Source organism: Primulina eburnea, chromosome 9 (genome assembly GCF_022965805.1).
Source record: "Primulina eburnea isolate SZY01 chromosome 9, ASM2296580v1, whole genome shotgun sequence".
NCBI lineage: Eukaryota > Viridiplantae > Streptophyta > Magnoliopsida > Lamiales > Gesneriaceae > Primulina > Primulina eburnea.
The window spans coordinates 2,157,725-2,226,906 of NC_133109.1; the positions used below are offsets into that span (position 1 = coordinate 2,157,725).

The 69,182-nt window shown below is 34.8% G+C and overlaps 10 protein-coding genes and 1 non-coding gene across 27 annotated transcripts; 8 read left to right on the plus strand and 3 right to left on the minus strand.

The window, feature by feature from the left end:
- The first annotated feature begins 2,207 nt into the window (after positions 1-2,207).
- Positions 2,208-8,694, plus strand: LOC140841079 (putative pentatricopeptide repeat-containing protein At5g37570). Of its 10 annotated transcripts, none has more exons than XM_073208252.1 (3): positions 2,208-5,373; positions 6,065-8,185; positions 8,300-8,694. In XM_073208252.1, exon 1 carries the CDS (start codon positions 2,954-2,956, stop codon positions 4,610-4,612), a length of 1,659 nt encoding a protein of 552 aa, XP_073064353.1. In that variant the 5' UTR covers positions 2,208-2,953; the 3' UTR covers positions 4,613-5,373; positions 6,065-8,185; positions 8,300-8,694. The 10 variants fall into 10 exon arrangements, with proteins under 10 accessions (XP_073064353.1, XP_073064352.1, XP_073064354.1 ...); XM_073208251.1 differs by having other exon boundaries at positions 6,065-6,551; positions 7,665-8,694; XM_073208253.1 differs by having other exon boundaries at positions 6,065-6,551.
- Positions 8,695-11,715: 3,021 nt separating this feature from the next.
- LOC140842115 (F-box protein At4g18380-like) lies at positions 11,716-12,729 on the minus strand. The gene has a single exon (XM_073209928.1). The coding sequence runs from the start codon at positions 12,727-12,729 to the stop codon at positions 11,716-11,718; it is 1,014 nt and encodes a 337-aa protein (XP_073066029.1).
- Positions 12,730-15,605: 2,876 nt separating this feature from the next.
- On the minus strand, positions 15,606-18,622 carry LOC140841080 (ATP-dependent Clp protease ATP-binding subunit CLPT1, chloroplastic-like). Of its 4 annotated transcripts, none has more exons than XM_073208260.1 (7): positions 18,189-18,622; positions 18,084-18,119; positions 17,846-17,955; positions 17,302-17,481; positions 16,105-16,232; positions 15,964-16,040; positions 15,606-15,885 (listed from the first exon to the last, which is right to left on the minus strand). In XM_073208260.1, the coding sequence occupies exons 1-6, from the start codon at positions 18,410-18,412 to the stop codon at positions 15,984-15,986; spliced, it is 735 nt and encodes a 244-aa protein (XP_073064361.1). In that variant the 5' UTR covers positions 18,413-18,622; the 3' UTR covers positions 15,606-15,885; positions 15,964-15,983. The 4 variants fall into 4 exon arrangements, with proteins under 4 accessions (XP_073064361.1, XP_073064363.1, XP_073064360.1 ...); XM_073208262.1 differs by having other exon boundaries at positions 15,964-16,016; positions 18,189-18,618; XM_073208259.1 differs by having other exon boundaries at positions 15,606-16,040; positions 18,189-18,621.
- A 2,929-nt stretch (positions 18,623-21,551) lies between these two features.
- On the plus strand, positions 21,552-26,152 carry LOC140841081 (protein YLS7-like). 4 transcript variants are annotated; one of them, XM_073208263.1, is made up of 5 exons: positions 21,552-21,782; positions 21,941-22,719; positions 23,510-23,784; positions 24,303-25,058; positions 25,479-26,152. In XM_073208263.1, exons 2-5 carry the CDS (start codon positions 22,116-22,118, stop codon positions 25,530-25,532), a joined length of 1,689 nt encoding a protein of 562 aa, XP_073064364.1. In that variant the 5' UTR covers positions 21,552-21,782; positions 21,941-22,115; the 3' UTR covers positions 25,533-26,152. The 4 variants fall into 4 exon arrangements, with proteins under 4 accessions (XP_073064364.1, XP_073064365.1, XP_073064367.1 ...); XM_073208264.1 differs by having other exon boundaries at positions 21,552-21,734; XM_073208266.1 differs by lacking the exon at positions 25,479-26,152 and adding an exon at positions 25,267-25,363 and having other exon boundaries at positions 21,553-21,782.
- A 1,414-nt stretch (positions 26,153-27,566) lies between these two features.
- Positions 27,567-31,031, plus strand: LOC140841082 (AT-hook motif nuclear-localized protein 2-like). The gene is made up of 5 exons (XM_073208267.1): positions 27,567-27,949; positions 29,041-29,108; positions 29,654-29,785; positions 30,034-30,195; positions 30,459-31,031. The coding sequence occupies exons 1-5, from the start codon at positions 27,592-27,594 to the stop codon at positions 30,738-30,740; spliced, it is 1,002 nt and encodes a 333-aa protein (XP_073064368.1). The 5' UTR covers positions 27,567-27,591; the 3' UTR covers positions 30,741-31,031.
- A 3,554-nt stretch (positions 31,032-34,585) lies between these two features.
- Positions 34,586-34,796, plus strand: LOC140842220 (small nucleolar RNA U3). The gene has a single exon (XR_012120351.1). It is a non-coding gene; the product is annotated as a small nucleolar RNA U3 (small nucleolar RNA).
- Positions 34,797-36,302: 1,506 nt separating this feature from the next.
- On the plus strand, positions 36,303-38,524 carry LOC140841083 (small ribosomal subunit protein uS15). The gene is made up of 5 exons (XM_073208268.1): positions 36,303-36,508; positions 36,591-36,663; positions 36,768-36,906; positions 37,005-37,191; positions 38,269-38,524. The coding sequence occupies exons 1-5, from the start codon at positions 36,486-36,488 to the stop codon at positions 38,300-38,302; spliced, it is 456 nt and encodes a 151-aa protein (XP_073064369.1). The 5' UTR covers positions 36,303-36,485; the 3' UTR covers positions 38,303-38,524.
- A 761-nt stretch (positions 38,525-39,285) lies between these two features.
- On the plus strand, positions 39,286-41,410 carry LOC140842156 (chloride conductance regulatory protein ICln-like). The gene is made up of 7 exons (XM_073209966.1): positions 39,286-39,530; positions 39,622-39,745; positions 40,280-40,394; positions 40,505-40,564; positions 40,644-40,703; positions 40,789-40,880; positions 41,189-41,410. The coding sequence occupies exons 1-7, from the start codon at positions 39,364-39,366 to the stop codon at positions 41,258-41,260; spliced, it is 690 nt and encodes a 229-aa protein (XP_073066067.1). The 5' UTR covers positions 39,286-39,363; the 3' UTR covers positions 41,261-41,410.
- Positions 41,411-42,136: 726 nt separating this feature from the next.
- On the plus strand, positions 42,137-44,669 carry LOC140841084 (small ribosomal subunit protein uS10y-like). 2 transcript variants are annotated; one of them, XM_073208270.1, is made up of 5 exons: positions 42,137-42,273; positions 42,399-42,528; positions 43,669-43,782; positions 44,175-44,332; positions 44,380-44,669. In XM_073208270.1, exons 2-4 carry the CDS (start codon positions 42,417-42,419, stop codon positions 44,315-44,317), a joined length of 369 nt encoding a protein of 122 aa, XP_073064371.1. In that variant the 5' UTR covers positions 42,137-42,273; positions 42,399-42,416; the 3' UTR covers positions 44,318-44,332; positions 44,380-44,669. The 2 variants fall into 2 exon arrangements, with proteins under 2 accessions (XP_073064371.1, XP_073064370.1); XM_073208269.1 differs by having other exon boundaries at positions 44,175-44,669.
- A 426-nt stretch (positions 44,670-45,095) lies between these two features.
- LOC140842157 (UDP-glucuronate 4-epimerase 3-like) lies at positions 45,096-46,738 on the minus strand. Its single transcript, XM_073209967.1, has one exon. It carries the CDS (start codon positions 46,529-46,531, stop codon positions 45,275-45,277), a length of 1,257 nt encoding a protein of 418 aa, XP_073066068.1. The 5' UTR covers positions 46,532-46,738; the 3' UTR covers positions 45,096-45,274.
- A 13,924-nt stretch (positions 46,739-60,662) lies between these two features.
- On the plus strand, positions 60,663-61,885 carry LOC140841085 (protein EXORDIUM-like 3). Its single transcript, XM_073208271.1, has one exon. It carries the CDS (start codon positions 60,712-60,714, stop codon positions 61,750-61,752), a length of 1,041 nt encoding a protein of 346 aa, XP_073064372.1. The 5' UTR covers positions 60,663-60,711; the 3' UTR covers positions 61,753-61,885.
- The last annotated feature ends 7,297 nt before the right edge of the window (positions 61,886-69,182 follow it).

Below are 69,182 nucleotides of genomic sequence, written 5' to 3' on the forward strand. Positions count from 1 at the left end.
ATACATTATAGGGAGTTCTAAAAAGACCAGATATATACGAGACGACATTATCATCAAAATTTTCAACTTATGTGATGCAAAATCCATTTTCAATAGTTGTCTAGTGTCGAGACGCTTTCGCGAGCTTTCTGTTCGAACCAAACACATTTCTCTCCAAATCCGGTATTGCATTAGAATTCGGGAATCTAGAGTACCTGTTTGGCCACATGGACTTCTAAAATTTCTAAATCTTTTCCCATAATTCGATTTGCAAATAATGAATTCGCAGATCCCAACGATACCAAGTAGATGCTCGATTCCTTGCTTCGTTGGAAACATGGTCCGCAAAGGTCCATAAACCTTTTCGCGAAGAAGTGTATTACTTCGTTTGATGACGATGACATGGGTGACTGCACTGTAATTACTAATAAACATTTAACAGAAGAAGATGTAGATCCATCCATTGGTTCGCTGGCAAATACACAACTTGATCGTGAATTGTGTCTTGTTATACAAGAATGATTCTTGATGTTCTTCCAAACGTACAAGAAGTTAAGGCAGTAGATTCCTGGATGCATGGGCGTATGTTTGTGAATGGAGTCCACATCGATTTTATGAGAGGGACGTCGCCAAATGAGAATGTCAAAATTCGAGGAAAAAATTGGAATGAACATCGTGTGAATGTGCCGTTCTCAGCATTTGTACTGAAGGATGTTCTTCCAAACGTACAAGAAGTTACGGCAGTAGATTCGTGGATGCATGGGCGTATGTTTGTGAATGGAGGCCACATCCATTTTATCGGAAGGACGTCGCCAAATGAGGATGTCAAAATTCGAGGAAAAATTTGGAATGCACATCGTGTGAATGTGCCGTTCTCAGCATTTGTACTGAAGAATGTTCGTCCAAACGTACAAGAAGTTACGACAACAGATTCCTGGATGCATGGGCGTATGTTTGCGAATGGAGGCCACATCGATTTTATGAGAGGGACGTCGCCAAATGAGGATGTCAAAATTCGAGGAAAAATTTGGAATGCACATCATGTGCGGTTCTCAGCATTTGTACTGAAGGAAGTGGTCATGTATTTAGTAAGATTCAACGATGTTTCATGTGATTTAGTGGTGCAAAACTTTTGCGTAGAAGGAGAATTTTTCCAAACGATCACGAGGATAATAGCGGATGCTCCCTACCAAGAAGATTTGGGAGTAGCTACCAAATATAACTTCTTATGAGTGAAATGATAAACTGGCTAATGTCAAAATATGTAAATAAGAAGTATAACTGCTATTTATAGTTAGGGGTGGGTACGGTACGGTATACCGTACCGTACTACGGTACCGTATACCGTATCGTAAATATCGGTTGGGTTGATAAAATAGCAGCCCGTTTGGAGGCGGGCCAAACGGGTTGAGCCCGTTTGGGTTGCGGGCTGGCCCACCAAACTAGGGTAGAATTTTATATTTTTAAGTTTTGTATAAAAATTCCTATTTATTCCTTATTTTTTCTCATGTGCCTAACTTCAATCACTCTGGTAAAATCTCTATGCTTCTATTTTTTTTGAAGATGTTATACTCTCCAGTCTCCTCCCTTTTTTAATGTTTAACTCGAACTAATCTAGAATTATCGAAATAATATAGTAAATAAAGTAATTATTTGTATTGTTGAACACATAATATTTTTTTGAAATTTACAACCGTCTGTTTCCTCGACTTTCTGTTATCTTCCAATGTTTCTCACTTTTTAAGAAAATGTAGATGGCAAGAGCTAGGTGCCTTGTGCGGACACACCCTTAATATCGTTAATTTTTTTTTCCTTGTGAGGACAAATCCTTAAGAAACTGGAGAAAGTGTATACTAAAAAAGATTTGGAATTCAAATTTAAAGATTTCATTGTATTTACGGTTGGTGATATTACATGAGTTAATTTTTAGTACATGTATACGATGAAATCTTGTGTGAATTAGAATAAACACTTTATTTTTTATGGATTATGTTGATTGTTGTATGCTTTCAATGTCTTATTTCAATGTTTTTAAGTTTTTTATGAAACTATTTAACTGAAATATATTTTTTTTTTATGTTTATTTTATTAATGTTAAGTATTTTTTTTAAAAAAAATAATAAGTGAGTTGGGCGGCCCAAGGTGGGTTGGGCTGGATTAGTCATTTAGAGGCCCGCCGTTTTGGCTAAAAGATAAATTAAAAATTTGAGCAATCAATAACTCCAATAATAGAATATAAAGACTCACCCAGTTGGGAGGCTAAAAGACACGGTTGCAACAGTTGAGCCCAGTCGTCTTGAAGTGACAAGACTCAATCTTGAAGGTTGAATCGATAGCTTCGTACCCACAAAATAATTTGACAGAATCTCCGGCTTCAACCTCACAAACCGTTCAACGGCTTCCCCGCAAGATTGCTGAGAGGATGAAAAAGAAGGTGTAACAGGAAATAAAGACTGTCCTTGAGCGGCCATTAAAGAAGAAATTTTCCTTGAATTGAAACAAATATATATTTCTTTCACGAATCTTTGGTTCTTTTCCCACAAATTCCTATAAACGAAACGTGAGATTAGATTTTGGAGTTTTGTCAAAGCATTTGAAGCCTTCAATTCACCCCAGGTTCAACTGGAAAGGGATGAAATATTGGGGCAAATTTTTTATTCATTTTATTTTGCTGAAATATTGGAGTTTTGTGAATTTTTTTTAAAAGCAGCTGAAATCTTGACAATCCCAAGTCTCAACCTTATTTCCTTATTGAATTACAATGATGATGGTTGGAACTTAGTTTTATTTTGGTGTTTTTTTTCGGATTTTTGGTTGGATTGTGTTGTTGGTATTAATTTCTTGTATTCGACCAGGTAATGCTGTCTGTTCGATTGGTTATGAAATGGATCGACAAAGCATTGTGATATGGGAATTTTTAATGTTGATTTAGGGTTTTGTTCCAGAGTGTCAGTTGTAATTTTGTGGGAGTAAGATGCTCCTGGGAAACCCATCGTCAGCTGTGTTACCCCTTCTGAAAGCGTGCAAGACGATCAAAGATCTCAACCAGGTTCATTCCCACATCATCCGTAGAGGTTACGATCAAGATCATTTCTTAATCACCTTGTTCATTTCTCTCTGCACCAGCATAATGCCCACCAATCTCTCTTATCCCACCAGCCTTTTCGTCTGCGTTTCCGATCCAAATATTTACCTCTGGAACACCATGATGAAAGCGCAGTGTGAGAGTATTTCCCTTAATGATTGTTTTTTGTTCTTTAGAAGGATGAGAAGGGGTTTAAATGTGGCTCCGGATGAATATACATTTTCTTCTTTGATTAAGGGATGTGTTAGAAATTCGGGTCTCAGGGAGGGGAGGGTTGTTCACGGGGTGGTGTTGAGGTGTGGAAGTGAAGGCGATGTGTTTGTTGGGTCCAGCTTGATCGATTTTTATGGAAAATGTGGGGAGATTGAATGTGCTCGTAAGTTGTTTGATGGAATGCGTATAAAAAACGAGGTTTCTTGGACTGCTATGATGACAGGTTATTTGAATTTTGGGGACCTGGGAGCTGCAAGACGTGTGTTTGATAAAATGCCGAAGCGGAATGAGGTGGCTTGGAACTCGATGATTAAGTGGTTGGTTAAGTTTGGTGATTTAAATAATGCAAGAAAACTTTTCGACATGATGCCTTTCAAGAATGAGGTTTCATTTACAACTTTAATTGATGGATATGCCAAAGCGGGTGATATGGCAGCTGCAAGGGCGTTGTTCGATAAGTTGCCTGAGAAGGATTTGGTTTCATGGTCTGCTTTGATCTCAGGGTATGTACAGAATGGAAAGCCTGGTGCGGCCATGAATGTTTTTGGTGAAATTTTGTCTGCTGGTGTGAAACCTGATGAATTTATAATGGTGAGCTTAATGTCTGCTTGTTCCCAATTGGGGTCCTTGGAGCTAGCAAAATGGATTGAATCATATATGAGCAATGGTTCCTTTGACTTTAAAAGACCTCATGTTGCTGCAGCTCTTGTTGATATGAATGCAAAATGTGGGAGTATGGAGAGAGCAACTTATTTGTTCGAGGAGATGCCTAGACATGACCTGATTTCTCTTTGTTCCATGATACAGGGATTGACCACTCACGGTAGTGGTGCTCAAGCAGTGCAACTGTTCGACAGGATGTTGGATGAAGGCATAAGACCTGATGCCGTGGCCTTCACCGTTATCTTGACAGCTTGCAGTCGTGCTGGCCTTGTTGATGATGGATGCCGTTACTTTGACCTGATGATTCGAGAATATTCTATTAATCCATCTCCCGATCATTATGCGTGTATGGTCGGCATTCTTGGAAAATCAGGAAAGCTCAAGGCTGCTTACGAGCTCGTACGGTCAATGCCGGTTGAGTCTCATGCTGGTGCGTGGGGTGCTCTTCTTGGGGCTTGCAGGCTGCATTGTGATATTGATTTAGGTCAGGACGTAGCCCGTAGACTTTTTGAGTTTGAGCCTCAGAGTGCTGGTAACTACGTGCTTTTGTCCCACATTTATGCAGAAGCTGGTAGATGGTTGGATATATTTCATTTGAGAGACAAAATGAGAGACAAAGGAGTTCAAAAAGTTCCCGGTTACAGTTATTTAGAGCCAGTTACCCCAGTTTGATCCTGATATTCTTGAGTTTGGCAGTGTTATCACATCGAAATCAAATGAGCATGAGATTTTTTATTTCTCTCTTGGTTGCTGCTCAGTTTGTTGTCAAAACGTATATCTTAATCCGCTTGCCTTTGGCTATGGAATTGAGGTCATTGGTTTGACATGCAATTGCAAAAGCAACTTCCCATTGATGAGCACTAGGACAAGCGGTCTTCGTCTCAGTCGGGATTAATCTGAAAAATATATTTTCGGAGAGGATGTGAGCAAAAGACTTGATGGTTGGTTTCATATGTCCATAATTTTTGTGCATTGGTTTGATTCGTTTGAGAACTTGAACCGGAGCTGCAAAATGAAGTTGGCTGGAGAAGTTTCGGCTGCTAATGTTCTCTGCTAGCTTGTAACCAACATTCTTTGGCAGTTTAGCTGTATAGATACTGCTAAATATTTCTTCAAGATCAGTTCTCTGGTAAGATTATGTAAGGAAGCACCAGAGGGGAAAACAAAAGAAAATTAGAGCTTTCTGCTGTTTAGACAATCTAAAATATTTTCATCGTGCCTCCTACTACCTTCAAGAATCTTGCTGAATGGAATGATAGGGATATCACGTGCAAGAAAATTCATTTTATCACATGTTTGAATACAAGAGAAGCAGTTAACATCACAATTTTTCACTAAAACTTGATTCTTGTGTACCCTGATTGGATGGCTAAGTGTGCCTACTCCATTGGCAATGCTGTGGTCTTGCTTTTATTGATGCAGCCTTTTGTCAGGTCTGTTGTTTACTCTTGATTGACTTTTCAGTTTAACACTCAATATGTGCAGTCAATGTCATCTTTGAATTTAGTCTTACGTGCCTACCAATTATCTGCTGTTTCTGGGTTTTGATTTGGTTTTTAAAAATCAAAATGATTGATCTATGTAATTTCCCAGATCTAAATAATATGAGGTCAAAATGTGTGAAGGCCTTCGGATTCACGTGTATATATTATTTTTCTCTTTGAATTTGTACTAGCTTATGGATAAAATTAAAGCTTATTTACTGAATGAATTAAAATTGGGCTAGAACTTTATATGAATTGAATCATATCAGTTTATTCCTGAATTGCAAATATGCATTGAAGAATTAATGAAGCACTTGATTTATTATTCAGTTTGTACTGGTTTTGGGCAGTCTTGAGCTATGACGCCTTAGAAATTATAATAATAAATTGCGATGTCGGGAGGGATTGATGCTTGCCTATAGCATTGTCAAGTTTAGTGGTAAAGTTGTCTCTTCATTGTTTGCAAATTCACACGTTTTTTGAGCCATTCTAAAATGATTTTATATTCTAATAACTTAACCATATTTTTCTTTGTTGGAAATGACTGAAACTATGTTGCTTTGATCAAGTGTTATCACTTATCACTAGGAAATGTATTGTATAAATAGTAATTGACTACGTGTGATTGGAAATATGGCAGGATCGGTAAATATATGAGTTTTGTGGTCAAATGACATGTATATGGCGGTAATTATGAGGCTAAAGAGACATGAATGGATGGTATGCTTGTTGATCTGGCAAAGCCAGTGAGTTGTTATCTAAAGAGAGCCAGTGGAGTGTAATTAGCCAGTGAATGATGTATCTGACTTGATATCATGTTGATGCCATGTGGTTCATTTTGTTTAGCCGGTGGATGATATATCATGTTGATGATCGTATTTGTCAGTCAGTGGATAATGCATCTGGAGCGACATCATATTGTTGTGATTCTGCAGGGGGCCATATATTTGGGTACGAGTTGTTGATATGGATGCATTTTTAGTCGCATATATTGATTGTGATTATGATTGATTATGATATATAGAGGCATGAGAGTATTATTGTTGGTTTCACCTCATAAATAATTGGCTTACGATCCTTTGTGGAATGTTTTAACTAAATAATGATGGAAGTTACTCTTATCTCAGGTAATTGGCTACGGTCTTTCATGTGACGTGTTAGCTAAATAATGATTGAAGTTAATCTAATGTCATTATATGAGTTGATAATGGGCTCCATGTGATGTGCTGGCTAAATAATTTTTGAAATTATTCTGATGTCAGGATACGAGTTGATAATTGGGTGATGGTCCTTCATGTGATGTGTTAGCTAAATAATGGTTGAAGTTACTCTGATGTCAGGATATGAGTTGAAAATTGGCTTATGATTCTTCGTGTGATTATCTACAGTTGTTTAATTCCTATACATGTTTGATTATGAACATTTTGGCCATTAGTTCACTTAAGGGATTTGTTTTTCAGGTAACATGTTAGATGTTGGTGGCGGTAGATAGGTTGTATCATGGCATAATGGAAACCAGGGTAGAGCCATGCTACTAAGTGTTGAGTATAATTAATGATACTAAAAATGTATTTTGTTTTTAAATTTTGTGTTAAAAAAATTTGCAAGATATAATATGTGTGTGTGCGTGTGTAATGTGTGGGAAATATATGCCAGACGAAATATAAAATATAAAAAAAGCACAGATTATTAATAGTTATCAGTTACTACCAACTAGAATTGGTTAGTTGCGTGGTTAGTGCGAGATCAACCTCGGGGTACTACGTCGGGTGGTATTAGAGCAGTGTTTAGATGTCCGGGATGGTTAGGATCTTCGGTTTAGGTGTTGGAGGTCAATATTAATTGTGCATATCTATACATTTATATGGTCTTCTTATGCGAAAATATGTTTATTGAATTCTTTAATTGTGTGTTCGTTGTGTTGACTTGATACAATATATGTTTGTATTATCACTGACCTTTGAAATTGCAAGATGATAGTTAAAAACATAAAGAGAAGGTAAAGTGTGGACAGTTATGATGATGATGTTGTTTCTGTTATTAAGGGTAATGGTATGCTACTGAGGTGCGTGAGAAATACTGTATGGTTGGTACTTGATAATGACTGAAACATATCAGATCTTTTTCTCATCATATGAATATTAACTTTCTGCAAAGATATTGGATATTCTAAAGGTGCCAATATGTGGTCATGCTTATTTTACATATGAGATTCTGACCCAATGAATTATATAAATTAGTTGATGTCAAATATAGATGGTGATGTGGATTCCTGTAATGATGTTGTAATTTCTCACATGTTGGAGCAATGGTCGAGATGATATGCTTAGGTGTTGATGTGTGGTGTCATGACACAGAAACTCCAAAGCTAAGTATATATGAATACTTATGATACCTAAATGTATCATATGGTGTGTATAACAGTGTTCGGTGAAATTATATGTAATCTTCTAATAATTCCCGATCATGATGATGATAGCATGATTATTTGGTAGAGTTTATTAAATAAATACACATGCTTGTTTTTTACTTTTGAAAGGACATGTCTTATCTGCTAAAAGAAAAGAAATATTGATTTTATGGAGGAATCTTATGGAATGATGATGATGGTATGTTGATCTTTGAGTTTTATCTAGTTATTGATTGATCTATTGATAACGAAGTGAACTTCAGTTTGTTTTAGTGTAGCTAGTAACCTGAGTTTGATCTGGTTGCTGTATTGAGGAGTTATGCTTCAGTGACATCTTTGTGATACGATGCAGTGAGTGATGTTAGTCGAATTTGTAGAGAAAATTGAGTAGACTTTTGACTAAATTTTGCTAAGTTAATGCCTTGCAATTGTTGAGTTGAGTTGTTTGATGCTCCATCTTTGTAGTGATAAAATGAAACATTAAATCCAGCCGATCATATATTTTTTGTCAGTGATTTGGAGGGTCATATCCGGTAAAATAAATACCATCTTCATTTGCTGCCTAGTAACAGAAACCACTGAAACATCTAGGAGCCAACCAGATATTGAAAACATCGAAAAGTATGTTCTTGGCGCCCCTATGCGAGTTTGTGATCCCGGATATTATCGTCCCCGGATCGACAATGGAATCATAATGGTGAGTCACTGTAAATGGGGAGGTAATTCTGGACATGTATGTGGCTATTGTTCGGAAAAGTTTAATGTTAGAATCAAGAATGATGCATAGTTTTTGGCTGTAATTGAATTCATTCTTGCTACCTGACATTCGAGATACAAATTCTTGTGGTGCTTTGTTGAAAGTTCTTATCCATTTGATTTGTTTACTTGGAAAAGACCAGTTTCTAAAAGAGCACCCCTGTCGAACAATTAATCAAGAAATATGTATTTCAAGAATTGGATGGAGAGTTTATGTGTATATTATTTTCTATTTTTTGGGACAAATATAATATAAAGTTGTATTTGGATCGAATGATTTGAACACGAGAAAATGATTTGATTGAATTATTTCAGATGACCCAATTTGTGATTCCATGTGAATCAAAATGGTTGTCGTGTGTTTTGGGTACAAAATGTAATTTTCAAATGCACTTAAATTTTATATATGTTTATTCCATCATAGTTTGTAAAGAGACGTACGGTTTAATTATTATAAATTGTAATAAACTCTGCTCCACTAATTTATTTTGAATGAACAAAACTTTGTTATTGAGAATTTAAATATTGAAAAATTCGGCAGTTAAGAATTTGTAATTAATATAACTTTTTTTACCTTGAATTATATATAGATTTGGGCAATTGCAATATCAATATTATTAATGTAAAATGATATTTGGGTACATAAACTAATTAGTAATTAAATTCGTGGAATTATTTTTAAAGTTGTGTAAATTGTAATTCTTAGTTAAGTAATTGACAAGATTTTACCTAAAATTTTTAGCTTATTTTTAAAATCTTTGTTAAATTTTTTTTTGCATATTAAATATTTTTTAAAATTAATAGAGTTCTTCTTATATCATAACAACGACAAACGAATGAGAGCAAATTCTTCAAGTGTATGATTCTGTAAACTATATTTTAGTGGGTGAACAAACTCATTGATACCAAAGAAAAATGTGAAAATCGCTGAAAAATGATTTTAATAAAATTGTCACAAACCATAGCGGTTTTTTGAATTTCGAATTTACGATGGAATTTAATTTAGAAATTCTGTAGCCGTTCTGTATTTAAGTGCAGTAGCTTTTATAAACCGTCGGGTAAATTTAAATCGTCGCTAATTGAGTTTTTTTTTTCTTTTTTTTTTGTGGGCAGTTTCACCACATGAGCTTTCCACATCTTCGACCTGACTTTGTCATCACCCTTCCATGGAAGAACGACAATATCGTGTATATGGGCCAGCCTCAACATGGAATCAACGAAGTGATGTTGCATCGGAGCAACCAGGATAATGAATTCCTCTATTGTTAAATCAGTTGCAATTTGGACACTGGAATCTATTGCAGACTGCATGTGAAGTTACAATTGCAAATGAAGGAAACTACTAATTTAATTTCGATTACAATTACTGATGATTCTGTTAACTGATACAAAAGTATTAACACTGATTGACTAATTCATATTCTAACTGAATCAATGTCTATTAGAATCACATACATGTTTATCTTGTTGGATAAATGAAGAGCAAAAAAGAGTGAAGAGTGAAGATGTTTATCTTGTTGGATAAATGAAGAGAAAAGAAGAGTGAATACTAGTTTAATGACCATTCCATTATACCAAAGTGCAATATCAATATACCATAAAATAATTCATTTCAAATTTGAAACGTTGTATGACCATTCCAATATATCAGAGATTAATATTAATGCTAGTCTGCACAGAAAACTGAAGTAAGATCTAAATTGAGTGTACTTGAAGGTTGCAAGATTGTAACGCAAGCTTGTCAATGTCAGACAAAGCATACAAACACTATCCATCTGCATCCCTCAAGTTCTTTTTTCACATGCCTAGCTTCCCCCATGCAACATGGATAAAATAAATAAAGAAACAAATAGGGGGAAGTGAATTTGACTCTAATGGAGCAACAAGCTGCAGCAGATGAAGTTAGCGGCTTAAGTCATTCAAACAATTCCGCAGGTATGGATAGAAGGCATTACTTCTTTGCTACAAATTGATCGTGGTTCGTGAAGCAAAAACATGATGTTAAGATTAGCCAACTTCATAATGTATAGAATCTTGAATCAAGACAAATAAATAGTTGGAGCTGTAAATATTGTTCTGTAATAGTTGGAGCAAGATGAAGTTAGCTGCTAAAGTCATTCAATCAATTCCGCGGGTATGGATAGAGGGCATTACTTATTTGCTACAAATTGAACGTAGTTCATGAAGCAAAAACATGATGTTAAGATTAGCCAACCTCATAATGTATAGAATCTTGAATCAAGACAAAATTAATAGTTGGAGCTGTTCTGTAACAGTTAATTGGTGTTTCCTGTGTAATTTATGCATGTGAAGGGGAATAAAATTGGCCAGCGCTTGACATATAACTGCAGTGTGAAACGATTAAAAATGACCATTAACCAAAGAGATTTTATGCTTGTGATGCCAACACCTATTGGCTGCATTGGCACAAGCAGGGCCCTTCTTTTAAATGGAGAGTATGTATCAGAAGAAAGAGTTTTTGCTCGTGAGGCTGTTTAGAGTTCTGGTTTGCAAAAAAATGATGTAAGGAAGCAGTTTGCAGACTCGGTTAGTTATACTAGGGGGCTGATAATGCCTTGTGCAACGAACAGATCTCCTAGAATAAATAGAATCAGTACCAAAGACATTAATCTAATAGAGTTCTTTCCGCGAATAAATCAAGGGACCACCTCAAGAGACATTTAGCTCAAGATGCTGCCATCTAATATAATACTGCAGATTCCATTAGCAGAACCTGAGTTTAAACCGCTTGAAACAATATAATTACTCAAAGATAGGTTATCCTGAGAAGAAGTCGAAAGAAAAACATATCACTTCCCTAAAGTATGTGTTACCAGTAACAGAACTCTTCAACCTGAGGACCATAAATCTCTTCACATTTGCTAAATGTACATGTAGATAAGTTACGATTTCAATTAGGATGATAAGGATTGTTTTGTTTAAAGAAAACATTGATGAAGACTTATATATGGCGCAACTAAAAGACCTTAAATTCGTGGAAACTTAACTGAAGGTGTAGAAATTTCATATTTTCATTTACAGATTAAACAAACATCCTGAAAATGGAACATCCAGTCTATCTATCATCAAACAGTTCTCTAATTCAGCCTTTTCTTTTTGCCCCACTAATTACTTGAAGTATCTGAAAGTGAAACAATCTTTTCAAAACTAGCTTCTTCCTTCACCAAAATCATGGCAAGTTCACGGTACTCTTCTTCTTCAAACGAATTTTCTGCCACTAAAGTATCGCAACATTCAATTTGTCTGAAGAAGATAAGGCTCACCTCTTTCATTATGCATCCAGAAAGTGGCAGTTTCACCACAGGAGCTTTCCACAGCTTTAGGCAGAATCTGTCATCCAATGGATTCTTCTCTTTCAAACCCGCAACCCCCTCTTCATCAAGAACAACTCTACCCTGTTTCATATAATCCCCTGCCACAACATTTTTTATGTTTGGAAGACCAGCAATAATCTTGCGTATAAGAGTCAACCTCAAAATGGAATCCAAGATGTGTTGTCCCACCAAAAGAAGCGAGAGAATGATTTCCTCCATGGCTAAATCATTTGCAGTTTGGACACTGGAATCACCTATATTTTCAACAGTCGATGCAACACGATTCTTGGCGGATATGAAGATGAACCCTGACGACCCATATTTCCACCTGAGCAGAGGCTCAAATCTCAGCTGGTAGACACTGCCGAGAGAAAAGTTAATGATTATGGAGTCGGCGCAAGAAAATTTCATCAGAAAGTTCATGCTGCCCGGATTCGACAAAGCAGTCTCGCCTCCCCTCCTGAATCGATATTTGAGAAGCGACCACAGGGCTATCAGAGGCTTGAACAGAAAATAAGGGATATTCCGAAGAAGAGAGATCACCAGACGTGACGGCCGTACGGCCGCAGGATCACGGTGGCAGGTGCAAGCTTTAAACACACCTGGCATTTCCACAAACACCACACGAGTTTGAAGAACAAGAGCCGCAAAGTTCTTGGAAACCAAAGAACAAATGCATAGACATTTAGCATCCGAAATCTTGTCGAAGATGGACACTATCAGCTCTTTCGGGAGGCGATTGAAAGGGTTTTTCTCTACACAAAATTCAGACGCCGTTAATTTTTTCCTCATTGATTCTTCCATTGTTTCTCTGTATTTTCTTGTTCTCCGGTTCTCACTATCAGTGTACGATCCTGGAGTGAGCGGGGAGGTGGAGGGAGTCTGCGTGTTGCCCAAGTAGGTGAATGGGCCTTGATCTCCTGTGGTGATGGTGCAGTATAATCTGCCATAGGATTTTTTCTTTTTGTTTTTTTTTTTTTTAAAAACCCATTAAAAATAATGATAAATTATAAAAAAAAATCTCAATTCAAATTTCAATTTATGATTTACTCAAAGACATAAAAATTTAGTTTGAGTTCATCAATTTTGAAAAGTGATAAAAAATAAATTTGATTTTATAACTACGTCAGAAATTATATTAGAGTCGAGGTAAAATTATTTACAATAAAATCTAACCAAGTTTAGATTTTAAGAGCAAAGATAAACATATCAGAATCTTAAAGTAAATATATTATGCAGAGTAATAGGTTCCTATAAATAGTCATGAATTCTCTTAACTCTTCGGAGATCGAAAAAATTCAAAAAACGGTACATAAATATGCTAATTAGTTATAGCATGTACCACGCAAAATTGAGAAAATTGTTGAGAAACAATAATAAATTCTTGAAACATTCAATGATATTCAAACAAGAATCTAAATTCTAGAATAATAACCAAGTTCTAGTAAAATGATCTCACAAAGAAGGTTATCACTGTTATTTGGTATTGAATTCTTACTACACCAAAGAGGGAAGACAAAAGTAATACCAAAATCTTTAAAGTACGAATAAAAAATGATCAATCTGATTAACTTGTATAAGAAAATAAATTAAGTTGATGACAACTATAGAAATTATTGGTCTAGAAGATCTTCAAGATCTCACAGAGTTTTGCGGATCTCAATGTTATATATCTGAAGATAAACACAACATGGTGTGAATCTCCCTCGATAACTTGGTTATCTTCCCATGAACAACCAAGATAAAATGTAAGATCTCATAATAAAAATATGAGAGAACCCTAAATAGATTTCCAACTTCCAAGTAGGTGGATAAGCACACACTGCGAAAATAAGTTCAAGGAAAAATCAAATTATCTTACAACAAACATTTTATGGGAAGTCTGTTTTAGAACCAATACACCTTTATGGAGTTATGCCTAACTTTGATGTACTGAGTTTCAAAAACATAAAATATCTCATCAATGATTGGACATCGACAATGAGAATAGCATAAGGAATAATTGATCTTAATAAATAATGATTCATTAAACTTTTAGAGATGAGTCTGATGGGATCGGTCAAAATTGTCTGGGACATGACTTATACAGAAACCAAAGAGTCAGTCATAGTCAGAGAATCTCTTAGTGAGATAGCTAGAAGAATGTCTGCCCTATTTAAATGAAAATTTATAGTGGTAGAGTATTTTAACAGTCAAGACACAGATAAGAAAAATAAATATATTCAAGCTTTGTATAGTTTTAATTTACATGTGTTTAATGGATGAATATATTATGTTATTCATTAAATATAAATGAAATTCAGAAGTCGAAGAAAATAAATCAATGCAACATTTCTTAGATAAAATGTTAAGTCCTTGAATAGAAATACTAATTTTGGAATGTGTCACTAGTAATCCAGATATTTTGGCACAAATAACATATTTTCTAAAAAAAATTTGGCAATATTGTTTCACATGACAACATTACAAAAGAATTACAAACGATTAAGGAGTATTAATAAAAATACTCATTTATGTTGTAAAGAAAATGATCTTCCAACAATCATTGAAAGCAAGCAACAAATACATAAAATAGACAATTTTAGATCTCATCAATGTGTCAGAAGTGGAAGTAGTTCTTAGAAATTAAAAATATTTTAGGCTAAAAAATGCCAAATATTAAATTTTTTTGAAAATAAGTGGACCATCAAGAAGTAGAATTTCATCTCAATCATCAAACTCGTATCAAAATTCGTTGATATGATAAAAAAAATTTGTTGTATAGTTGAGTTGATAATTATTTATCAAATATGATTTTTAAATAAATATTTAAAAAAACATATCAATAAAATAAATTAAATAATCTTGAAAATAAAAATGTATACTTAATTAACTTTATTTATAATAATTGAAATTAAAAGTAAATTAGGTTAAGGTAAAATTGAAATTTTAGCTTGATCATGTATTAATTTTTGTCAATCTATAAACAATGCATGTACCAATTAAGTTATTTACAATAGTTCATATACTCATTTTTCAATTTATCAATAGTTCGACTACCGAAATGAATTTTAATTTTTTTAATACATATAAAGAAGCTTTTCAAAATATAATATCAATTGTTAATATAAAAACTTTACTTTAGTCAAAAATAATTTCAAAATCCTTATATATTATATTAAGTAATCTTGAATGATTTTGTTACTTGCTAGCATTTTATTTATATATATTTTCTCAGATCTTTAATGGCATACTATATGAATTTGAATTTTTTTAGAAAAATAATGTCAATGAAATACAATTGCGCTTGGTCGATTCAAGATCTCGAATTTTAGATTAAATAATGTGTTTGAGATATAATTACAACAAATTTTCTTCTAATTTCAAAAAATCAATAATTATACAAAAAGCTAGGAAACATAATTTTTTTGTGAAATATGCTCATATAATAATTTTTTTCCGAATATATTTTGCTCCAATATAATTGTTGCTCATATAAACAATCTTTTTTTTAAAATTCTTATTTGAGTAGGTGTCTTGTGAAACGGTCTCACGAATCTTTATCTGTGATATCGAACAACTCTGACGATATTCACAATAAAAAGTAATACTCTTAACAAAAAAAGTAATATTTTTTTATGGATGACCCAAAGAAGAAATTCGTCTCACAAAATATGACCCGTGAAACCGTCTCATACAAGTTTTTACATTCTTATTTTTATATAAATCATGTCCTGTATCTCTTTTTATGCATTAGGTACACCAACTTGAAAATTTATATCCAACATCTCAAAGATGGAATACAAACACAACATTTTCCGAGAAGAACACTAAATAAAGCCACGGAGAGACAAACATTCATCTCCATAAAAATCTATAACAAATTGAGCAAACAAAAGTGCATTTGAATCAAAACTACGAACACTTTCGCCATTTGAATTCGCGGAATCCAGACCCTGTTAAGAAAGTGTTGATAACTGGCTTGTATAGCAATATCATCAGCAAGAGGAAAATTTTCTCCTTGGCATGTGCTGAAAATGAAGGTTTTGAGATTCTTACACCCGGTTGACTGGGCGAAGCTACTTGAAGTTCAAAATAATATCCTTGTCCATCTGCGAAAAAGAAAGATTTGAAGTCTGCACCGGAGGATTCCAAAGAAATCATGTAACTTCAAATCGACTAAATACACAGTAAATTTACAGTTTTAGCCAGTTCTTTGGCCTTTTCATCGTCAAAGCCAAACGTAGCCATTATTGCATGCCCCGCTGATTCTTTTTGTGACCAGATTCCAAGAAGCAGATGTGAAACAGTAATCTCCCCACTCTCACCTGCATTTTGAGATCTTCCAATCGTAAGTAGTAATGACAGTAGCAAGCACTTAGAGAATTCAGTATTATACATAGTTTTAATCATAAATATGAATGAGATACATTCATATATCAAACCCTGTCTATTCCAAGCCAAAAATATACTAGAAAAAGTCTACCCCACAAAATTGGAGGAAAAGGCACTCAGTTGCTTGACTGAGTTTAATGTTTTATTAAAAAAGGATCAAAACAAGGAACTCTGAAAAGATGATGGAACAGGCACCATTGTTGTTCCTTATGACATTAGTAAGTATTCTGACTGATGCAAACAATAAACAAAAACTAGCAGAAAAGAAAACAGCCTAATCAAGGACAAAATAACCTTAGAAACTACCTTTGATGACAGTACTTCAGATTGCACACAAAGAACCAACTAAAGTCGATCCCAGTTCTTTTCCCATTTCAATTTAGTAATCGACGAGGAAAGACGCCATCGATGATACATAATTCACATGTAATCCAATGGCAAGCAAACGATGAAATTCTCATCCAGTTCAACAATTAAATTTAGAAACTTTGATTTGGATAAAATAAGTAACATTAGCAATTCAGGAACGAAAAAAGTAAAAAGATGATCACTGTCTATCTTGAAAAACTGAAAGAGCAAAATACAAAATCCATTAGATAGCGAAACAGTACGTTACAGTATCCAAAGTAAATATAATTAAAGACAATTCAGTGGAAGTCCAATTGTAGGACCAAACACTTAGAACCAAACCTTATAGTTGTTAGTTTCCATGTAACTAAAATTATAACCATTAACAGTCAAACACTACGTTTGATTAATGAGTTGCATATGGCAGCCACACAAGGCAAGATGTGCAACTAAATTTTTCTTCAACTTATAGCTTAGAGAAATCAAACGTGTGATCTTGGATATTAACCCAATTATAGATCGAAAGCTTGCTATAGCTCAATTATCCACTAATAAGAGCAGCAATTTAACACTTGTGAGCACAGTAACCAATGCTTAATCAACTATGCATGGTATATGAGGAAAACTTCAACAACATAAGAATTCCATTACAACCTGACTTCATTTTTTCATCAACCGCCCAATCTAGAGCTCTCTGAGCTGGTTCAGTCAAGGGTGGATGCTCTGGACTGAAAACATACAAGTCAGCCATCCCTAGAAGCTTCACGGTTTCTTCTCGCACCTTGAACAGTGTAATTCCATTTTCCCTCAAAAATTTTGCTGCCAAACTGGTTCCTGCAAGATCAACACCTGATTACTATAAAAAAACACATTTTTTCTCAAAATTTCAAAACTGTAACCTATGATAAGACGCTCATTATTTTTATACTGCTACGACACTTTACATAGCACCCGACATTATAGTTAACACATTACTAGTGTTGAACATAAACTCAACGCCGAGTTCAAACGTTTTCATTTCTTCAAGGAACAAAATGCACAAAGGTATCTTCTTCAATCAAACAGACAAATTTTCTGATGGAAAATATCGTTCTCTGGAGAATCAATCGAGTTAAGATTTTTAGTTTCTAGGATAGAAATTCAAAGCAAACTGAAATCAACTAAAAGTGGCAGCATTTGATCATTTGCAATCACCAACCTTCAACCAAAATCCCCATAAGTAGAGCCTCGGTTCCAGTATTTGGATATTTCAGCTTCCTAGCCTCCAACTCCGCCATAGCAAACGACTTTATCGCCCTAGCCGAAAATCTGTAAAGGCCAAAAGTAACTCTCAACTACACATAAAACTCATACTTACTCAACCACAACACTATAAATCAAGCCATATATAGACATCAAAACCAATAATAACCAAGGAAAAAGCATCCAAATCTTACTTTGGTTTCTTGTCAAACGCGGCACCTTCTCTCTTTCTACAAAACCAAAGATAAATTAACAATTTGAGCAAGCAATAACTCCAATAATAGAATATAATGACTCACCCAGTTGGAAGGCTAAAAGACACGGTTGCAACAGTTGAGCCCAGTCGTCTTGAAGTGACAAGACTCAACCTTGACGGTTGAATCGATAGCTTCGTACCCACAAAATAATTTGACAGAATATCCGGCTTCAACCTCACAAACCGTTCAACGGCTTCCCCGCAAGATTGCTGGGAGGATGAAAAAGAAGGTGTAACAGGAAATAAAGACAGTCCTTGAGCGGCCATTAAAGAAGAAATTTTCCTTGAATTGAAACAAATATATTATTTCTTTCACGAATCTTTGATTCTTTTCCCACAAATTCCTACAAAAGAAACGTGAGATTAGATTTTGGAGTTTTGTCAAAGCATTTGAAGCCTTCAATTCACTCCAGGTTCAACTGGAAAGGGATGAAATATAGAGGCAATAAAGCCCCTCTACGGTTCCTGTTTATTTATTCTTTTTATTTTGCTGAAAATCGCTATTTGCGATTTCCGTGCAAGTTTTTCGCGTAACAAGCATATGCATTGGATCGGTGCGGCTGGCAAAATATTTGTTTTATATTTTAATTTATCGATTTTAATCCGAACTGGTACATATTCAAAGTTTTTTCGAGTCAAATTCAAACTCAAATAATATTTTTCGATAATTTGCACATCGACAAACATTTCGAGTATTCCTTTTGAACAATAGCTCTAATAACTCACAAACATATTTGAATTTTTCGAGCTAAAGTCAAACCGAAGCCATCATTCTAATCGAACTAAAACAAATTTTTTTAAACTTCGAATCAATTTTGACCTCAAATAAATCTATTTAAAACCAAATTTAAGCCTTAAATTTTCAATATATTTAGCTCGATTCAATTTATATAAATATTCATAGATTAAATAATATGTGAGCTAATATTTATTTTTATTTTCACTCTAAATTTAGAAGCTTGGGGGCATCACATGGACATCTGTTAGGATCAAACGTTTATCATTAGGCCAAAAGCTATAACTGTTAGTCAATGCGAGATTTTATTTCCTTATATTTGTGGCAGCACATAGTACACTTACTTTAGTGCTAATGAGTCGGGCTCTTAGACAATGAGTTTAGGGAGGTGCGTGTCTATCTGCTGGTGAAGTTTCATTTCCCTTAGAGATCAGTTTTATCATTTCCCTAACAAAGACAATATTATCCGTTAAGATCTGATGTCCCTCTTTTACGACCCACTTAGCCAACCAGATCAAGAGACGTAACATCAACAGCTTGACGCTATGAGAACTTCTCAGAAGGTCATCCATATCAGTACTACTTTCACTCATGCACGCTTAACTTAACATTCCCCCCAAGAAGTATAGAAATATGCTTCTTGGGAGACTTAGACTCATGATCTCGCTCTGATACCCATTGTAGGATCGAGTGCTTACTGTTTTACTAAAAGTTGGTGGTAATGGTGCAACTCAAAACTTTTAAACCGCACAACAGCTCGAACAGCAAGAACAATTATTGCACCCAACAACATCAATATCAATATCATGTATTTTTTTTTATAAAGAATAAAATCATGAACAAATTATATTTTGAGGTATTAATATAATAATAATAATTATATAGGTGGTTTGCCGAAAGTTTATCCAACATGCATAAAATGATAACAATATCATAATAAAAAATAATTATATAGATACTACTTTTTATTTTTTTGGAAGTAGGTACTAATTATATTTTGAGGTATTAAATAAGATGAAAATATATTTCAAAATTTATATTAAAAAATCAGGAATTCTCGTTTGTTAAAAGAAGTTATGAGCTTTTAAATATTTTACATAAAATTTTAGTCAAATATTAAATTAAATAAATATTTTTCATTTGCACCAAATAACGTCGTCTGTATTTTTTTTTTAAAAGTATAGAGATAAGGACATTTACATTGGTTTTAATTTTAACACTCGTCATCTCATCAGATATCGTAGAATTCACATGTTATATACACATTATATTAACACAGACAGCCTCTGGTATTTTTTTATGTACATCCTCGGTCCTCCCCACATTCAGTTTACTGTTAAAAATCATTATTTGTGTGTCTCTTTGTTAATTCATCTTTATTCTTATTTTAAATTAAATAAAAAAAATCAATTTTATTTAAATTTGTATTACTTAAAATAAATCATAATATTAATTGTAAATACACTTATTACTTAAATTTATTTCATCTTACTTTATTAGTATAATTTATTTAATATTAAAATGTTATTATAAATTTGAAATAAAAGAGTAAAACATAGAAAAAAATCACAATTTCATAAAATAAAAAATTGATGAAGGAGTACAACAAACCAAAATTCGAATCACAATTTTTACATTCCAACGACTATTTTACGACAATTATATTAGTTGATCGATGTATTACATTAATTGAAAAATATAATAATTGAAAATTAGGTAAATCAGCGGTTTAATTTTTTTTTATTTTTTCCAATTTAAACCATTAGAAAATTTTTGTAAATAAAATATGATATTTTCTATATAAAAAAAAATAAAATTAAACCGTTTGAATAATTAAAACAAAAAAATAAAAGAAAATGGGCATGTGAGGTGGGCCTAGATTGTTGCTCTGTTGCCCACCCTCAGTCCATTGGTTTTGTGTGTGGCTCGTGTAAGCTCGAGCTAGAAAGCAAAATTAAAAATTCCAGCAAAAACTCTCGTGAAACGATGATCAATTTTACGAGATGAATTTTTTATTTGAATCATTCGTTAAAAAAAAAATTACTTTGTTGTGTAAATATAAATATTATTGATTCATCTCATAAATAAAAATCCATAACATCTTCTTATAAGATACCTGAATTTCAAATAATTGAATTTTCAGATTAAAGTGACATAATTATCCATCCATATTGAGTTGAACATTATATTAGTGTTCAAATACATGAGTGACCTACTCGATTCAAAAAATAAAGAAAATATAAACAAAAAAATTGACAATCCTTTTATAAATTTAGAACCTTTTCAGAATTTACCAAAATAATTTTAGCACTTCTTTAAAAATTATATCGAATCCAATGTACAGAGAGTAGGTCTCTTTAGACAGTCTCACCATTTTTTATCTATGAGACGAGCCAACCAAAAAAATAATATTTTTTGGATAATCTAGATAAAAGATCTATCTCATATATTACAAATTACGATCCATACATAGAACATGTCGAGTTTCCATTACAGAAAATATTATATCTAATCTTCTGAACTGTAATCATCAAATTTCAGGTTTAGAGAATCTAATGAATAGATTAGGAACTAATTTAACTTTAATCTCCTGTCCGATTCTGTGACGCGGAAGAATATTGTGTTAGAAATCTTTTTTTTAAAATTTTTAATTATGGATTTATTATTATTTTTTGGATATAATTTAATCATGGCTCTAAGGTGGTGGGAGAAAGTACCACATTAATCATCAATAAATATATATTATTGCTGCTGTATTTTCTTCAGATCCCATCGGCCACTGGAAAATACATCAATTTTCGTCCCGAACGTTTCAAATCACCATCAATTGCATGGAAATTAGTGGAATTTGAGGTTGGCATTTGATTTTTGTGGAGAATGGAGCTTATTTTCGCAGTTGAGGTAACATTTTTTTTTCTAAGGGAATGAAGTGGATTTCGGATCATGTTATTGTGTGATTTAACCAAATATTGGTTTTCTGCGTTTTGTGTGTTTGTTTATGGCATTTCTGATTTTACGCGATCTTGTTTCTTGTTCAATGCTTTTTGTTTAATCTGCAGCTTTTGGTCGAAATGGAGGAGTTATGGGGGATAATGATCTAGAGATTTTACTGATTGATTACTGTGTGATCGATGTCTGTATCTGAAAGCAAGTTAGCAGATTGAGGTAGTTTCTGAAGAATAAGAATCTGGTTGTGTGTTGAAATCTGATTTGTGTAGTTTTGAATAGAATTCCATGACAGAAGTGGCTAAACCTGCCTATCCGAGGACCTTTTTATCTATTGTTGGTTTAGTGGGAGGCCTTTCTGTGTTCTTAGTTCTTGCCTCCACCGTCTTGGTCCAACAACCAATAGGGTCAACAGTTCGTGGGTATTTCTATGCTGTTGATAGATCCATAGAGGTTCGTTCGCATTCCTCCGGTGGTTTGGTTTCTAATTCCAATTACAGCGATGGTTCTCCTGAAGATACACAGGGATCGAGTTCATCTGTTTTGGGTGGCTACGGAAATGGAGGTGTTTCTTTGCGTGGGAATAGTATGCCTTCAGAAAAAGGTGGAGGTAATGATAGTAGAACTGTGATTGAAAAAAATCATGCTCTCGAATCACTAGATAAAAAAGACTTGTCAGGTTCAGTACAGGTGGGATCCAAAAATTCGAAGAACGTGCATCCATATTATGAAGTTAGCTACGAAGAAGACAGCTTGATAACTCCACCTTCTTCAGCTACTGCTGCTCGAAAAGAATCACCAGTCTCTAACAATTTTACGCAAACTGGACTGCAGAAGAGTTTGGAGCCTTCTGCTGCTACCACCAACTTGAAAGCTGATGGTGTTCGTTCAGGTATAATCTTGTTGTCTTCTGAATTGAAGCTGACCGTCCTTTTCCACTACCCGCGCTCTCTCTCATTTGATACATTGCTTTTGTCGGAGTTTGTGTAATTGCCATGTGCCCCTTCGTGATATTTATTGTGGTTTCTGATCTGTTATCATTTTTAACCTGCTAGCATAACCCCATGCTAAGATGGACATAAAGTTTGTCTGTCCAGCGATTGCAGATTTATTTAGCATGGGGCGAATTACATCCCTTGGTTTTGCAGGTTTTCTTTTTGTTGTTTTTATTCGTACATAGCTAACAAATATTATTTAAAGAAATTCAGTTCTGCAACACACGGAATGAATATAATGAATACATTCTATTCGTGATGAAGTAGTCATTGTAAATATTTAAATATTCATTCCTGACTAGTATTTCACTGTTCACACATAAGCCCAATGGTATTTTTCTTCTGAATTTTTTTGGGTGTTGCTGACTGATTGTGACCTTCTGTGCCTTTGACTTGGCTTGAATGTAATCAAGTTTTCATTCCAACTACTGGAATCTGTTTTCTCTGTTTTTAAGAATATATCATTGGAATGACTTTTACGACCACATTAATGAATTTCCAGTTGACTAATATGCAATTGCTGAATTGCATTATGTGTTGGCATTTGCAATGTTATTTTCCTGCATTATATTCTCCCAAGACAATGATATACTTGGGGTTGAAGTCAAAAAACAACTATCGTTATTGTGTAGATTATATCACGTGGGTTAATATTCTTGACGATGAGTTTGTCTTTTTCATGTTCAGGTTGTGATCTTTACCATGGCAAATGGGTTTATGACCCTACTGGACCATTGTACACAAATAACTCATGTCCCATAATTACTCAGATGCAGAATTGTCAGGGAAATGGGAGGCCAGATAAAGAATACGAGAATTGGATATGGAAACCTTCCAAGTGTGACCTTCCTAGGTTTGATGCGAAGATGTTCTTGGAGTTAATGAGAGGGAAAACGCTAGCTTTTATTGGTGACTCAGTTGCAAGAAATCAAATGGAATCAATGCTATGCATCTTGTGGCAGGTTAGAAGAAGGATTTCTTGTTTAATTTTGTCTACTTATCCCCTTCTTTCCATTATTTATTCACTGTTTTTTAGCAATTAATGGTTCAGCGTGGGGAAACTTCTTTTCTTTTTCCTGTTGTATGTGGATTGTGGACTCTTGAAGGAGTTTTTTTAACTTTTTTACCGTGTTTCCCTCTCTATTAATCACCCAGATGTATTTTGAAGGAACTCTACAACTTGAAAACCAGTTGCTACCAAAAACTGGGGTATACTGTATGTAACTGTGTTGGAGGCGAACATACGACCTCATCAAACCCCATTTGTGCCACTTTGATTACAAATTGCATTGGCTGACCTATAGGCTATTGCTGTTCATAGAATTCTTTTAGTTCAATAATGTAAAATAATCTAGAAACAAAATATCTTCGTTGATGTAGTCTATTCGCATGAGCATCACGGAACAATGAAGATGTGGGAATTTTTTGCATAGCAGATAATACTCTACAATTTGTAAATCTGTCATTTGCACTCTTTCAGGTTGAGGTTCCCAAAAACAGAGGCAACCGAAAAATGCAACGGTACTATTTTAGATCTACGGCTACAATGATTGTTCGCATATGGTCTTCCTGGCTTGTCCATCAAACACCTGAACCATTTGACTTTGCCCCTCATGGTGTCGTTAAGCTCCACCTTGACTTACCAGATGAGGTCTTCATGGAGTATATCTCAGGTTTTGATGTGGTCGTTCTCTCCTCTGGCCACTGGTTTGCCAAGCAGTCGGTTTATGTTTTGAACAATGAGATTGTTGGTGGACAACTATGGTGGCCTGATAGTTCCAGACAAAAGAAGATCGATAATGTTGAAGCTTTTGGAATTTCAGTCGAAACGATTCTTACTGCCATAGGCACTCATCCAAATTACACTGGTCTTACACTTGTTCGAACATTTTCACCCGATCATTATGAGGGTGGAGAATGGAATACTGGAGGATCATGCACTGGGAAAGAACGGCCCATCTTGGAAGGTGAATTAGTTGAAAATCACTTTACTGATGTCATGCACGAGAAACAGGTGGCAGGTTTTAACCGTGCGATGAAGAAAAAGACCAACAAATCAAAAATGAAACTGATGGATATCACAGATGCCTTTTCATATCGCCATGATGGGCATCCTGGTCCATATCGAAGCCCAGACCCAAATAAGATCACTCAGAGAGGACCAGATGGTAGGCCTCCACCACAGGATTGCTTGCACTGGTGCATGCCGGGTCCAGTTGATACATGGAATGAACTGGTACTTGAAAATATAAGAGAATTCCAGGACATATAGAAATAATTGTCCCGAGAGTTGTTTGGTTTTGTTGTGAGCTTGAATGTATTCTTGTTCTTTTGTTAGAATTCTTTTTTTTTGTTTCCACTCCATAGAATACCGTGCGAAAGAAAGATATCACAAGTTTTATAGGCTATCGCTGATGCAAAATCTTTGTAATTTACTCTTGTAGCTACTGTACTGAAAATATTACTGTAAAAGCGCCAACAGGTCAGCTTTATTTTTTGTTCTAATGTAATCAACAGCCATTAGCACCCACTAATTTTCAACCTCTTTGTTTATCTGATAGCAGTCCCTATGTGTGGTATAGAAGGATGTATGATATTAATTTTTTTTCATATTCTCACGCAAAAAGTGGCTAATTTGGTGGCCAGACTTTTACAGGTTACAGAGAGTATCCCTAACCAAAGTAGTCATCAAAAATCCAATGCAAGGTAAATCACAGCAACTTTCTTGAAAGCTTATCACAGGTCCAGGTATATCCCTGTACTAACTTCCATAACATTTATATTGGAGGATGGTGTCTCCATATAATCAATCACTTTGTTACCTTGTTATGTCCGTACTTGTAACGGGCGTGAATCATCTGCTCTGTTGAAATTGATCTGTTTTGGTTAGAAAATGTTTTGAAGGTGTGTAATACAGGAAGCTATTCTTGACCGGCAAGGAGATAAACGGCCGGGTGAAAGAAAACGGAAAACATGCACCAAGACAACATGAACAAACATCATTGGTAGACAAGCTATGACAGGGATAAACTTCTTGAAACGATACGCTTTCGAGAAAAGCCACCGTGATGTACACTGCATTGGATCTTGGATGGCTGCTTTGGTATTGTATGAGGTGGGTTGCTCGTGCTGCATTTGCTCAAAGAACCTCTTCCCCTTTCTTAGCTAGCTTACTATCTCATATGCAGTATAGTGGTATTCTATTCTCTACCGCCCCTCAATTAAATTTGAGTAGAATATGTCCATTTCAATCCACATGTCTACACTCTAAGCTCTCGAGTTCAAACTCGATTAGTTACAAAATTTGGGAATTTATTAAGTGGAATCCACCATTAATTTTTGTGTGGCAAATTTTGATAATTAAATTAAGAGGCTTGTGATTATTTTCTAGTCACATCAAACTTCTCACTATTTCCAGGTGGCATCCTATGGCTGGGGAGATCTCGGGTTCGATATCTCGTTGTAAACACCCTCACCTCTAATTTATTAAAAAATATTGAAATGTTTTATATCTATGCTGTATTATTAAGTTTGAGGTACTTGAGTAACTAAATTTTGATGTCATGATATATATATATATATATATATATATATATATATATATATATATATATATATAATGTGAAAATTTTAATGGACACCTACAAAATGGTAATGTAGTTTCTTATTATTTTTTATAATTATATTTTGATCATTATTTAAATATAAATCAAATGAATCATAAAAAATCATTATACGTTACGTGTACTGTGTATCGGTGCACTAAGTATATATAAAACTTAACATGTGCACACAAGGTATATATAATTTGTAATATTTTATAAATCAATTTGATTTGTATTTTTATTTTTTAAAGATATAAAGTTGTCATTTAGTTTTTTGGGCTTTGGTTTCACATCTGGTTTTCTCTAATGAATCGATCCTTGCAAGATGAATCTTTTCAAATTTGTCAACTTTATTGACCTAAAAGACAAAGAACTGGTCAAAGCTTGAAAATATTGAAATACAAGTCACAATTGCTTTACAGCTTTAAATAAGTAAATTGCCTTTTTTCCAAATAAATAAATAATTTATGGAAATTTTATATTCTTTAATATTTAGAATCGATTAACTTTGCAGATTTTTAAATCCCATTTATGAAATTTCCAAGACGGATTTGAAACCATTTTGTTAACCACAATTAATAATTTGAATTTTGAATTTAAATATTGCCACTTACCTAATTAATTTTTCTATTATTTAATTGATTCATAATTATTTAAATTTCTAATATCTCCAACTTTACTTATTTTTCGTTATTATTATCAGCTTTTTCTTGCAAAACCCTAATTTTACATCTAAAAAATTCGGACACCAACCAAAATTTTTGATTTTTTTTCTTTTTCTCGGATACAGTTCTGATCTTGCTCTGTAATGGCAGAAATTTTAAAAATAATATTAATTTTCAAATTTTAGCCCGCATTTTCCTGCAGTTGAGCTCTCTTGTACTGGGATGATCTTGGAATTTTTAAGCCTGAATCTTGGATTTCAAGTTTTTCCGAGTTCTTGAACTGTGTTTTTTGCGAGATTTCCTGGGTAATTCAAGTTTTTACCTTCTGTTCTTAAAATTTCTACTTTGGTGTAAATTTTGTTGAAAGGTGGTTTTCTCAGTTAGTCCTGCGTGCTTGAGGTGAAAAAGATACGATCTTTCTCATAATTAGTGAGGTTTGTTCTAAGAATCTTCCGAGTTTTAAGGATTTTGTAGGTGTCTGTTATAGTTTAGGGTATTAATGGAGGAGAAAGAAGGATTCATGGGCTCTGGAGTTGCAGTGAGAGGTGACGAAGCTCCTCAGAGCTTCAGGGTGGAGCCAGTAGTGGAAAATTCGAGCCAATTAGGGGGATCCACTGCTCCGCCGGCGTCGGAAGTGCCGCCAGCAAGTGTGGCGGCACAGGCGGCCGTGGAGGTGATGAAGAAGAAGAGGGGAAGGCCAAGAAAGTATGCGCCAGATGGTTCTATTGTGGCACTGTCACCTATGCCTATATCGGCTTCAATTCCGCTGACTGGTGACTATTCAGCGTGGAATCAGAGTTTGGGTGGAAGGGTTGACTCCTTCAAGAAGAAAAAAAAGTTGAAACTCGAAAGTCCAGGTACCCATTTTCTATGTTGATATTATATTCGTTTGGTTTGTGAAGAAAAATATGAAATTTGTTTGTTCTGAGATCGTGCTGTTATTATCTTTGTTGTATGTCAAAGGTGGACCCAAGATTTTGTTGAGAGGAGATAGAGAGAAAAGGGACGTTTTAGTAATATTTGATGGGGGTGAAATTGGAAATCTTGTGGGAGAAAAATATGCATAAAATTTGGAAACCAAGTGGTAAATCTGTTGGCCACGAGTGTGGAGAATCTAGATCTACTTATCTTCTTTTTTCTTAGTGCTTCTCTTTGCTATTTTGTTCTGTGTCATGGGGTCAAGTTTATAAATATAGCACGAAATAAGTGTCACGTTTAGAATGTGGAAATTTATATACGCTGATAATTGTTGAGAATCAATTTTGTTTATAATGCTGTCTTTTGGCTGATGTGACAGAATAAGCATCTCTCTTTTTTACTGTATAATTGTGTGCAATCGTTCATAAGTGGTAATGTACGAATTAAGTAAATGGTCGAAAAATATGTGGATCTGAACCATGATACAGGTGGACTTGGACTTCTGATAAAGACATTATTAACCTGGTAACATGCAGAATTATCAACATTAAAGCACCTCTCTCGGCGTGGGTCCTGACCTCAGTTTATGTATTAGCATTTGTTCCTCTTTATGTTTCTAAACATGCAAATTAGATAACGATAGAGCTGAAAAGTAGTACTTAGCACAGAAATTATCTTCTACAAAAGTCAGACTCAGAAAGTTGTTTTGTCCATGTTTTTTCGATGTTTTATCATAGAATTCACAACTAACTGAATACCATGACTTTGTAAATGGATTGCGAGATCCAAAAGGGATAGGGAACAAAATTTGTGGACTCCCATTACACCGATCGTGCATTTTGTTTGTGTGGTTGGTGTGGAACTGATGAAAATAGTTTCAGTGATTTCTGATCTTGTAACTTATGCTAGCCATAGTATGTGAATATTATTTGTACTCGTGGATATGGAAATAATAATTTTCTTTAGTTACTTGCTAATTAGATTGTTTTTATTGAATGATTTAATACCTTGATTTGTTTTTATGTTGTAGGGGGGACGATGGGTTATTCTGCAGGTGGAAGTTTTACACCCCATGTGATCACCGTTAACGCCGGCGAGGTACTTGTCATCTGAAGAACTTTGTTATTCTTTCTGGTTCATATTTTCTTTTAATAGTGATTGGTTTTATAAAATTTCTTTATTTTAATCATTAAGTCCTATAGAAATTCTTAAAATTTGATAGGAATAAAAAGCAGTCATTGTCTCATAATTTGAATCTAGGTTGTAATAGTAATTTCCAAGCATATGTTCCAACTTAATAATGGCATTGTTAACTTTAACAAGATCTTCTCTGATTATATGTACTATGGTATTTGAAAAACTATCATTCCAACTATGACTTATTTTAATCATGGAAGAGCTAAGACACCGTCATTCTAAAGAGGTGTAGATATCAATTCATGCATTGCTATTGTTGATTACTCTGAGCTTGGCTTTTAGTAAATCGTCCAACTTAGATAAGATGACTTATGGCAATTCACTCGTGCATACATGTGTTTCGAAGAGTCGAAAATGAGCTATATTGGATGCTTAAATGAACATTCGTCGGATTGGGGTCTCACTGCCCATTTTATTTTTTGCTATATTTATTCTTTTTTTATCAGGATGTTAGTATGAAGATACTATCCTTTTCTCAGCAAGGATCTAGAGCCATTTGCATTCTTGCTGCAAATGGCGCTATCTCAAATGTTACACTGCGGCAACCTAATTCTTCTGGCGGTACTTTGACCTGTGAGGTATTGGTTGGTCTTATGTAATTGATCTTTCATTCATGTAAATTGTGAAATTTAGACATAGAAATATGATTTCGCCTCACGTTCCGAGTTTTTTGAATTTTACTTTCGCCTACCTCACATGAATTTTTGGCTACATGATTATTTCATCCATCACTAGCAAGAATCTTATACAGGATACAATGCCTCAGTTTTTGTTTTTTGGAAGAACAATGCCTTAGTTTTAAACGACATGTATGTTCATTGTACAGGGGAATTTTGAGATTCTTTCGTTGACGGGATCATTTATTCTGAATGATGATGGTTTGACAAAAAGTAGATCTGGTGGAATGAGCATCTCTCTGGCCGGGCCGGATGGCCGGGTACTGGGGGGCGGTCTAGCTGGCATGCTAGTGGCTGCAGGCTCTGTTCAGGTTTGAGAATTGTTGTCATATGTAATTTTTGTGACTTTTTGCCTTGTAGATGGTAAGAATGAGTATCGGTCGTCAAATATTTCAAATATAAGTAAAATAGATTTCAAATAATCCATTTGAATTCCAGTGACAAACGGGATATTACAACTTCCTTGTCCGCCCCTCTACGTCGTTATTTACGTAGGAAATATTCATGAAAACATTCTGTTCTTGTGGATTTTTTTAGGTTTAAATACTTTTTTTTAAACCTTTGAATGCAACAGGTTGTGATTGGCAGTTTTCTTCACGGACACCAGCAGGAGCAGAAGCCCAAGAAACCAAGATACGAGCACACAATAACATTCGGACCCTCCTCCAGTAACCCTATCTCTGAAGAAAGATATGACGTACCCTATAATGGACCGAAGCCTAATCCGACCACTTCCATCTCCTTTCATGGGGACTACAAGTTTGCTTCTTCGAACTCCATTCCAGGTTCCAAGATTACCGACATTGACAATAATCTGTCACTAACCGGTGAAGATTCTGGAGAGCAAAGCCATTGAATAACTTGCTGATCATATACCATGTGCCTATCTTTATCTTAGGTGTAGAAAGCCTCAGGCTCACTTATTCTGACCCGTTTACTAAGCGAGGACTCCTCGTTGTTACAGAAGAAAGTCGAGTACGATTTGTCAACAAGAAGTTATTCTGTTTCTTGTTGAGGATACTGTAGGTTAGGAGTGACTTCTGGTAGCCTTGCATTTCTTGTGAGTTTTTCTTCTGTTGTGTAAAACTTGTATTTTATATGTATGAAACTGGGATCTGTTGTTTTGTAGTTCAGAAATTGAAATCTACTGCTGGCTTGATTCAATAAATCACATTTTCAAACAGACAATCAACTTCGAAAGACAAGAATCAGAGACTTTCAAGTCAACCGGAACTCTTCTCTTCCTTTTTTATTTAAGGCCGGAAAGATTTCGGCCATTGATTTGGTCTGAAGGTCTGCTCTTATGTTTTGAATTTGCTGATTTTTTTTTTTAAATTAAAATACTTACGTGGAGTTGATAGACATCTAAAAAATTTCATTAGATTAACTTTTATTTATTTAAAATATTTTTATATGACAATATAAATATTTTTAATTATCGATTTAATTTACGAAAAACAATAAATAATTCATTACTAAATTTATTACAATTAAACTTTAATCATTCAAATCAATTCAAAAATTTTATTTAGTTAATTAATAATTTTTAAAAATACATAACAATAATTTTCAATATTAATAAATAATCAAACTTAAAATAATTTCATTTATTTTAAATAAATTTTTGTATAAACAATATATTAATTTTATTTTTGACAATATATCTGATAAAAAAATAAACATGACAATTATTTATGTTAAATTTTTTGCAATTAGTGTAATTTTATAAGATTTTAAATATTTAGTTTTTTTTATAGTTATTCTTATATATAGTTGATAAATTTTTAATAGAGTCATTAAAACTTTATTAACATTTTAAATACTTGTAGAATGGGTCTCATGTGAGACTGTCTCACGAATCTTAATTTGTGAGACGAATCAACTCTATCTATATTCACAATAAAAAGTAATAATCTTAGCATAAAAAGTAATACTTTTTCATGGATGACTCAACTAAGATATCCGTCTCATAAATACGACTCGTGAGACCGTCTCACACAAGTTTTTGCCATACTCGTAAGCTTTTGTAAAATTTTTAAAAGTCAGAATTTTGTAAAGTTTTTTAAAATCAAATTTAAATAATAAAAATTTACAAAAAATTATATTAAATATATAAAAATCTAAATTAAATACTTTTAAATTTTTAGACTCTATAAAAATCATTAAACCAGTGAACTCCTTAAAATTTGTTCGGACATAATCTTGAAAATATGACGGCTCTCTCTGAAGATGAGTCCTCTGAGATAATCAAGTAAAATTCTAAAACGTGGACTGTTTCCATGTCAGCAAACCATTGACTAATCAGTCAATTCCATTAGCTAAATGCAAATGGGGCCCAAGCCATGTTCGGAACATTTATTTGAAACATACTTGTGCAACTCTTGTGATACGGTCTCATAGAATAATTTTAGGACATGACCTTCGACACAGTGGAAAAACTATGGAAATTGTGAGAAAGTGACATCAACCATGAATAATTTGGTGGTTACCAAATTCTAAGCACATATATGTGATTATTACGTGAGAAACTGACATCATATACTCATAATTATTGATAAGGTTGTAAAGATTAAATTATATCTATATACACACACATATGGCTGGTGAGTTACCGCGAGACACTGACATGTCGAAAAATTATTAACCCAACTCACTTATTTTATATTTGAGACAGAAACCACGTTATCCAAACTTTGATTTTTTTAACAAAAAAATTTATTTCTGCAGATAATATTAATTAGATTGCTCATTTATGTGAATGCATTCTTAATATAAATAACCCTTTAAGTTGTGAATGGTATGTATACAAAAAAATGTTTTGATGTAGAATTCTAATAGGAGATACTTTAGAACCTTAGTTTAAACAAATTTGGCAAATACATACTATTTATGAATAGAGGTAAATTAGAACATTTAGGTCTGGTTGTGTTTGGATAGATGATCGAAAGAAAAAAAATTCCGATTGTTTTAAAAATAAAATTTACTCAATGAGTTTGTATAAATTCCAAATCATAGATTTGAAATTTTTACAATCATTTTTGTTTTTTGTATGTTTTTTTTTTTTTTTTGAAAAAAAAAAAACTAAGGGCAATTGTGGTGTTACATTTTTTGTATTAAAAATAAAAATCAATTTCTATTCCAATAATTCCAATCGTGGATCGTGGGATTTTAGCATTTATTATAAAGGCCGCCTCAATGGGTAGCCCAAAATTACTTCCTACACAATACCGACCAGCCCATAAATTTGAGTTTGAAAAACGGCCCAATGTGCATTAAACTGAAATAGGCCTTATATTCAAGGTATTTGACTACGAACAAAAACTGGATTCCTCGACTGCTTCACAAAAACTTTTAATATTTGAGCTCGAGCTTGAATCGGAGCTTTGATAAACAAAATTTTTTCACATTGAGTTCGACTCAAACAATTTTTTAGTGCTCTTGCTCGACGCAAGAAGGTGTTCAAGTTTGATTCGATCTCGACCAAGTCATGAGTTATTTCTGAACAAAAATTTTCCTCTCATTATTTTAGAAAATTACACTCACCCTCATGTCCACAGGGATAAAACTGTGTATAAATATAGTCTTGCAAATAAATATCTCATAACTATTATTATTTTCTGAAAATAATTATTATATCTCAAAGAATATAAACATCCCAATGACATATAAATAACTTTTGATTGCAATTAAGAAACATATTGTCTGCATTTATCATCGTGTCTCCAAGACATTTAACTACATTTTGAGGATGAAATTGACAGATGGACTTAATTTCTTTAGCCCACTAAAATTATTGACAAAGTGAAAATATTATGTGGTAGTATTTAGTGTTAAAATGTAAGGTGGGGGATCAAATAAAGTTAAAATTTTATAGGGATTTTTTTTAATACTTCGGAACATGTTGCTGCTATTTTGGTGTGTTATAGGAAAATTCAAAGGGTCAACGTAGTAGTCTACAAACTACGTTGATCAAATAAACTATATCACAAATCGTGTGTGACAAACTCAAAAATGAGATGGATGAAACAATGAGAGATTGAACTCATGACCTATGCTTACCATATCCTACCATCCAAAACTATCATTGAAGGCATTTTTTTCATAGTGATCTTGTTTAACATAATTGAAAGAAAACTTTTTATTAATTGGCATGTTTATATATAAATATAAAAAAAGTAGATAAAGAATCACATTTTTATGTATGATTTTGCAAAAAACTTATGTGAGACGGTCTCACGGGTTATTTTTGTGAGACTGGTTAATTTTGTGAGACGAATATTTTATTTGGGTCATTAATGAAAAAATATTGTTTTTATTGTAAATAAGAGTAAGGTTGATCCGTCTCTCGAATAAAGATTTATGACATCATACCTACTGATAATTTTGAATTATAGTTATATTTAATTAGATAAAAAATTCACCAAACCATTATTATAGGCGGATATGTTGGCGAAAGAATATTATTTTGAAGAATAAAATTTATATGATTGGATAAAACAAATTTTAAATCCTAAATAAAGTATGATGAATAAATTTGTAAGGGGTCCTACGTGCGGGTTCTTTCTCCGTTTAATATTTCAACCAATCTCCCCTCTGAACTTAAAATGACGCAAACAACCTTATACAAACGAAAATTATCCCACATTGGCCAACCATTAAGAAATAAGCTTGTTATATTCCTCTTAGCAACCACTACAGACTACGACCTTACTTGAACAGGATCTGTTCTATAGGCTCGTACATCTGTGTCCTAGAGTTCTAAGGAGGCAGGAAACCAAGTCTGGTGGATGAACTATGACTGCAAGATCAGAGCGTGATTAACATGTCCATGGTTCTAAGCCAGCGGATCCGTAGAGGATCGCTCTTGACCCGACTATGGGTTGAGATGGTCTTGCGGTTGGTCTGACAGACTCCCAAATTTTTTTTGTTTGCGTCCATTTTGAAATTCGATATCTGGGACTTTTGGAAATGTGGGTTATTGGGTTGAGATTAAAGTGTGCATCCATGCTGTTCGGAACCATGTTTCTTGGTATGTGCTCTTACTCCACTCTGAAGCTTCTCTCCGATCAAATCCCATCTCCCATGGGTAGCCTCAACGAGTCTCCCAGTAAGCTCCAACTACTACCATGAACTCTTCAAAAACGTGGATAAAAAGGTTATAAGTAAGAAGAAAACCACTAAAACTTTGCAAAGAATGCACTTGTGCCTGCCGTTATTTTCTTTGTCTGGGCTGGGAATTAGAGGTAGAAAAAAGATAGACTCTTTAGCTACAAGCTTTATGTAGAACAGAAAGCAAACTAATATCTACACCATAACTTTTTTCAAGTTGCCTAAAAAACAGCAGAGCTTTGCTGGACACGTATAAAAACAACATATAAATGTGTATAAATATAGTAAAGAGAATGGAAAATGCTACACTGGACGTCAACCATGGGAAACATATGTAAAATATATATCAGGCTTTGATGTTGAGCAACTCCCATTGAAGAGTGGATTTTTAAGAGCTTTCTTTGTGTCAGCTCGCTTCTGCCGCACTGCATACCTTACATAATTCCGAATCAATCTTCTTAACATCAGAAAACTCGAAGAAATTCAGGAACACGAAGAATAATTTACCCCAACAGAAATCACACAGCATCTTCATATTGGTGCACCATGAGAGTGCTGGAGCAAAATAAATTCAGTAACATGAAAAATAAATTACCAGCGACCACATTCGTTTTGAGAATTACGCAGCACCTACATCTTGAAAAGTTGAATTATGCAAGTATTTCAAATGGTTTAACTGTTTCGCATAGCCCGATCGAATTGAAAGAACCCAAAGAACAGCTTTAGAATTTACAGGAAAAAGCTATATCAGACCGAGTATGTCATTTTGGTGAGCTCCAATATTGTTTGTAAAGAAAAAAGACGAAACCATAGGAATGTGCATCGATTATCGACAATTAAACCGAGAGCTATCGGTTTAAAATTACATATAGAGATATATGGATGAAGATGATAAATTTACTATTTTCTGTCCATCCATATATCTCTCCTTAATCACGTCTTAAAAAAATTCAACATCATTGCCAAACTTTGACCGACAACATCTCATCCGTCAGATATCATAAGAACCGTTTTTTAGGACAGTAGCATAATCCTGTAGACCTATATGAACGGATTTCAACATCAGCTGGTAGTTACGTTACTCTAAGAATTTGTGGATATTTACTTGTGAGACCAACGACTGTGTTTATATTTACAATAAAAATGATATTTTGATATAAAAAATAAAATATTTTTGTGGATATTTTGTGAGTAACTAAAATAGAATACTTGTCTCACGTAATTAAACCGAGAGCCTTTGAATTTTTGGATTCTTTGATAATACGGAATAAGTGTAATTCAGGAGCCACGAATCAGGCTTCTTTTGTGGCCCATTTTATAGTGGTACAATTATATAGTGCAAGCCCAGATAGTATTGGGCCGCATAAGGAAAGCTCGTTTCAGCTAAAGATATAACCCTAATCATTTACGATTTCGGCGTTTTGTTTATTCCAGAAAACTGAGCTATATTCAGTGAACGCAGTGCAACGTCGCCGCCGTCTCCCCCGCCACAATGGGTCGTATGCACAGCCGCGGGTATTCCTCCCCCGTTTTTTCTCTTTCAATTTCGATTCACGAACATAAATCTGAATTTTTTGCCATTTTTATGGGATTTCAGCAAGGGTATCTCCGCTTCAGCTCTTCCATACAAGAGAACTCCTCCCAGCTGGCTCAAAATCTCCTCGCAAGATGTGAGTTTGTGGGGAAAAAATTAATTTTAATTTCACATTCGTGCGCTATACAAGCGAGTTTGTTTTGTGAATTAACTTGATGTGTTTGTTGATGGGTTTAAAAGGTTGAAGACAATATCTGTAAATTCGCGAAGAAGGGAATGACACCTTCTCAGATCGGTGTGATTCTTCGTGATTCTAATGGTATTGCTCAGGTGAAGAGCGTCACTGGTAGCAAGATCCTTCGTATTCTCAAGGCCCACGGTATTATTTCATTTCTGAATGTTTGCCTGCGAATTTATCATCTTTTGAATAAAATGGTGGTTGATTTGCTGATGGCTTGGTTAATCGATAATGTGTAGGTCTTGCTCCGGAGATTCCGGAGGATTTGTACCACTTGATAAAGAAGGCAGTGGCAATAAGGAAGCATTTGGAGAGGAACAGGAAGGATAAGGACTCCAAGTTCAGGCTGATTTTGGTGGAGAGCAGGATTCATCGCCTTGCCCGATACTACAAGAAGACCAAGAAGCTACCGCCCGTCTGGAAATAGTAATATGCCCTTATCTCTGTTTTTCTTTTCAATGCAGTTTGCTAGAAATTATTTATATGGTTTGTGTTATTCTAAAGACATTGGAGGTTATTATTATGTTAAAGAATAATATTTGAATCTATCTGGAAACACTAGTTCCTTTGTCTCTGTTTTTATATTTTATTGCAGTTTGTGTAAAATTGATGTTTGTTGGTTGGTTGATTACAAAACTATCATGAAATTTTGAGCAGATCGTGTTATATTTTAATGCGTTTGAATGCATTTTACTAGAAATTATTGGAGGTCTATATTATGTTAAAATAATACTCTTGAACTGCTGAACGAATTTGTTACTTTGAATCGAACACCACCATCTGGAAGTAGCAAGTCTCCTGTCCTTTTTGCTTTTTTTCTACAGTTCAATGGAAATTAATGTTTGTTGTTTAATTTCAAGATTATGATTTAACTTTAAGATCAGATTATGTTATATTTTTAATCTGTTTTCAACTTATTCCTCATTAAAGGAATTTATTTTGTAGTTGACGACATGTTATTTTCCTCCATATTGTGGTCTGGTTTAAATGCTATGAGCAATGTGTCATGTCATCTAAGGTCACATTAGATTAATTTTATGCAAGGGTGGTGTTGAGACTAGTGTCTGGCACATTGGCATTATTAAGCTGCTTTTTCAGACACAAGAAGATGTTTTGTGTGAAGAGCTAGTTAATCAAAGTGAGCCAATAATTGTATTGCTGTTGAAATTTTAGAGAAGTGAGAGTTTTCGTTAATTCATCATGTATCAGAGATCATATATTTGTTTACTTGTAATTGTAATATTAGCAAGTTTCGTGTATCCAGTGTTTCATGTTGAAAGAAACAGGTTCTGTTCTATTTGTGTGCACATGTATATTTGTAACTTTGCCATTGCTATGTTGAAGAAGTGGTATTAGGTCCAGAGGTTACTGGTTTAGCTGAGATGATTGTCACCATGCCGTCGTTCTTTCTCATTCATGTCAACTATTTGCATTTACAACTGTCTTCTTCATCATCTAGTTTTATAGTTTGTTGCAAATTATTAATGAAACTCTATGATGCAGCGAGTCAACCACAGCAAGCACACTCGTCGCGTAAATCAGGGGATGAAAATTCGAGATGGTTACAACTTCAGCCAGGCGATATGCTGGGGCAAACTGCATAATGTGATGTTAATTCCTCATAGTTCGAGTCATTTTGTTCGACGACAGTGTTGTGGTACTTCAAAATGAATGACAATTTTGAATCTTCTATGTTTTTGTTGTTGTTAAGTTTGGTACAATTCTATGTGAAATTTTAGCTCTTGGGTTGTACGAGTCAGTGCACCGAGTGTCTTCGACTTAAAACACCCAAGTAGCTCGTTAAAGTGATTGTTTTCCTAAAAAATGAATTATTAGTAACAAAATTGTTCGGTAAATCTGCCCATTTATACATTGGGACCCATTTTTAATATTTCATTAATATACCAATGGAATTGATTTTGAGCAAAAATTTAATAAATTGAACTTGAAAAAAAAAATCCCAAAAACCATGTCATTCAAACTAGAGTAGGTTTTTTTTGAGATGTCTCACGATCTTTATACGGGAGATGAGTTAAGTTATTGATATTTGTAATAAAAAGTAATATTTTTAGTATAAAAATAAATATTTTTTCATGGCTAACCAAATAAAAAATACGTCTCACAGAATATGATTTGTGATAAAGTTTCACAAATTTTTTTTAATTGAACTATATGATTTTACAAATAATTTATTGATTATATTTGAGTTACAATTATTTAATTCATCGCAAATATTTTTGATTATAAAAAAAAATTAAATGTTAGGATTTAAAATCCATTTTATAATTGAACGAAGAGAAATTATAAGACCGTGATTGGTACATGAATGAAATGAAGTTTGCAATGAAACTATATTGAGTGAGTCTTAATATGTGAGACGGGTCAACCCTACTCATATTCACAATAAAAAGTAATACTCTTAGCATAAAAAATAATACTTTTTCATGGATAACCCAAATAAGAGATCCGTCTCACAAATACGACCCGTGAAACCGTCTCACACAAATTTTTGCCAACTATATTAATAAAATGGTAATAAATAAATACAAACCCTAAGTTGCAACGACTCAAATCCAGCTTAGAGAACCAGGCACCGGAATGGCCGCTGGGCTCCGTTTAGTGGCTGAAAGAGCCGGCGGAAGCGCAGGTCAACCAGTTTTTGACGGAGACAATGGCGAGGAACTGATGCACACGCAGCCGGGAGTCTCTATCGTTCTCGGCAACCGACCTCCTGAATTCCCAGGCACTCTCTATATCTCCACTAAGTATGATTCATTACTATATTTCATTTCATATGTGTGATTTGGAAATTTGCGGTTGCGGTTTGTGTGATTGTTTTTTGTTGCTTGGGCGAAGGCAAGTTGTTTGGTTGAGTGACACGGACCGAGCTAAAGGTTATGCCGTGGATATCGTGTCGGTGGCTCTTCATGCGGTATCGAGGGACCCGGAGGCTTACCCTTCTCCTTGTATTTATGCTCAGGTAAGCATGCTTTCACCAATCGAGCTCGCCAGTTGTTGATTTTGTATGTTCTGTTCAAAATATTATTTTTCAATTGCGTTTTGAAGACTAAGATTACTTGTTTTGTGGATAGTTAAATGTTTATTGGATTAAACTTGCTTACCAGTGTATCTGTTTTTGAAAGATAGGAACTTCATTCCAGCCTTGTGCTCGAGTCTTTATCCTTAGAATTAGCAAATTGAATTGGCTTATGATATCAGCATGACAGATTTATCGCTATCCACTGTAGCTGTGAAAATCACAGGACCTCTATAGTTCACATACCAATTTTTTTTCCCTGGTCATATGGTATTAAAGTAATTTTATTTTTAGTATGCAAAATGCGAATAAACTGGTCGAATCAAGAGCGAAGGTGAACAAAATAGTAGTGATTGTTTCAGTAATATTAGACCAAAATTAAGCCATGGTTTTGTTCCTCTAAATGCTTGTACATTTTAAACTCCAATGCCAAATGCGCTTGCTATGATGCATTATAATTTGCTAATACTTGTGAAGATTGAGACTGGAGCTGAGGATGATGAAATGGATGATTCAGATTCCGAGACTAACGAGATTTTAGATTTATCAAAGATTACAGAGATGAGACTTGTGCCTTCGGATCCTAATCAAGGTATATTTTGCCGATCTTTTTTCTTTGAAGGACAAATATGCAATCCGTCGATGTTATGCATATATTTTTCTATCTTGTGCATAACAACCTTCTATCAACTTATTAAACAGTGGATACACTGTTCGCGATATTTTGTGAATGTGCTGAGCTGAATCCAGACCCCATTGAAGGTGATTTATAGTCTCTTGAAACAAAGTTAAGAAAATTCTTTTCTTATGAAAATTTGCTAAAATTTTTTTATGCTTTCAGATGAAGAAGATGGACACAACTGGAATTTCAGTGCTGCTCAGTTTGTAAATGAGGGTTTAGGTGCCCATATATTTAAATGCCCTTGTTCGATCTTTTAGTTTAAATCTTTTTGATCGTTTAATCGTCTTTTGCTTAATGACGGCAGACGATGAGGATTCTGAATGGAATCTCTCCCAAAATTCAACACGCACGATTGGAGCTAATGGAGATGACGACTTATGCCATTCTGTCGTTCAGGTAGTTGGTGTAGCATTGAGAATACTTCAAATTTGGCATTACTACTTTCATAGTTATCACTTTAAAAGGTAAAACGATATAGGGATTGCATGTAATTTTTTTGTATCACTACACAGAATCGTTCTATGGTATAATTACACCTCAAAATTAAATTACTCCCTACTCACCACATAGAAATTGAATGTGGATGCTTTCTTTCGTGATCACATGCAACTGTTGTGCAACTCATGCTCATCCCGTAGGCATGTGTTCTTTCGAGAATAGTATGGCACATCAATGTATAATTCGACGTAACATGTTTCATGCAGCTCCAGATAAATGATCAACGGTTCGAGGATGCAGAGGAATCAGAACAAAGTGATAAAAACGGCCATCATTGATCTCCTACCTTTCAGCTCAGATATTTTTCAGTGTCTTGACATTGTAGTCAGAAACAATGTTGTATCTCTATTTTATAGTCTAGACTATGGTAAAACCATTTGCATTATTTCAGGTTTTTTCGAAGCTAATACATACAACGTTAAAGTTGTGTTATTGACACGAACATTTCTATAAACCTATTTCTGGAAAAGAAAAAAAGCTTTTAAAAAAAAAAAACCTGTGCATTATCTCTCCTTTCAAATCTTTTCCACAATTGGCAACAAAAACTTGAGAATGCAACTTCAAATTAAGTAACACAATATGGTTATTGATACCAACATTGTTTATTTAAATAGCTAGATTCAATTTGTAAATGGACAAGTTTTTACATCCCTTGTATGTTGTTGTCTAGTAAAAGCATATATTTAAGTATATTTTCAAATTTAATCTTCAAGATGAAAAAAAGTGATAGCCCTCATTTTCCTATAGCCTCCACTAAAAACTCTCATTTCTTTGTAGCCCTCCATAACTTCGAGTAAGTCTCTTGTGAGACGTCTGCGAATCTTTATTTGTAAAACGGATCAATTTTAATGATATTCACAATAAAAAATTATTCTTAACATAAAAAGTAATATTTTTTAATGGATGACCTAAATAAGAGATTTGTCTCACAAAATACGATCTATATCACCATTTCACACAAATTTTTGTCCTCTAACTTCACCTCTACTAATACTCTCACTAATTAAATTTTAATTATAATTAAATAATTTTAATTATTAAATAGGAAAATAATGTGTCTAACAACTGGCAATGCCAAGTGTAGGCCTGGAAATGACAGTGTACTGGGCCGGGCTCAACCCTCTTCAATTAAAACCTACGGGCTACAGCAACATGAATGGATTAGGCCCGTTACCAGAGTCCATTCAAAGTTGACTAAACCCTAGCTTTTATACATGCAGTAAAATTATCCAGCTAAAACTTCTCGGATTTCTCAGCTTAGCCGCCGTCGCGATCTTCAGTTTTCCATCAGGTGATCTACGAGCTGCAATCGTTGCGATAAACTTCGATTTGTCCCATAATTGGGTTAAATTTGTGATTTGGTTTTGTAACAATGTAAATTGATAGGTTTTTTTACTCGTGTCTGTATCTGCACAGATTTTAACCGGCGAAAACATGGCGTACGCAGCTATGAAACCGATAAAACCGGGGCTGGAAGAACCTCTGGAGCAGATTCACAGGATCCGTATCACCCTGTCTTCCAAAAACGTTAAGAATCTGGAGAAAGGTATACTGTGTATTCTCAAACGGTTGAATTATTATAGCTTCTTGTAGCAATTAGTTGTTTTCTGTTGAATGCGTTAGTTTCAATTGATTATTTTATTTGTGTAAGCTATGTATCTAGTTGAAATTCATTTGGTTTTCATTATTAGCGGTAAATTATGGTTTTCATTATTAACGTTAAATTATGGTTTTCATTATTAGCGGTAAATTATGAGTTTTGGTAGTGTTTGGCAGTTTGTGTGTATAGGTGTTTTCGGAGAATGTGTTGGAGAAAGCTATCTTTGGTTTTATTCTCTGAATGATTTTTGTAGATATATACTAAGCTTTTGTAGTGCCTATGAGATTGTCCAAATGTAATGTAATCGTAATTACCTAGGATAAGAGCAATAGCGAGGCTTGCGTTTGTTTAAAAGTCAGTTGTTCTAAAGGATAATATAATGTGATCTAAATATTTAGAAACAATTTTATGCATATGACTAAATATGTACATTTGAAATTAGCATATGATAGTAAATAAAATACATAGAAGCTTCTTGGCAAAAATAAAGTACTTCTATCTTACGGTTCACCTTGGATTTATTATCTCTACATGTAAGGCACAAGAAAATCACTCTTTTAATAATAGAGATTTTTTGGGGAGTGATGAAAACTTGATTAAAAGTAATGATTCTGGTGGGAGATATCAAATTAGGTAATAAAAAAATGTTTTTAGAAAATTATGCGCGAGAATGTGATGTATATTTCTATTTTGGGATGATAAAATCGTACTTGCGTATGTAGTGTATCCTATTCATTGTTAAATGTTATACTAGCTTCTTGTTATTTGAACGATGTCGGTTTATTATATTTGTATTATTGTGTTATTGTGTATGCTGCTTGTTAATCAAGAAAAAATAATCGATTTTACTCATGCTGATCAATCTGAAATCTTGATAGTTGTTTACATTGTGGTTTTGCTGGTAATTCCCTTGTTCCGTTACAGACGTGCAAAACGTTTTGTTTTGTCTCTGGGAGTTTTGTCCTGTGACGATATTGGGTATTACTGATTTTAGCTGGTTCTAGAACTTGGAAACAATTACACTTTCACAATTTTCTGTGTTTGGTGTTTTAGTTTCATTGTTGTTGACTTGAGTCTTGTTTACAGTTTGTGCTGATTTGGTGCGCGGTGCCAAGGACAAAAAGCTCCGGGTCAAGGGACCTGTTAGAATGCCTACCAAGGTTCTTCATATCACGACTAGGAAGTCTCCATGTGGTGAAGGTATTAAATTTTTCACAAGAGTTTAATATTTTCAAATTTTTTCACGTTGGTATTTCTTTTTGTATTTATGTGATATTGAAATGAATTTGTTATGAAAATATGGTTAAGCTTAGTTCGAAGATGATATTTCTAGAGTAGTCTGCGGGAAGGTTTTAGTGTAGCAGTTTTTACAGAGGAACAGAAGTTGATCTATTCATTTCTTGGGTATTTGTAAAATGTAAGTTCATCGCTAGGATTATGCAGCCACGAAATACTGAAGTAGTTGTCTCATGTAGACCGCTTGTTTGATATTTTACTCTTTGAATACATTGCCGTTGAGTTAGTTCAACATTTGTTTACCAAAACTGATGCACTGCTTTGATATCTTTACCTATCTGAATATTGTTACGTAGGTACTAATACATGGGATAGATTTGAGCTCCGGGTTCACAAGAGAATAATCGACCTTTTCAGCTCCCCAGATGTCGTTAAGCAGATCACCTCAATAACTATCGAACCTGGTGTAGAGGTTGAGGTTACAATTGCTGATTCTTAGACCTCCCATACCTTGTACTATTTTGCAATCTTCTGTTTTTAATACGCCCAATCAGGACTGATTTATTCCATTCAGATTTTAAAAGCATTAAATCATGTTTTGGTATGATGAGTGATGAGCTGAAGATATGTTGTATCATGGTTTCTTTTTGACTATTCAATTTTGGATGTCCAACTATCAGACATGGAATGTGGTTACTTTCCAATTTGTCTCGAGTAGTTTCTGACTTTTGAGTAATGAATTTTTGAGGCATAATTTGTCGGGATATCACGTTACTTGCTTTGTAAGTTTGCCAAACTTGGAGAAAAATTTAATTATTAGCTCTAATCTTTGTATTGATCTTCTTTGAACACATCTGAGGAACTTCATATCGTTTTCGGAAAATGTGTAGCAACTGTTGCATCAGATTTGCGGCAAGTGATCATGATTGTTGTGGAAAAGTTGCACGATTTGGCAGTGTTACTTGAAATTGATATTAAAGTTGCAGTTGATCTTCATTTTTTCCCGTTCCTTTCCTCACACTTTTCAACAGAAATTCTGATCATTAGTTAAAAATAATTGACTTGCATCTATTTATAGCAAAAAAACAAAGAATGGCGAGAAGATACTGTTGGATTTTCGCCTTTGGTGCTACGCAAATTCCTATCCTTCGTTATAACATCAAAATTTTTATGTAGATTTTATCCCGAATGAAACAATAATCTTTTGGAGCGCCAAATTGATATAAAATGCATCAAGAACGTTAACTCAATTATCGCAACACAAAATACGTAAAACCCAAATCTTTATTGTAGTTGTCCTATGACATGGTCCCCTGATTGCGTTCAACTCTTCAAGATTGTTTCTTTTGCCAAATCAAAAACAAGAATATCCTTGAAGATAATAAACTCCATGTCTCCCATTCAACATTCTAAGTGAGGTAAAATATGACTATGTACAACACAATCCTTTGAAAATTCATCGAGAATGTAGGTCCTTCCCGAACCCAGAATCATAATATTCCATGTACCAATCAACAAATTTCTTCAGCCCAGACTCCAAATCCGTTTTTGGCCTATAGCTGAGCTCCTTCTTGGCATAACTGATATCAGCATGTGTAAACGAAACGTCGCCGTTTACCGGCAATGGCTCAACCTTCTTCTTTGCCTTCACCTTCAACAATCTCTCCAAAGTTCGAACGAGCTTCTTGACAGTAACTGGAGACGTGTTCCCAAGATTAAACACACGTAGTTGCGCCTTGCCCTTCTTCTTCCCTCCACTCCCTGTACTCTTTTCTGCAGTATCTAATGCAGCCAGACAACCCTTCACTATATCATCAATGTAGGTGAAATCTCTTGCCACGGTTTCTTGATTCCGCCCTTCGAATATTGTTATCGGGGTCCTTTCTAGTATATCCTTTGTGAAGAAGAAGTAAGCCATGTCTGGCCTCCCCCATGGTCCATAAACTGTGAAGAATCTGAGTCCGGTGATAGAAAGGCCGTAGATATGGTTATACGCGTGTGCGATTTCTTCCCCCGATTTCTTTGTTGCTGCGTATAAGCTCGCCGGTTGATCTGTTCTATCTGCTTCCGAAAATGGTTTCTTGGAATTTAGTCCATAAACTGAACTTGATGAAGCCCAGATGATCGCCGGTTGAGGGTTCGCTGATTTGCAAGCTTCAAGAATGGCCACAAATCCAGCGACATTGCTATGGATATACGAGGTTGGATTCTTCAAGCCATAACGAACCCCAGCTTGAGCAGCTAAATGCATCACGTGCGTGAATTCGACGATTTTGAAGAGCTCTTTCAACAGATTTGAATCGTTGATGTCTCCCTCTACAACGAAGATTCCGATGCCATTTAGTCTTTCTTGGCGAGCTCTTTTGAGTAAAGGATCGTAGTAATCGTTGAAGTTGTCCAGTCCCACAACGCCGTCTCCACGTTGCTTCAGTGCGGCGGAGACATGGAATCCAATGAACCCTGCGGCTCCGGTGACGAGGATGGTGAAATGACCGGTTTCTTGGCGGGGTTTGGCCGACGTTAGCACTTGTTCTACCCATTTCCGGCCACCCCAACTGGTGCTGATGCGCAGCTCGCTCGAGAACTGTCCTGGAAATCGAGAGCGGACACTCAAGAAAATGATGAATGCGGCTAAAATGGTTGCCCAAGAAACGTACTTCCTGGCAGAGTATTTTGGCAATCTGCGGTGAAAAGATGGAAGCCTGTCTACCATCTTAATTCAGTACTGATTTCTTTGGATTGTATGCATAAAATGTGGATTTCTTATTGGAAGTTAAGTTTCGTGGCATGAATACAGAAAGTGTCAATTTCAAGATTTGATAAAGAAGAATGGTGGCAGAGGAGGTGGCGGTGGTGGCGGAGGAGGTGGCGGTCGTTGATGTGAAAAGAGTAGAGAATAAACGAGCGCAAAACGAATGGCCTCGTGATTATCTTTGTATTATGTGTGTGTTTTATGTGTTATTGTAAATATTTATATTATTTTCAAATTGTAGATAAAAAAGCAAAATTTGGAAATGGACTTTATTTAAAATAAATGGACGTGGCATACATGCAATTATTTGGGATGAAGATTTCAAGACCTCTAAAATTAATATTTATAACATAAGTAGGTTCTTGTGAGACGGTCTTACGAATCTTTATATGTGTCAACTTTGACGATATTCACAATAAAAATTAACACTATTAGCATAAAAAGTAATATTTTATTTTCATGGATGAACCAAATAAGAGATTCGTTTCACAAAATACGATTTGTGAGGCCGGTCTCATACAAATTTTTGCCTAAAATATTTATACAAAAAAATCAGCCTGATGAATTTCAATTAATAATTTTAGTTTTACTAGTGAAATAATAGTTGAAATTTTAAATCTATACATTATTTATATAACATTAGTTACACAAAATAAAATAAATTCCAAATATCTCTATTATTGGATAAATTTGAAATCAATTTATCGTAATTAACGTGAAACACTACTTAAACATATAAGATTTGAATGTTTATCTAAAATTACAAAATTACATTTAAATATATTTGAAATTCTGATCCCAAATACAACTTAATATGATGTGTACATGTATATCCATGCGTGTGTTCGCGTATGTATATTTTGAATACGACGCGTGTAATTTCTAATTTTTTTTATCGTTGAGAAATTATTCGTGACACAATACTGTAACAACGCTTTTTATCGGTTTACAAATCGACACATATAAATAACGCTTATAATATTTTGAGAAATTTCAATAAATAACGAATATATAATATATTTGCAAATTATAATTATTGGCATGTATGATCCATATGGTATATGAGATAAAAGAGCAAAAATGTGTCTCTCAAAACCATTGCAAAAGGATGATTAGATTTATGGTGAAAACAATAGTTGGAGATATGACAAACGGAGAGGCTACAAAAAACAAACTATTTGTCCAAAGGCAAAAACTTGTGTGAGACGGTCTCACGGGTCGTATTTGTGAGACGGATCTTTTATTTGGGTCACCCATGAAAAAGTATTACTTTTTATGCTAAGAGTATTACTTTTTATTGTGAATATGGGTAGGGTTGACCCGTCTCACAGATTATAATCCGTAAGACGGTCTCACATGAGACTCACTCTCGTCCAAATTAGGCAATGTTTGGATAAGAAGGAATATACACGTGCCGTTAACAAGCTCTCTGCTTACATACACTTGTAGAGACACTCGATTTGTACAAACGTTGAAAACTTTGCTCTAATTTATGTGATTATCTACTAACTTTTGTAATTTTTTTTAACAAAAAATATATATCATACCTTATTTGGAGCAATAATTATCTTTGAAGAAGGGATCCAGACATCGTAATATGCGATAAACGTACAATCTTACAATTGATGTCAAACCTAAGATAGTATATACAACAACACAAGAATAGTGGTATTAAATTCTGAGTAGGTCTCATGTGAGACCGTCTCACGGATCACAATCTGTGAGACGGGTCAACCCTACTCATATTCACAATAGAAAGTAATACTCTTAGCATAAAAAGTAATACTTTTTCATGGATTATCCAAATAAAGATCCGTCCCATAAAATACGACCCGTGAGACCGTCTCACACAAGTTTTTGTCTTAAATTCTGCCCCCACTTCAATTTTAAGTCCATTTTATTTTTAGATTAGGTCTCTTGTGAGACTGTTTCACGAATCTTTATCTGTGAGACGGGTCAATCCTTTCGATATTCACAATAAAAAGTAATAGTCTTAGCATAAAAAGTAATATTTTTTCATGGATAACCTAAATAAGAGATCTGTCTCACAAAATACGACACGTAAGACCGTGTCACACAAGTTTTTGCCTCATTTCTAATCATATTTTTTTGTATAATGAGATTTCATTAATTCATTCAATATTAAATTTTCATGAAATGTATTTTAAATTTTTTTTCCACGTTATATGATCAAAAAGTTTTTTGAAAAAAGAAAAAAAAACTTTGTGTTTGTATATGTTTTTTTAAAAAATAATTATATATTTTAATATTATACTGAAGATTTATGCTTCAAATTTAGGGCCGTAGCCCGTTTTCGCACTGTGGCCCAAATATCGGCCCACGATTGAATTGGGCCCATTATTTATCTCCAATAAAAACCCATCTCTCACATATGGTGAAGTCCACATCCAGTCGGAAAAAATCATGTGGCGGCGCGTAAACCACGCGCAACCATTAATGGTGATTTCAAACTTTCTTTTATGTTTCCCCACGACCAGCTCGAAATAACTTTTATTTATTATCTGTACAAAATACTGATTGACCAATGAATACAAATTATTGTCTAATCCCTTACTTTATTTTTACATAAATTATAATTTTTTTGTTCGTAAATACAGAGCATGCCAACCCATTTCATACTTCTCATCGTATCAATTTTAACATCCATGGATCGAGTTTGGAAAAATATCCATTTTCTTCGGTTTTAATTTTAAAATATTTCCCATCGTATCAATTTTCATATTCATATTGGAACTTCAAAGTATATATAAAGCATTAATATAAATATTTTCGAAATATTCGTATACCATATAGTTCATGACCTAGTAATCTAACCTATTATATTAAGTGTGAGGGTCTTAGAATAACTGTAATGCTCAAGAATTTGAGTAACGTAATCTGAGATGATTTATTGATGATGAACTGATATGATTATGGATGCATTATGCTGAGACCGAACGGGGCCAAGTATATGAATTATACGAGAATTGGACAGAACTATTGGCGCCCGAGCGGTAATTTTTGACTGCCCGAGCGCCAATGTTCAATAAAAGAAGCTTCGGGCAGAAAGCTTGGTGCCCGGGCGGTAGTTTTTGACCGCCCGAGCGCCATCGAGTAGTGCAGGGAGACAGAGCGCCCCGCGCCCGGGCGGCAGATTTTGACCGCCCGAGCGCCGAGCTCGCGCCCGGGCGGAAATTTATTACCGCCCGAGCGCGAGTCGTGGTGCACGAAGGTGTTAGACACTTGCCTTACATGCACGAGGTGTGTGTACAAATATATATACATATGTTCGATATTGTTATTACCAGATTGGGAATGGACCGAGATAGAGTCGGGACTTCTTCTTCTTCTTCTGAGCGAGAAGATAAAGGTATAAATTAATGTTGAGTTGGGATTGCACAACTCGAGTGAGGTTTGACTCGAGTTTCCCTAAATCACATACTTTATTGAATTGTTATTTGCAATTGAATACGATTGATATTTTTAGTCTATGGATTTATAGACCATGTATGTCTTGAGTCCTAGGCGGATATGCTTAGTCGTAGACATTCCATCTTGTGACAGAAGGGCCGGATAGTGAGGACTCGTCACTGGCCCATTGCACTTTGTCACAGGACATGATATTGGTGATAGGACCACAGTCCATGACGGTTAGGTCAGGACACTGGATGTTTGGTTATATCGACGTGGATAGAACTGAAGTCTTTTCTATTACTGTTGGTCGATATAGGAATACCACATCTGGAAACCGGGATCCCTAGGCTAGGATTGAGTCTAGTCTAAAACGTGGAGTCACGAGTTTGAGTGACAATTATATTGATTTATATTTATGGATGTTGATTATGTTCCTGAATATGGTTCATGTTCTTTGTTGTTCCTGATATCGGTACATGTTTAGAATATGAGTTGTTCTTGATATGGAGTATGCTCCTGATATTGGTACATGCTTAGAATAGAGTTTATTCTGGATATTGAATTATGTTCCGGATTAGGGTACATGTATAGAATATGATTTATTCCTGTTATGGATTGATATCATGATTTTGATATATGATGTGATTTTTGATATATGCTTTTATATTGTTTATATGATAGCATGTATACATGATTTATACTGAGATATTTATATCTCACCGGAGTTATCCGGCTGTTGTCTTGTTTGTATGTGTGCATGGCAACAGGTGGGATAGAAGCGGGGTCAGGACGAGAACGAGGCTGGATTAGATAGCGTGGAGATCCGGGTTTTGAAGCAACGTAGGATTCAGCACGGACTTGTAGTTGAACCTAGTCGGATTATTGTAGATCATACAATAGTTGTATGTGATATTTAATATGTAATTTGAATTTAATTACATTATGTTTCCGCTGTGTAATTTAGAAAAAAAAATTTAGACCCTGTTTATTATACTTGATTATTTATTCCTAAAGACGATTAAGGAATGAATTAGCGTCCGGGTCCCCACAACAGGTGGTATCAGAGCATTAGGTCCTTGAACTGTAGGTTCCTTAGACTAAGATAGAGAAGAGTGAGCGGGGTAGATTGAGTTTTCTTGTCTGCGTTTGATTGCTAGCATGTGATTGATTGAATATAATGTGGAACTACATTGTGTATGCTAGCATGATATTATGTTTTACTGCCTGGATTTATATGGCAGATGAATGAGTATAATGTTGAAACTACATTGTTTATGCTATGATTTCAGTATGTTTTACTGATTAGAAAGCTACATGTTACCTGAAGATCTGAGTTGATTTGGTAATATGTATTATTTGAAACTGGATCAGAACCAATTCTTGATCAGATGTAAGCTGATCAGGATTGGGATTGAGACGGATTTGTCTCCTGTTATTACTAACATCTGTGATTATCAGATATTCCTCCTAGAAGGATTCCAGAAAGGGGTAGTACTTCGTCTGATCATATAGATGTATCAGAAACTCAGATGGAAGTAAAGCTGAGAGAGTTTCAGTTACTGCAGCTGCCGATTCTGAGTGGTATCGAGACATCTGAAGATTGTGGAAACTGGGTTGATGACATAGAAATCCTGTTTGATTTACTTGATTGTACAGATGAACAGAGAGTTGAACTGGTATTCCATCAGTTACGAGAAGCCGCCAGGAGTTGGTGGATTACTAGTAGAAGAATGTGGGAACAGAGAGGTACAGTGATTTCGTGGGAAATATTCAGAACTGAATTCTTTCGCGGAGATGAGTCTGATTAGACAACTAAAAAAGGTTGTGTGCGGTGCAACTCCAGACACAGCAACCTTCTCTCCGGATTGATCGCGGTAGTACGAGTGGAAAGCAGGATTTGCTAAAAGCTCGAAAGAAACCATTCAAGAAGTTAGGGAGTGGTTCATCTAGCTCCAGTGGTTCTAGCCCGAGTTATACTGGAGTTTATTACAGGAATTGCGGTGGGAGACATTCCACGGAGCAATGCCGGGGAGTAACTGGTAGGTGCAATATCTGTAAACAGCAAGGAAATTTTGCTAAAGCGTGTCCACAGAGAGGCCCCCGAAGATTTCAGGGAGCAGAATCCTCTGGTGGGAGGGATCGAGAAACAGACCCAGGACACACTTGATGATACAGTGACAGGTATTGATCTTTTATGATTATGTTGCATATGTATTGAAGTATACTAATGCATTTCTTATGATTATCCATGATTGAGTGGCACTGATATATGCTGTACCTGTTGGATTTGTATTTACTGTAGTATTGATTCTTTACCGTTTGGGGAAAGAATTTGATATCAGTGATATTCTGTGATATAATGTATACTGCAGTAAGTTGAGAACGAGATTGAATTAGACTAGATTGTACTTGTATTGTCGGATGATGACTGCATGATAGATATTGATATATCGAACAAGTACAGAGCTATTATAGAGTTTTGCCAGGAAATGGTAAGATTTGGACCTGAAATGGCCAAAGAATGGATGATATACGGTAAGGATTCTTGATTTTGAATTCCTTGGTATCCGTATTATATAAGATTCGATGATTATTGAAAATAATGAAGTAATTCCTCATATATTCAATTGATTACTGAAGATGAGCCTATCAGGGATTGATTTACTAGTAGCAGGAAGTTTGCTATAGTCTTGCAGATGAGATTTCAGGTTTGTCCTGTATTAGGGGGAGTGATTTCAGCCTTGATGTGATTCCAGGTATTGGTTTCATTTTAGAATTTCTTATAGACTGATACTGATTGAACTGAGAGAATTGAGATATCAGTTGAAAGATTTATTGCCTGAAGAGTTAGAGTTACATCTGATTATATGTTCTCTGGAAAGTACTTCGGTTCCAATTATGGGTTGATAAATCAGATATGCAGAGATATTTTCATGATATATGCTCGTTTTATCTATGATATTTTGATATATTCGCAGCGTATGACTGATTGCATCGGACAGTTGACAATTGTATTGAATATTCTGGGTACTGAGAGTGTTGTATACAGAATTGTTCGGATATGAATCTCGATTGTAACAGATTGTATTCAGAGTCTGTGATATCTGAAGACAGTATACTGATTGATTGTAGCACTGTGAGACCGTGATCAGTGGCTGAGAACGACATTGATTATGGCAGAATTTTCGAAATGTCAGAAATGGCGTTCTATGCAGTTATTAGATCAGTATTGCGTATTGATATTTTGGAATCTGGTCTGATATTCTTATCATTTTGAGTCCGTAGTGGATACCGATTGATATGAACCGTTGAGTTTATATACAGTTCAGTCGAGTCAGAACTGGTTTTGAAAATTCAGCGATTCAGAAGTTCGATCAGACTGTTTAGAACTTGATTTTGATAGTCAGAACAGAATACCAGGTAGGTATCTTCCTTAATTTATATTATTACCTGATTTGTTTGTGTCGGATATTCGAATCTGAAATGACAGGTATTGTCAGATGCACACAGTAGTAGATTTAGTACTATTCTGGTAACAGGGAATGTATGATAATTCGAATAGACAATTTTGATATAAACAGATGAAATCAATTATGTCAGCATTTGTATTGATTTCTAAATAGAAATGGGAGTATATTTCTATGGATTGTGTGATGACACTACTGTAATCTTGCCAAGATAGTGGTTATGATTGAACGATTGTTCAAATCTGCATAGGTTATATTGTACAGGATGACGTACAAATATGACCAGACGACTGAGAGGTATGTCAGAAACGGGAGTCAGATTGTATTGAATGCCAGAGTTGATTTTATCAGACTGTGATTTTCGTTTGATTTTATACTTTTGGCTGAGTCTATAGTATGATTTTTGATCTATGATTTACAGATTGAAGGATAGTCGGAGTGAACTATCCTGATACTGGAGGATATCCAGGAAATGTAGTGCTGGATTTTAGCACTAGTTGACATGATTTATTGTCACTTTTGAATTATTGTACGATAATAGCTACTAAACGAGTATCGAAATAGCTTAAGTTGAAGTATTGTACAGTGAAAACTGCTATTTTCCTTCTTATAGGAATGATATTGCAGTGATGCCTGATATTGGAATTGATAGGATCAGAGATCTGATAAGAAAATGAAACTGATTCAGAAGAAAATGGAAACAACTCAGAATTAATAGACTAAATATGCTAACGTCGGACGATGATTGTTAGTATTTGAAGCCGAAGATTGAATATATCTTGGACTGGGATTAACAGATCATGATATTGATTGTTAAGAGTTGTTGATTGGTATATACGGATGTTGTATCGCCAATGTTTTGCGATGGATTCTGTCGCAAGTCAGTTCGAGTAGTATGACATTATACTTCTTGAATAAGTGTTTTCCGTTGGGAGTCAAAATCCGGGAAAAGAAGATACCTTAGAATGATGTTAATGAAATGAGTTTGGATGTTAAACTCTGTTATACAGTTCTTCTGATAGATCTGAATTAATTTAGTGAGAGTTCGAGGACGAACTCAGATCTAAGAGGGGGAGAAATGTAATGCCCAAGAATTTGAGTAACGTAATCTGAGATGATTTATTGATGATGAACTGATATGATTATGGATGCATTATGCTGAGACCGAACGGGGCCAAGTATATGAATTATACGAGAATTGGACAGAACTATTGGCGCCCGAGCGGTAGTTTTTAACTGCCCGAGCGCCAATGTTCAATAAAAGAAGCTTCGGGCAGAAAGCTTGGCGCCCGGGCGGTAGTTTTTGACCGCCCGAGCGCCATCGAGTAGTGCAGGGTGACAGAGCGCCCCGCGCCCGGGCGGAAATTTATTACCGCCCGAGCGCGAGTCGTGGTGCACGAAGGTGTTAGACACTTGCCTTACATGCACGAGGTGTGTGTACAAATATATATACATATGTTCGATATTGTTATTACCAGATTGAGAAAAGACCGAGATAGAGTCGGGACTTCTTCTTCTTCTTCTAAGCGAGAAGATAAAGGTATAAATTAATGTTGAGTTGAGATTGCACAACTCGAGTGAGGTTTGACTCGAGTTTCCCTAAATCACATACTTTATTGAATTGTTATTTGCAATTGAATACGATTGATATTTTTAGTCTATGGATTTATAGACCATGTATGTCTTGAGTCCTAGGCGGATATGCTTAGTCGTAGACATTCCATCTTGTGACAGAAGGGCCGGATAGTGAGGACTCGTCACTGGCCCATTGCACTTTGTCACAGGACATGATATTGGTGATAGGACCACAGTCCATGACGGTTAGGTCAGGACACTGGATGTTTGGTTATATCGACGTGGATAGAACTGAAGTCTTTTCTATTACTGTTGGTCGATATAGGAATACCACATCTGGAAACCGGGATCCCTAGGCTAGGATTGAGTCTAGTCTAAAACGTGGAGTCACGAGTTTGAGTGACAATTATATTGATTTATATTTATGGATGTTGATTATGTTCCTGAATATGGTTCATGTTCTTTGTTGTTCCTGATATCGGTACATGTTTAGAATATGAGTTGTTCTTGATATGGAGTATGTTCCTGATATTGGTACATGCTTAGAATAGAGTTTATTCTGGATATTGAATTATGTTCCGGATTAGGGTACATGTATAGAATATGATTTATTCCTGTTATGGATTGATATCATGATTTTGATATATTATATGATTTTTGATATATGCTTTTATATTGTTTATATGATAGCATGTATACATGATTTATACTGAGATATTTATATCTCACCGGAGTTATCCGGCTGTTGTCTTGTTTGTATGTGTGCATGGCAACAGGTGGGATAGAAGCGGGGTCAGGATGAGAACGAGGCTGGATTAGATAGCGTGGAGATCCGGGCTTTGAAGCAACGTAGGATTCAGCACGGACTTGTAGTTGAACCTAGTCGGATTATTGTAGATCATATAATAGTTGTATGTGATATTTAATATGTAATTTGAATTTAATTACATTATGTTTCCGCTGTGTAATTTAGAAAAAAAAAAAATTTAGACCCTGTTTATTATACTTGATTATTTATTCCTAAAGACGATTAAGGAATGAATTAACGTCCGGGTCCCCACAATAACTATCTTTGAGGACACCAAAATATTTAATTCCATAATTACCCTTTTTACCATACTTAAAACCTTTTCAAGTCACTCCATATTTTAAATAGAAAAAAATCAAAACAAAACTTCCCTTTTAAATCGAACAAATTTTCTAAATCGAAAATAATTTCGTGTTAATTATTTAGTATTATTTGATCAAATTAAAAATAATAATAGCATGTGCATCTTTTACACTACAAAAAAAAAAACAATTAGCGACGGTCACACCGTCGCTAAAACCGTAAAGCGACGGTTTGAAAGTCCGACACAGAAGTGAACGTCGCCTTCTCAAAGCGACGTGTGTACGGTTTTTGAACACACGTCGCTTAATAGCGACGGTTTATTTAAAGAAGGTCGTCGCTATTTAGCGACTGTTCTACAAAACCGTCGCTAAAAAAAGCGACGGTAATTTGAACACGGTCGCTATAAAAAGCGACAGTTTTTACATCACCGTAGCTTAATATAGCGACGGTTATCACAACACCGTCGCTATAAAACAACCGTCGCTCTTTATAACGACGGTATACGTAAAATCGTCGCTATATTAATCGGCGGTTTTTAAAAAAACCGCCGCTTAATATAGCGACGGTATGTAACAAGAGTCCAATTGATGCACCGCGACGATAATAAATTTAAGCAAAAATTAATGTATTAAATTTACACAAATAAACTAATACGTAAAAATTAAATCATGTATTAAATTTTCTGCACAAAAAAAAACTTTAAAGCGCGAAGATATAGCTGCTTCAACGTAACGCTGGAAAATCGCACGAGTAGCAAATCTACAAAATAAATACGTAATAGTTAGTACAAAATAAAAAACCGAAACTTCGAAAAATTTAGAGAGTTTGGTTACTACCAGAGATAGGTGAAAATCGCTCAAGAAAATTGTTCGAGAACCTCGGTATAAATAGAATCATAGCGACAGTATAAGATAAAACCGTTGCTAGTTGCGACGGAAGGAATTATAACAGTCGCCAGTAGCGACAGCTTTTCCTTAAACGGTCGCCGATTCAGATCGGCGACGTTTTACAAAAACGGTCGCCGATTCAGATCGGCGATGGTTTATACTAAACCGTCGCTATATATATTAAGACGGTTTTTAACAGCCGCCGTATATTGCGACGGGTTGACGGTAAACCGTTGCTAAATAAAGCGACGTGTTTTAGTAAACTGTCGCTTGTTTTAAGTAGGAACGGTTTATTAAAACGCGTCGCAATATATTACAACGGTTTAATAAACCGTGGCTAAAAAAGCGACGATTTTTCAAACAATCGTCGCTTTTTAAAAACCGTGGCTAAAAAAGCGACGGTCGTTTTTAAACCGTGGCTTAAGAAACGACGGTTTGGTTATACCGTCGCCTGTTTTTTGTAGCGACGGTTTATGAAAACCATCGCAATATATTACGACAGTGTATGAAAACCGTCGCAATATATTACGACGGTTTATTAAATCGTGGCTAAAAAAACGACGGTTTATGATAAACCGTGGCTAAAATAGCAACGGTTTGTATTAAACCGTGGCTAAAAAAGCGACAGTATTTATTAAACCGTCGCTTAATTTATTTGGCGACGGTTTTTTAAAAACCGTTGCTATATGGCGACGGTTATAAGTAACTGTCGCAAAAGTTGCGACGGTTTCGTAAAAACCGTCGCTAAGCCTTCCGTTTTTTTAGTGTTTACTAGTTTTCATTAAGGGTGTGTTTGGTTGGGTTGATTAAATAAGGATAGATTAATAGTCTAATATTTATCGTTAAAATTTTAAGATGTTTTAATAATCATTTTGACCCGGTTTAAGATCCAATTTTATTAATCAAATAGTTATCCATAAAATTAGATCTTAAACCGGGTCAAAATGATTATTAAAACAACTTAAAATTTTAACGATAAATATTGGACTATTAATCTATCCTTATTTAATCCACCCAACCAAACACACCCTAATAGTATGTTTGGCAGCGCGTGCCAAACATGAAAAAACTGCGGGTGCCATTCCGCGCGTGGTCCATTTTGATGCATACGTGACCACAAAATGCGCAAGTAGACATGCGGGCCACAACAGAGCCCAATAAGAAGAGCTTATGATTTTTAGATTGGGTTTATCGTTGGGCCCACAAACAGGCCCACATATCACCGTCGCTCTGAGCTGTGTTAGTGGGCCCATTTGTTTCATCTCTGCATAATTGAGCAGCAGCGCCATTCACTCCGTGATTAACTTACAGTCCTATATTTATTTTATATTATATTATTATTATATTATATACATAAATTTTAATTTTTTCCTTCGCAAATATAGAGCGTGTCAACCCGTTTTACATATATAAATTCGTAAGATCGTCTCAATAAGACTTATTCGTAAATATTTTATGTTCAATGTTAAATTCAAAGTGAAATTACAGCATTATGCAGAAAGTGAAATTACACAATTACCCCTATCTTTTTATCTCCTTTTTTTCCCGCCAAAGAGTTCAGCTGGGAAACGACAGGGAGAGGCTAGACCATCGAGACGGGGGGCCCTCTCTCAGATATTATGACAAATTTAATTCACGAATTTACTCAATAATTTAAAATAAATTTAATTTGTACGCCCATAATAAAATATGCTTTTAGAATAATATGTTTTTGACCTGAATTTATGAATAAAATTTATACAATAAATTTAGGAAATATACTTAGATCGACAACCTAAAAAATATTAAAAAACTAATATCTCTTTCTTTTTTAAAAAAAAAATCATGCATATTTAATATTTTATTTTTGTAAGTTCGAACATATTGAAATTTAGACATAAATCAATCTCAATCATATATGTAATTTTCAGAGATTTTACCCAACGGATATGAGAGCGTGAAGTTTACAAATGACCCAACTATGAGAAGAATAAGTGACCCAACTATGGGCGGTCCAACATATAACGATTGAACATGAGCTCTAATACTATGTTAAGATTGAGGTTTATACATAACTCAACCTCAAAACATAGCACAAATGAGAGGATTGTCTAAGTTCATATAAGCAACTCTCAAATATTTTATCCAACTGATGTTGGACAAATAACACATATTTACCACATTTGAAATGAGTTTAATGTCTGATTTTTAAAAATAAAAGTGATAAATTCAATTAATTTTAAGAGAGTTTTTTGTTTTGTCGAATTTTTACAAGGGGTATTAATATAATTTGTTCGTAAGTTTTGACTTTCGATGTCATATACAAGAATCATGATTATGATAATTAATAAATCGAGACACTAACCAACCTTTTTAACCAACTGGCTTCAGCATCATGAAATAATCACGTGACTTTTGGTTTCGTTTCTCAAAAGATGTTTTCGTAATCACGTGACTTTTAATGATTTTGTAGTTTTTTAAAATCATTTTCTTGCCCACATTTCTTAATTTAGAGTAAGTTTATGATTCGATATTTTTAGATTAAAAAAATAAAAATAATGTTCAATAAAGTTACATTGCGATAAAATCCACGGCTCAAAAAGAACGAAAATGGACAAAATAATCGTAGTCGTTGATGTTGTAGACTTCGTGACGACCGTAATAATCATGAAAAAATGAACTCCAAAATTCACTGAAACTATAGTTATCAAAGTGATAAAACAAATGAAAAATGGACAACGTAAGGATGCGTAAGATCCTAAAATGTATGATATTTTTATTGTAAGTGAAAATGAAGTAATGAACAATATAATTTGATGGGTATGTTTTCGTGAGACGGATCAACATTACTGATATTCACAATAAAAAGTAATACTCTAAGCATAAAAAGTAATACTTTTTCATAGACGACCAATCTGTGAGACCATCTCACATAAGTTTTTGCCTAATTTGATTTAACATTTTTATTGAGGTATATGTTTATAATATATAGTCAGGAAGTTTCAAGTAAAAAAAGAACTGATTCACTATATTAGAGTCTTAAAGCAAAGACAAGTAAAATCTTAACAAAATATACGACAGATTTTATATAAGACTTGTTAGATTCGTCAATTATGTGTCTTTTTATAAAGAATGAGTCTCATGTGAGACCGTCTCATGAATCTTAATATGTGAGACGAGTCAACCATACTCATATTCACAATTACAAATAATATACTCTTAGCATAAAAAGTAATATTTTTTCATGTATGACCTAAATAAAAGATTCATCTCACAAATATGATCCATGAGACTGTCTTACACAAGTTTTTGTCTTTTATACATACACAAGAGTGCAAAATATCGTTTGCGAAGTTTAAGCAATAAATATCAAGTTCTTTTTCTCCAAAAAAAGTCTTATCAAACCATAAAATGGCATTACCTAATTAATTTATTTAAAAAATATAAACAAAAAAAAGTATATTAGAAAAGGTAAAATCACAAAAATACGCAAATAATAAATAAAATAAAAACGAAAAAATTCAAACATATAAAATAAAAGCAACTTTTATCAGCTCAAAAGCATTGAAATACGTAAATGAGAAAAAAAGGAATTTGTAACTTCCAAACATTCAAATTCAATGTAAATATTTATTTTAAAAAATGGTTCCTTATATATACATACACTCCCCCACCTCACTACTCTCACACTACCGCTCACATTCTGTAATGACGCCAGAACCACCAATCCCCGCGCTGGCGTTGTCCCTTAGATCCCTCATTCTTTTCTTCTTCTTCCTCCTACTCGCCGGGCCTGCCACCTGCTGGCGCCCATGGCCCTATGCCAACCCCAACACCACAGATTTTCTCTTCGGTGGGTCTAAAAAGTACGAGGGCTCATCGGAATTTGTTCAGCTGAAATACCACATGGGCCCCGTTCTCACCGCCAACATCACAGTCTATCCCATCTGGTACGGCGCCTGGCAGAGCTCCCAGAAGCGTATCATCCGTGAGTTCATCTCCTCCATCTCCGACGTGGACTCCACCCCGCCCTCTGTCTCCGGCTGGTGGAAGACCGTCCGCCACTACACGGACCAGACCGGTGCCAACATCTCGCGAACCGTCCGCCTCGGAGAAGAGAAGAACGACCGGTTCTACTCTCACGGCAAGTCCCTCACGCGCCTCTCCGTACAATCGGTGATAAAATCCGCCGTCACCGCATCCACGCGGCCGCTACCGATCAACCCCAAGAGCGGGGTCTACCTCCTGCTGACGTCTGGCGAAGTGTTCGTGCAGGATTTCTGCAACAATGTCTGCGGCTTCCACTACTTCACCTTCCCCTCGATCGTGGGGTACACGCTACCGTACGCCTGGGTGGGCAACTCCGCGAAGCTTTGCCCCGCTGTGTGCGCGTACCCCTTCGCCGTGCCGGAGTACATCCCGGGGCTGAAGGCGGTGAAGCCGCCGAACGGCGACATTGGGGTGGACGGTATGATTAGCGTAATAGCCCATGAGATAGCGGAGCTATCCACCAACCCACTAATCAACGCCTGGTATGCGGGTCAGGACCCGGTTTTCCCTGTGGAAATAGCCGATTTATGTGAGGGTATTTACGGAACTGGGGGCGGAGGATCCTACACCGGACAGATGTTGAACGGTGAAGATGGTGCCACGTTCAACATGAACGGCATCCGACGGAGGTTCTTGGTTCAATGGGTTTGGAATCATCTGGTGAATTACTGCACTGGCCCCAATGCACTCGATCAGTAGTAAATTAATTAATAATAGTTTTTATTAGTATTAATTATAATATTTAATAACTTTTGCGTTTTGAATTTCTTTTTTACCTCATAATTTTTACTTTAATTGTTTGTGGATTTTGGAAATTTGATTTAAGTTTAAATTTTGAGTAGGTATCATGTGAGACCGTCTCACGGATCTCAATCCGTGAGACGGGTCAACCCTGCCCATATTCACAATAAAAAATAATACTCTTAGCATAAAAAGTAATACTTTTTCATGGATTATCCAAATAAAGATCCGTCTCACAAAATACGACCCGTGAGACCGTCTCACACAAGTTTTTGCCTTAAATTTTTGGTTTGGAGTGTTGAGGAATCTACGTAGTTTCAAATTTTGAAAAAAAGAAAACCAGAGTATTTGAAAGCGATTTAATCTTATATTTTATATTAATATTTTGTACAAGAATAAATATATTATATTTATTGTGAATATTATTAGTGTTCACTCGTCTCACAGATAAAAATTCGTGATATCGTTTCACAAGAGATTTATTAATCTTATATTTATCTACAACAATTTTGTAAGATAAATCAAAATTAAAAAAGCAAAAATAATTTCCCAAGGTTGCTTTTATTCTTTTTCGGGTCACCCGGTTTGGAAATCAATCCATTAACCCGACCCAACAATATTATTCAATTCTGTATACATTTAAAATAAACAATGTTAATTTATATTAACTAGAGGAAAGTTAATTTGATATAAGGGCATCCACAATGGTGGATATAATTCAATCCACGTCATCCAAATATCCGTTCCATCTAAATATTCACCACTGCACAGCATTGAATGGTGTGCCACGACAATATCTGGTTACAAATTTGTAACCGGGTATTGCTATTTTTTTTAAATTTTATTTTTTGGGTCGTGGTGGGTCGAGGTGGGTCGAGTGTCGTGTTTTTTTTTTGGCCTAGCACGACCCAATCACGACCCAAGCACAAAAGCGAGACCCAAACTCTTCACTATTTTTAGTGAAGAGTTTGCTCGACCCAAGCTCTTCACTGTGAAGAGCTTGGGTCGAGTAGGGTAGTTTTTTATTTTTATTTTTTTTTCACTTTTATTTAATATTTATTTAATTATATATAATTATTAAACTTTTAATTTTACATTTCAATAAAAAATATAATATTAAATAATAGATAAAAATAATTAAAGTGGTGAAATGATTTTATTTAAATCAAAATAAAATATTAATTAAATTGATAGTGGGATCCATAAATATTTGGTTGGTGTGAGATATTTGATTGTGAAATATGGAATATTTGAGTAGAGAAATATTTGATTGATGACGTGGAGTAAGGGGTCCACAAATATTTGTAGGAAATATCCTTATTAGTGTGGATGGCCTAAGAAATATTGAAAATAGCAAATTGAGACATAAACTTGTGTTGATGTTTTAATTGCGAGGTTTAGGTAAATTTAGTGTGAAATTTAACTAAAAGTAATTTTTAATTTTAAATTATACATATTTGTATATTATATCATGGAAGTAAAAGATCATATAATTAAAATTTTGATTTTTTTTAATTTTCTTCACTAATTAAAATTTTGATTTGAACCCTATTTGTTAAAAATATTATCTAATTAATTTTAAATAAGCAAATTGATAATATCGAAAATAAATTATATATTTTTATTTAGTTAAAAATTTTATTTATATATATACATACTTTTCTCATATATATATATATATATTGTTTGGAAGTAAATTTAAAAATATTTCGTTTTTCAAATGTTGCTAGGCAACTTGCAGAAAAGTGCAATAATTCTGTCGGGGTCCACTGGTCACGATTATACTGCGAGATGAATCAATTCGCAAGTTTCTTCGAATGATTTTATTAAAGTCCAAATAAATTTTTGGACTACGGATATTTTGATTTATAGGATTTCACACATTTAATTAATCCAGTTTGTAAAATATAATAACATTTAATTTATGTTTTATTATAAATTTTTCCATCATATTTGAATCGAATCCAATTTGCGATCGGCTTATGTTTAGATCGTGGTATTTTGATAAATCGAATATAAAATTTTTTTATCTGAGGAAAAAATTGTTGCAATTGGATATCGAATACCAAGATTCAAATTTTGAATTATGTTAAAGATCATGTTTTTTTAAAATATTATTTATAATTAATTTTATATACTTTTGTTTATTATAATTATAATTTATGAATATTGAATGTAATCGAGCTTGTGATCATAAGGTCAAGCTGATTTTGAGCTCATTAAATTTGACTAACTCATCCATTTCCTACCACATGCGCAATTATTAAATGCTCTTTTTCTTTTTCTTTTTTCTTTTCCCCTTTTATTCCCTTTTTATGTTCAAATTTATTGCTTTCAATTGATTTTTGTGTTTTTTTATTGGTTGAGAAAATGTTGATTTCTTGGAAAAATAAAAATGAAATTTAAAGTAACTTTTATAAAGTTGGTTGGTAAATTAAGCGGTGGAGGGACATGTTTCAATTCACTATACCATAGAGATTTGTGATTTTAATTGTTCCAAGATTAAAATAGATTACAATAAAAAAATGCTCCTATGCCACTAAATTCGTGGTATCTTTGTATTGGAATTATTAATAAAACATAATTTCGATTGATTTTATGGTTAGTCAAATTATTATATATATACAAGAAAAACCAATGTACAGATAAATAAGCGTATAGATAGATACATTGGCTTATATATATATATATATATATATATATATATATATATATATATATATATATATATATATATATATATATATATATATATATATATATGACGGGAGGACGTACAATTTGGATATGATTAAACACATTCAATAGATTGTGACATCTCATTGATAGACATGAAAATAAGAAGGTAACAAAGTTGAAGATTTGTGATAAACTTCTACCAAGAAGGTAACGTCGAAGTTGAAGATTTCCGTGTGGGATGGTCGAAGCACCTGATTTCAAGCAAGTAATTTGACTTAACCGTACTGGCAATTTGACTCCCATTTCCAATACCTCAAGTCCTGTAAATTCCGGCGTGCTGATGGAATATCAAGAATAAATCACCTTTTCCACTTACCAAAGTCCCCAAGAATCGACCAAGTTCTTCACCATAAACAATGATGAATTTGCCAAACATGTTTCGGTAGGAATGAGGCTCCAAAACACAAGTCTTACTGATGTTGTTGCTATAGTTGCTGATCTCAACATAAGCATGACCACTTAATGCAACATGCATGGCAACAAACGAAAAATCTGTTGATTGATTGTATGGTTCGGTGGAAGTTGGAACTGTTCATGTTCGCAATGATTTTTTTTTTTTATATATGAATTTGTTGAAAAGGAAGACAAGGTCTTCATGGATTTGTTATATATTTGAGTTTGATTTGTTATACTAAAAAAATTGAATATATTACAGATAAAAGAAACTTGCTAATTTGCACATCTTCTCCAGAGCCCATAGACCATAGTTGAGTTTACACTTTTGATACGCCTGATTTGGGGCATAGAATTGGGCCTTCAAAATCGAACCTGTTAGTAGTGAAGCCCAAGTCTCCTATCTTGCTGGTCTGGATGGAAGCCCAACCCCATATTTTGCTGGCTTCATCTTTGGGCCCAAGTGGTGTACTGTGTACGTTTCCCAAGCCCATTTATAACTCTTATACATGGGCTCTTGGGTTGGGGGAAAAAATGACCGGGAACACTCTCGATTCTTCTGGTTTTCTCCTCTCTTCGCTTATGCGCCTTCTTTCCCGAAAAAGATACTCTCTTCTCCTCTGTAATCCTAGGGTTTGATCGGCTCTCCGTTTGATCATCTTGATCATCAGGCAGTAGCGGTATTGCTTTCTTGTCTGCGCTTCCTTGTGAGAAGCAGGTTGCGAGACCGTGTATACTAGGGTTCATGTGCGTTGGTGTCTGAGGTAACTTGTGACAGATAGTACCGAGATATCTGAGATCGGTAGTGCATTGGCTGGAGTCTGAGCTCGTTGTGAACGTAGATCGGCGTTTCTTTTCTGGTCGAACCACGTATTTGGTTATTTCTTCCCTTTTCTCCTTTTATTGTTAGTTTACGGTTTCAGGTTTATATGTATTGTGAAATCCTTACAGTGGTATCAGAGCCAGGTTCGGTTTCTTGGTTCGGTTTCTTGACTTCCGTTGAGAACTAGGATTTCGGTACCTTACTGGTTGATATTCTCGTTTCTGAGTTCTTTTACCGGTTGACTGTTCTTGTTTCAGTTCTTGTCCCAAGATTTGTTCGGTTCTGTGAGTCTTACTCTGTACAGTGTCTTGTTCTCTTTAATTTTGGTTTTGTCTTTTGGTGCTTGCGAGGCACTGCCATGGCATCAAGAGTTGAGACACTCCCATTTGATGGAAAAGGGGACTTTGGTTCCTGGAAAAAGAAAATGAAGGCCCTACTGTCCTATAACAAGGTGCTGATTGCTCTAGAAGTTGATGAGAACAGGTGGTCCGATGCTCAGAAAGCAAAGAAGACTGAGATCAATGAGATTGCTTACAATCTTATTGTTCTCAGTCTTTCCGATGCCATCCTGAGACAGGTAGATGGCTGTGATGACCCCATAGCCATCTGGGGTAAACTCGATTCCCTCTATACCACGTTATCTGCTTCTCATCTCATATATTTAAAGGGTTCTCTGTTTTCTTATAAAATGGACATTTCTAAGTCTCTTGATGATAATCTTGATGAATTTTTGAAACTGACTTTGCTCTTTAAAGGGACTCAGCAAGAACTTGATGATTCTAGCCTTGCTATGATTCTGTTAAATTCTTTGCCTGAAAAATATCATGTTGTTAAAGACTCCTTGCAATACACTGGGGTAGTTCCCAAGCTTGAATTAGTAGTGAATGGGCTTATGGCTAGAGAACATGAACTTAAGACTCAGAAAAGAACAGGGAACAATCTGTTTGTTAAAACCAATAAGGTAGAAACTATTTCTAATGACAAACCCGGAAAGGATAAGAAGAATAAGAAGAAAGAAACTAGAAATTGTCACTTTTGTGGTAAAAAGGGTCATCTGAAAAAACAATGCTATAAGTTTCTTTCTACTCAAAAAGGAAAAGATATGGAAACTAAAGGGTCTAATGTTGCTTGTATATCAGGAAGTCATTCTGATGTGTATGAGGTTCTGAATGTTTCTGATATTCCTATTAGTGACCGCTGGATTCTTGATTCTGGCTGTTCTTTTCACATGTCTCCTAATCTTTCTTGCTTTGAGAACTTGAATGAATCGTGTAATGAAACGGTGTTCATGGGAAATAACAATTCCTGTAAAGTTAAAGGAATTGGTGATGTAGTTCTCTGTCTTGATAATAATAAGAAGATTAGGCTGACTAATGTGAGATATATCCCCTGTTTGAAACGTAATCTGATCTCCCTTGGTACTCTAGATGATATAGGTTGCTGTTATAAAGCTGAAAAATCTTGTTTGAATGTTTATAAGGGTGACAAGTTAATCTTGTATGGTTCAAAAGTCTCTGGCCTGTATATATTGAATGGTTCTCATGTAAATACCTGTGCAAATACTGTTGTTAGTACTAATCCTGCAGATACACAAAGATGGCATCTTCGGTTAGGACACATGAGCAACAAGGGGCTTCAAGTACTCCACAACAGTGGAGTACTAGGTAAAGACCCTTTTTCAGAAGTTCCCTTTTGTGAAACTTGTGTGCTAGGTAAACTACATAGGTTTAAATTCATGAAGGGTACTCATTTATCTAAGTCCAAACTGGAATATGTGCATGCTGATTTGTGGGGCCCTGAAAAGAGTCCCTCACATGGTAATAACAAGTATTTCTTGTGTATTGTGGATGATTTTACTCGTTATGTTTGGACCTTCCTTTTAAAAACTAAGGATGAGGCTCTTGAAAAATTTAAAAGCTGGAAAACCTTAGAGGAAAATCAAACTGACTGTAAAGTCAAGATTTTGAGAACTGATAATGGCTTAGAGTTTTGTAACAATGAGTTTGACTTGTTTTGTTCTGAAAATGGTATTTTAAAACATAGGACTGTTCGAAACACACCACAACAAAATGGTGTTGCTGAAAGAATGAATAGAACTCTATTAGAAAAGGTTAGGTGCTTGTTGTTTACTGCTGGTTTACCTCAGGGCTTTTGGGGGGAAGCCCTGTATACTGCCACCTACCTTGTCAATAGGAGTCCTAACAGTTCTATAGCCTTCAAAACTCCCTTAGAACGATGGACTAACAAGAAACCTAGCCTTAGTCACCTTAGGATCTTTGGTTGTGCAGCCTATGCACACACCAAAGATGGTAAGCTGGATCCCAGATCCTTAAAGTGTGTCTTTCTAGGCTACCAACAGCAACATGGGACTAAGGGATATAGATTGTGGGATAGAAACACTAGAGGTGTCAAGATCATTGTGAGCCGAGATGTGATTTTTAATGAAGACTCTTTTCCGTGTAAATTGCAGGACAATGCTGCTAAACCAGAGAGTGAGAACTTGAGAGATGCTAAGACTACACCTTTTGAGGTGGAGACTCAACAAGAGGCTGTTCTTGGTGACATTCCCTTAGGGGATGATCATCATAGGGATAATGAGGCTGTGGATAATGAGAACCCAACACCTGAGGTTAATGATGGTGAAGAACCTGTGGACCATGAGGTAGAGGTTCAGGAACTAGTTCATGATGAGTTAGATAACTATCAATTGACTAGAGATAGGGAACCCCGGGCTAGGAGACCTAACCCCAGATTCACCTATGCTGATTTAGTTTATACAGCACTCATAGCAGCTCAAAATGTCCAGTATTCTGAGCCAAACACCTATAAAGAAGCCATAGAGTCTAAGGACAAAAATCAGTGGATGAATGCCATGATAAGTGAGCTTGAGTCTCTTAAACAAAATAAAACTTGGGTGCTCGTTCAAAAGCCTAAAAATCATAAAGTTGTTCAATGTAAATGGCTGTTTAAAATCAAAGAAGGTCTGAATCCCAGTGATCCACCTAGATTTAAAGCTAGGTTAGTTGCTAAGGGATTCACTCAAAGGGAAGGCATTGACTTTAATGAGATTTTCTCCCCTGTTGTTAAATACAAAACCATTAGAATTATGCTTGCTTTTGTTGTCCATTTTGATCTTGAACTTGAACAACTAGATGTTACCACTGCCTTCTTGCATGGTGATTTGAATGAGACTATTGTGATGGCTCAACCTGAAGGTTTTATTGATAAAGATCATCCTGATTTTGTGTGTTTGCTGAAAAAGTCATTGTATGGCTTAAAACAGTCTCCTAGACAATGGTATATTAAGTTTGACTCATTTGTGATTGGAATTGGCTTTAAAAGGAGTAGCTATGACAGCTGCTTCTACTATAAATCTGTTGATAACATCCCTCTGTATTTACTCTTATATGTTGATGACATGCTATTGATTAGT

What these genes read in the sequence shown, in the direction of transcription:
- LOC140841079 (XM_073208249.1), top strand. Translation starts at nt 2,954, where the DNA reads ATGCTCCTGGGAAACCCATCGTCAGCTGTGTTACCCCTTCTGAAAGCG.
- LOC140842115 (XM_073209928.1), bottom strand. Translation starts at nt 12,729, where the DNA reads ATGGAAGAATCAATGAGGAAAAAATTAACGGCGTCTGAATTTTGTGTA.
- LOC140841080 (XM_073208260.1), bottom strand. Translation starts at nt 18,412, where the DNA reads ATGGCCGCTCAAGGACTGTCTTTATTTCCTGTTACACCTTCTTTTTCA. An exon ending in GCGTTTGACAAGAAACCAAA is followed by an intron (nt 17,956 to 18,083) that starts GTAAGATTTGGA and finishes TGGCCTTTACAG; the next exon opens with ATTTTCGGCTAGGGCGATAA. An exon ending in TGATGAAAAAATGAAGTCAG is followed by an intron (nt 16,233 to 17,301) that starts GTTGTAATGGAA and finishes CTCAAAATGCAG; the next exon opens with GTGAGAGTGGGGAGATTACT.
- LOC140841081 (XM_073208263.1), top strand. Translation starts at nt 22,116, where the DNA reads ATGACAGAAGTGGCTAAACCTGCCTATCCGAGGACCTTTTTATCTATT. An exon ending in TGCTATGCATCTTGTGGCAG is followed by an intron (nt 23,785 to 24,302) that starts GTTAGAAGAAGG and finishes GCACTCTTTCAG; the next exon opens with GTTGAGGTTCCCAAAAACAG. An exon ending in TTGATACATGGAATGAACTG is followed by an intron (nt 25,059 to 25,478) that starts GTACTTGAAAAT and finishes AGACTTTTACAG; the next exon opens with GTTACAGAGAGTATCCCTAA.
- LOC140841082 (XM_073208267.1), top strand. Translation starts at nt 27,592, where the DNA reads ATGGAGGAGAAAGAAGGATTCATGGGCTCTGGAGTTGCAGTGAGAGGT. An exon ending in TCACCGTTAACGCCGGCGAG is followed by an intron (nt 29,109 to 29,653) that starts GTACTTGTCATC and finishes TTTTTTTATCAG; the next exon opens with GATGTTAGTATGAAGATACT. An exon ending in TGGCTGCAGGCTCTGTTCAG is followed by an intron (nt 30,196 to 30,458) that starts GTTTGAGAATTG and finishes TGAATGCAACAG; the next exon opens with GTTGTGATTGGCAGTTTTCT.
- LOC140841083 (XM_073208268.1), top strand. Translation starts at nt 36,486, where the DNA reads ATGGGTCGTATGCACAGCCGCGG. An exon ending in TCAAAATCTCCTCGCAAGAT is followed by an intron (nt 36,664 to 36,767) that starts GTGAGTTTGTGG and finishes TGGGTTTAAAAG; the next exon opens with GTTGAAGACAATATCTGTAA. An exon ending in CTACCGCCCGTCTGGAAATA is followed by an intron (nt 37,192 to 38,268) that starts GTAATATGCCCT and finishes TCTATGATGCAG; the next exon opens with CGAGTCAACCACAGCAAGCA.
- LOC140842156 (XM_073209966.1), top strand. Translation starts at nt 39,364, where the DNA reads ATGGCCGCTGGGCTCCGTTTAGTGGCTGAAAGAGCCGGCGGAAGCGCA. An exon ending in CTCCTTGTATTTATGCTCAG is followed by an intron (nt 39,746 to 40,279) that starts GTAAGCATGCTT and finishes ATACTTGTGAAG; the next exon opens with ATTGAGACTGGAGCTGAGGA. An exon ending in GAATCCAGACCCCATTGAAG is followed by an intron (nt 40,565 to 40,643) that starts GTGATTTATAGT and finishes TTATGCTTTCAG; the next exon opens with ATGAAGAAGATGGACACAAC.
- LOC140841084 (XM_073208269.1), top strand. Translation starts at nt 42,417, where the DNA reads ATGGCGTACGCAGCTATGAAACCGATAAAACCGGGGCTGGAAGAACCT. An exon ending in CGTTAAGAATCTGGAGAAAG is followed by an intron (nt 42,529 to 43,668) that starts GTATACTGTGTA and finishes TCTTGTTTACAG; the next exon opens with TTTGTGCTGATTTGGTGCGC. An exon ending in GAAGTCTCCATGTGGTGAAG is followed by an intron (nt 43,783 to 44,174) that starts GTATTAAATTTT and finishes ATTGTTACGTAG; the next exon opens with GTACTAATACATGGGATAGA.
- LOC140842157 (XM_073209967.1), bottom strand. Translation starts at nt 46,531, where the DNA reads ATGGTAGACAGGCTTCCATCTTTTCACCGCAGATTGCCAAAATACTCT.
- LOC140841085 (XM_073208271.1), top strand. Translation starts at nt 60,712, where the DNA reads ATGACGCCAGAACCACCAATCCCCGCGCTGGCGTTGTCCCTTAGATCC.